Source organism: Styela clava, chromosome 3, assembly GCF_964204865.1.
Source record: "Styela clava chromosome 3, kaStyClav1.hap1.2, whole genome shotgun sequence".
Lineage (NCBI taxonomy): Eukaryota > Metazoa > Chordata > Ascidiacea > Stolidobranchia > Styelidae > Styela > Styela clava.
The window spans coordinates 22,499,340-22,571,428 of record NC_135252.1 but is presented as its reverse complement, the minus strand read 5'-3'; the positions used below and the strand labels follow the sequence as shown (position 1 = coordinate 22,571,428).

The window sequence follows — 72,089 nt, the reverse complement described above, 5'->3', positions numbered from 1 at the left end:
CCGTTTAAAAACACGAAAAATTATACGACTTCAGTAGACAACCAGAGCTCGGTGTTGTTCAAAGTAAGTGTCGTTATAAAATTTGCTGGGGTGTCGATTAAAGTCAGTATAGATTTATTACAGTTACTAAAGTCTGAACGAGTAACATATATATATATATCATACGTAACATAATACTGCTACTCTTCATACCTAAATAGTTTTACTGTTTCTCAAGTTTAAGATTTTCAACGTCTTGTCGCTACATTAATAAAGCTAACGCGACCAAAAAGCAGACTATTGCTAATTAAAAATAAGTAACAACTGACACCTTGTTAAATAAAATAAAGGTATTTGAAGGAGAGCGCGCAGCGACAAAAAACAACACACTCTTGGATAGCTTTGAAATCGATGGAATACTCCCTGCGCCGAGAGGAATTCCCCATTTTGATGTGTGCTTCGATATTGATGCAAATGGCATTCTGAATGTCAGTGGACGTGACAGAGCAACGGAAAAATGTCAGCAAATTATCATCTCCAGCGATAGAGGACGACTAAGCAAAGAAGAAATTTCAAGAATGGTAATGGGAGCGTCTACATTTTAAACATACATTTACCTTTTTCGCTTGGTAGACAAACGTGAAAGTTTAAAGCAGGGTCACAACACGCAAAGAAGTGTAATTACTCACCGACAAACAATTTGAAAGTTGATACAAGTCGCAAAAAAGTATATTCACAATTCATATGGTAATAATAAAATGGAAACGGGCAGATAGGTGAAATATATAGGTCATTCTCATGCATAAGTTTACAGCTCTTTCAAAACAAATTTTACCTACTTGAAATACATTTCTTTGCTTGGAGAAGTTGAATAAATTCCAAATAATTTAAACTGATCAAATCATCTCGATTTTGGAACCTTGATCCTTTATCTTTCGCTATCGTGTTTAGATTTTCCAAATTTTAAAATCTTATATCAAAATATTCAATATATCTGATTGTTGTTAATATTTAAAAGGTTGCTGAGGCAGAACGCTACAGAAGTGAAGATGCGTTATGGAAAGAACAAAGTGAAGCCAGAAACATGCTAGAAAACTACACGTACGCAATCAAGCATTACATAGAAAACCCCGAAAACTGTGGTGATATCACAGTGAAGGAACAGTCAAAAGTTGTTGATAAATGCAATGAAATACTTGGTTGGATTGATAATAACAAGGTATTTATATATATTACATATAAATGCGTTAACCTGGTAATATCTGGTAATTTCAAAAGTTGATATTTTCCCGTTACCTTTTTTAACGCTTACAGAACCGAACGAAGTTTTTTGTAAGTTTTTATATAAAATATTTTACTTAAAAGTTAAAAATAACTCAATTCAGATAATGCAGAGATTTTAGGATGTAAAATGCCTTTGCATTTACTCATCAAACATTTATTTTGTCTTTTTTTAGAACACTTTGAAAAAGTCCTTCGAATCAAAGAAAGAAGAGTTGAAATCTTTCTGTCTTCCCGTGCTTTCCAAAATATCTGGTGGGACAGATTTGTTGGAGAGTTTGGAGAAAAAGGACTGAATATTTCCTCAGTTATTTTTACGGCCCAAAGAGTTGGAGTAGATGTAAATGCCGGTTTAAATAATGTACATATCAAATTAATCCCCGAGAACTAGAGGTCACAATTTAGGGCCTTTGATTTTATAAGTCATGGCAAATCAGTTGATAAAAAGTCCAGAGTTCATTAAGAATTCATAAAGTAAAGTTATATTACATTGTCAGAATTGTTATTACTTATCGATTTTAATCGGTAAGTATGTTGATAGGTATTTGTCTGTCTGTGTGTTAGTCTGTCTGTTAGATGCACGCGATATCTCACATAAGCGAGATATGTGCATTCATCATATCTCGTACCAGAATCCTATTGATTTTGGGCGAATTATGTCGTATAATTAGCGAGTTATCAATTAATTAGTGATGGGGCACATGGTGTCACTTTGAAGTAAGAGCGCTGTTCAGGGGGATCCCCTAACATTCGATCGATAAGTCTTCGGTCTTTGACCGATATTCTCGTTTTACAAATTATACAATTCATTACAAAAAAATTTATGAGCACATTGAGGAACCGCAACGTCACTGCGTTTTTGAAATTTGAACATTTTTTAATTTTGTGTTTGTATTTGTAGCCTAGTAACATACTGAGAATTAACTCATCATGCGTTTACAAATATTGGGATATTCCATCGGCTCTTGGTAGAAATAAATATCTATACCCTGATCTCCTAATTCTTGATGAGTATTAAATACAATCTATTATAAATGTATTCGTAATCTTGAGTATTTTAAAACTTATTATAAATTTCTGTTAATAAGCTGTGTCCAATTTTATTGTGTTATAGTAATATTTACTTTTATGCCTAGAAGTCTAAATTAGGGCTTTTGATTTTACAAGTCATGACTAATCAGTCCATAAATAGTCTATAGTTTATCAGTGATAATGCATCATTTTATTTGGATTGCTACAATGTTTAAATTTTTTAAAATAAAATACTTTAAGGATTTAAAATATAATATATAATTGTCAGAAATGTTACTTACAATTACAAGCACATTGAAAAACCGCAACGTCACTACTTTTTTGGAATTTCAACATTTTTTAAATTCTGTGTTTGTATTTGAAGCCTATTGACATACTAAGAATTTACTCATCGTGCGTTTGAAAATATTATGAGCATCCTTTACCAACTAATAGAAATAAAAAAATTGTATATTGATTGCTGATCTGGTATTGGACATGAAAGTGGGATTTCAAATTTACTCATCGCTATATATTTTATAGGCACTAGAGTGGCAGTTGTTTTCGAGAGCAAATTGAATCAATAGGCGTCATCGTTTGACGACTGTTTACTTTAAACAACTATATATATATATATATATATATATATATATATATAACGAGTTGCCTTACCATCGCCTTACAAATCATCGCTGCAAATCACGTTGCACAAATAAATGAGCACGGGATGTGTGTTACAATGTGAGGTGACATTTATGCAAACAGTAGAGCGCTTTAAATATATTTGCCGCAGTTACTTTGTTTGTCAGGAAGAAGAATTAGACGCAGACAACCCTGAATATTGTTTGTCAGCAAACAAAGTTCTGTTGCGCAAGCTATACAGTAATGTGTTTCATATTACTGCTTGAAAAATATAGTTAATTTGATCTGAAACTAAAGTAATGTGGATAAAAGATTAGTCATATTTTTAATTGAACTTTGTGATTCAGCAATATTGCTATATAAGTATCGTCAGAACAAAGCCAAACATCCTCTGACAAGCATATTTTAGTTGGAATATCTTTATATGAGCAAAAAAATTGTATAAATTATATATTCGTGTTAGTGTGCGACAAGACTATGGAATCACTAACAGTAGTGTTAATATTGCTACATCATCCCTGTATTACACGCAAAGGAAATGAAAAAGGTAGTAGTCGTCACCTAGAGATCCAATTAAAGTCAAATCTTTGTGTATCGTCGAAAATTATCGATTCATTTATTTGCTGAATATTCAATTATTTTAATAATAATCTTGAATCAGTGGATTGAGTCATGACATAACATACCTAATTGACTATTTGTTGAACGTTTAGTTAGAGGCACATTTTAAAATTTGTCATCCCATCATACTTCATAATAAAGGATCTGATGTATCAAATGTATATATTTTGTCACGTTATCAACTCATTGCAGAATACAGTGCCACGAAAAATGGTCCGGTTAGGTGGCGCACAAGATTAAAGTTTACTCAATCTGATTATACAACGCTCGAGTGAGCACCACCTCAAACGATTGTATGGCTGAAACAAATATGCTCGAGATACAGCTTTTATTATATCGAGCTCAACAAGAGGTTTGTGGGTAGGTAGCATATTCATTCTGTGCTATCTTGGACAACGTTTTTGAATAAACGAAAAGGGATATATGTAAATTGGTGAGTTGGATTATATAAATCAGGCATTTAGAAGATATATAAGTTATGGACAAAGAATCCATCCTCAAAATGCGGAACTTTTATGGTCGTGATGTTTCTGGTAGAATTACGAAAGCTAGAGCAAAGAATTGCATGGTACATATCATTATGAAGAATTCTACCTCAAAAATAGTTATATTCCTGGTGTCTGTAAATGTGAAAGCACACTGAGAGTAGGCTAGCTCGTCTATTTCACGCTCTGTGTTTATATCGATGCCATTTTTCCGAAATTAACTTTTTTCTCACTGGATTATTGCCCCTGTGAATCAGAAGTTGGCATGGGCATGGGCAGTTCAATCACTAGACGGTTTAATTTCAAACCTGAATGGTGAATATTTAGCATGACATCATGTGTGAATTTCAAATCAATTAATCTAGATTATGTTAAAAATGCATTCATGCATTATGTTTAAAAGCTACAGATATGTTTCAAGCTACATATATAGTTTCTCCTCCATCTGAAATAAAGACCAATGTTTTTCGAAAAACATGTTAAACGTGTTAACTCTTTGAAGTCTTCCAAATTAAATACCGGATACTTTGGTATTACTGTCGCTAATTTCGATCGATTGAATTCTATTTCAAAAAAATATGAGATTTCATCATAGTATCATATATAGAACAACCCAGGCAATCGTCACTCAGTTTGGAAATTGGAAATTATAACTTTGTGGTATTATTATTAACATTAATTGTTGATCACAAGTGACAATAATGAATATTCGCTCACAATGTGGGTCCTCAACCCTAGAGATTGATGTCGTTAAGGTGCCATTTGATATAGCTGCCATAGGCTTGGAGCATTTTAAAACTTGAATAATTATCTCATATGTGTATGCATGTTGATTGCGCACTGAAATAATATCAGTTTCAATTAAAACTTCTTAATTATCATATTTTTTGTACAGTATTGGCCAGCTTTTTGCCCTTGTCATTTGATCCTCCGACGAATCATGCCAAAAAATTTCAAAATATAAAAAATCATGATTACTAAAGATGTAATGGTTAATACATTTTTGGTATATAGAATAAAAAACAAAATTCTCAAATACTGGGTAAATTTATAGACAGAAAGTACTGATCTCAATTCTCTGTGATTGTAATATGTATCGGTGTAAATAGAGAAAACCGAAAACAGAAGATAAAAGCAATTATCTTTATTGGTTGGTTAACCACTATCACGTAGTTTTACTATTTTCAGAATCGAGAAAATTAAGCATGAGTAGCGACTGCGCAATTGGGATTGATCTTGGAACAAACTTTGTTTGCGTTGGAGCATTCATAAATGGAACGGTAAGTGCGAGAAAGCGTATCACGGTAACACTGGTAACATTCTTTGGTACACCCGTAGTGTGTCTGGATGGCTTATGGTCTACTTGACTGGATGAGTCTGAAAAAAAAATAACATCACATGCTTAGTCTAGTGATGATCTAGAATGCCTGCAAGGAGAAGTTGCTGAAACACGTTGGTTAACTCATGATCAAATATTTCGTATACACACTTTGGAAATCGTATCTGAGAACATACTCCTTTTTAAAAACATTATATCAAACTATAGCTACAAATTTCAACAATTAGACATAATTAAAAATTATTATTAAAATGCCTATTGATACAATTGACATTTTAGTGGCGCCAACTAAGTCATAAAGCACCCTAAAAGCATATGCCAAACAACAACTACCCAATATTTTATCTTTCAGAATAATGTTTTTTAAGTGCACAAAGTTGAGAAATTAAAAAAAAACGTTGAACTTTTCATAAAGAAAATTTGGAGGTTGGATAGTTTGGCATATTTAATGCGACTACTCTTGCATGATTGTATCATACATGGTTTCATTACATTTGAACCCACGTACATTTGAACCCATGACAATTGCACTTGCATACTATTGCACCTATGGAATTTTCTTTGTTTTACGGATATTTGAACCCATACTCACCCTAACCCATGGGTTTTAGCACCCGCATATAGATTGAACCCGCGGATATACGTATGGGTTCAAATGTACGTGGGTTCAAATGTACGGTCACCATCATACATAGTTACATGGACACTCCCGTAGTATGTGTACCAGATTAGGGTTAAGCCATCATTTTATTATGATGCCCATAGGCTTCAATCATTTTATATAACTCGATGTAAAGTAATCAAATAAAGTTAGTTACCTCCATATTGGTACACACACTTCTGGAGCGACCATTATTTTTCTCACACAAACAAAAAAATAATAGATATTTTACTAAGTATCACACTTTTTTCTTGTTATTAGATTGAAAATAATGCGTATACATGAATCAGATGTATTATTATTTAGGTGAGGATTATCCCAAATGAACATGACAAACGATTAACACCAGCATATGTCGCGTTTACTGAAGAAGAACGTTTGTTTGGCGAATCTGCAAAACACCAAGGCCCTCTCAATTTGGACAACACTTTATATAGTGGGGACACTTAATATTGATAACTTTCAATGAAAAAGTTTTTATGAATAAATTAATTTATACACATCATCATTAAATCTTCTAAATGTCGATGCAATGAAACTATGTTTAACAATGCCGTAGAAAATTTTCAGTTGAATTTTAAGTTGATTCTTTCATTTTACTACAGATGTAAAGCGTTTAATTGGAAGAAAGAAGGATAATGGAACTCAAAATCGGAATAATGAAACATGGGGATTTTTAATCAAAACAGATGATAAGAATCGATTTTGTATCCAGGTAATTTCTGTTGTTATAGCTTATATTTTACCAGCATAGAGACCAAATATAGTTTATGAATATCTTCGATTTAATTGATCCTTTTTTGCATATTATAATTTTATTACCCAATTTTGAGGCATTTAAATGTACGTTTAATAGTAAAACCGCCCAAAATGTCCTAGATAGGTTTTATATTTGAACTGCATTTGCTTGAAAACAGACTACAAGACAAAAATATTTATAGTGTGTAGTATTTTAATAAATTCGATGCACTTTACTCCGTACGCATAGCCGTTGTTTCTTATATTAATTAGTATTTGTGTTCGCTGTAATAGTGTGCTAACAGTTACTAAATGATGACCAATTACTCATCACTGGATAAGTATTTATAGATTAAATTTCTTTAGGTATCTTATACCAAGAATCAAACAAAAATCGAAGAAACATTATATCCAGAACAAGTAAGCGCTATGATTCTGGGCAGACTGAAGAAAATGGCAGAAGATCACCTTGGAACTAAAGTAAATAAAGCTGTCATATCCGTGCCTGCAAGTTTTGATGATGATCAACGAGCGGCTACATATGATGCGGGAAAAATAGCCGGCTTTGAAGTGATCGAGTTGATAAACGAACCAACTGCAGCGGCAATCGCTTATTGCTTCGACAACGAGGTTAGTTATTATATTTCCGCTACATCCCCTTTTCTCAATCATCCTATCTGTACGTGTGTACCTGTAGAGACTAGCCGGCTGGACCGAATTAATTGATTATTTTTCAAATGAGTTATCCTGTCACCCGAGTAATCTATTTTTTACTTAAAGTCCGAATTGATGTTTCGTTTCCATGGCAGCAGCTCAATACACGTCGATCGTTGAGCCGTTTTTACTTTACATAATTTGCAGCAATTTTCTCAATTACAAGAAAATCTAAAATTTCGAGACGGTATTTTACGCGTGAATGATTTCTCTCTCGGACGGACTATTTTTCATCTCGATAATCCACATACTGTAAAAGCATTAGGAATCTTGTTGAAAATATTTTTACAGTCATGCAAAAATGCCCAAGAGACGCGCAGCGCTCAAAATGAAATGACAGTTTCGGTAGCAGTGTCACTGAGTACGCTTCGTATTAGTTTTACAATTTTTGTATGGTAACGGAAAACTGGAGCGATATTCGACAGAATTTAGCAACATTGGATCGTATTATTATCGTAGTATTATGGATCGTAGTTTCTCTCGGAAATAAAGGAGACTAATTTTCAAACGTTAGTACCCAAGTGCTGAAAGCCACAGAGACTAGGAAATGGACTCTCACAATAGCCCGTATTTGACGCGGGTATCAGGTATCAAAATGAATCTTGGGCGCCTACCTGTTTTTTGTTTGGGACCATGTAAAAACACCATGAAAAAAAAAATTGGGCTCTAAACAGGGAAATATTTTAAAATATTTAGGTCATATATTTATTGAAATCTGCTTTTACAATCTGAAGAATTTACATTTTTAATATACACAACAATGTATACTGTAGTATACTGTTTAAAACACACATTCTGAACAACAGCACATTGATGATGTTCAGCACATTGCTCGTAAAAACTAGCATAATCAATTTCATTTTATTTTACTCTTCTATTACTTCGAGTTCAATAAACTTAAAAATTGAAAGCGCTTCATTGCTACCCCAATTGTTTATTAATCAAATGCTTTAAAATTGTGTTCCATCTGTTGATCACAATTATATGAATTCGTAATATTTAGCAGTAATCAGACAATAATGGATTGCAGTGTTTGCCTTTAAAACATGAGAGCCAGTTACAAATAACCGCGGAACGCACATTTATTTATCATAAGCTTTCTAGAAGTTTCCGCAAGCTAGCCGTTAGTGCAGTGTAACGTCACAGACATAGATAATAAATTGGACTCAAGTGTACAATTTGCAACTCAATGGGATTCGAATTACCCGCACGTACCAGACTAAACTAATTTAATAACTCAATTCGCTATCCACACACCATTCAAAACTGGCACTTCACGCTATTTTGTACATGAAAAAGCAACAACATAGAGTTTATCGATATACTTAACACTCGGAGTCGGACATATCTTATTTTATTTAACATACAAGCAATTAACATGGTATTTATCGTGATACACATTACGTTATTTATGGAGGGCATTAATGCATCCCATCTTTGTACGTTTGTATTCGATGTCTACGAAATGGTAATATTTATTTAATTTGATAAACAGTATAAACGCAAATAAATGTTGCAAATTATTGAGAGCAAACAGATTATTGAGAAATGTAAGACTGCCTTTATTTTTATTTCGTATGAAAATCCACGTTATATTTTGATGATAATCGGAAGAAGAGATTTCGTTTGAGTTTTATCAACTAGGACATCCATTATTATATTTTTAAGTATTATTATTGATATTTTTAGATTTTATTGGAGATTCAGCAACATTTCCATTATCAACAATTCTTAATTGTACTTGCCACATTTCTGCAAATTCCGGGGAAAGATTCGCAGACAAATATTTGTATCTTATATTTTTATTCCATATTCCAAATACAGTATTGTCTCTTTTGCTATCAGGTAAAAAAGAAAAAACGAATCTTTATTGTTGACTTAGGAGGAGGTTTCCTTGACATAAGTATAGCAGTAGTAGGCAACAATGACATTCAAATTTTAACATCCGATGGAGATCCAAATATAGGAGGTATAAAAGTTCTTTCATTACGTATTTCATCAAAATATAACATTCCCATTTAACGAACTTACATGTATGTTACGTGATTCAAGAGTTACAGTATATCATTATTACAAATACAGTAATCATTATTATTGCTTCGGCATCCTTTATGGATATGAATCAATTAGGGTAAAAAGCCTCGAAAAGGATAGGTCTCGCGAAACCCCTGTGGATTGTTAAAATATACATATGATAAAAAAACAAGCTATATTTTTCGGAAAATTTGTTATTGTCTCATATAAATATATTTTTATTTATTTGAATACGTGAAACCGAAGTCTGTTCTTTAATTCAGGTGAAATGGTTGACAACAATATATTTACCCATTACATCAAGAAATTCAAGGAGCAAAACATTGACTGGTCAGAAAGCAAAAAAAAAGAGATAAGATTGAAAGAAGCTTGTGAAAAAATAAAAAGAAATTTGTCTGCAGCCACCCGAGCTCGGTTAGTTATAAAAAAAAATAATTTTAACTTGTAAAGGGATTCTTTTTTTAACACTTTTTATATCAATAGAATACCAGAAGACTTGGCTGCTGATTTGGGAGTAGAATCATCTTCTCTGATTCTTACCAGAAGTGATTTTAACCAACTGAACGAAAGTTTGTTTGAAAAGTTTAAAAGTCTAGTAGAAAAAGTTACCAAAAGTGATGCAAATGCTAAAAAACAGGTAAATAAATAAAACTGCAATTTATTAGAAAAATAATAGAAAAGTTCTTGTATATTGCAATATTGGTTGTTAGTTGCGATGAAAAGCGACAAGAACAAAGCCACAATAATCGCAATAACAAGATATTTACCAACAATAATTTTGCAAAACGATTCATGGGTATAAGTCCCACCAAAAATAAAAAAAGGGCAAGGTCAAAAATAGGGTCATAGCGAGTTCATATATATTTAGTTATTGGCCAGTTAGTTGCGATGAAAAGCAACAACAACAACCCCAACAACAAAACCCCAATCATTGCAACAACAAAATTATTACCCATTCATTTTGCAAAACGAGTCGTTGGTACACATTTTATCAAAGATCGTTTTTATATCATATTATTCAAATTTGACGCGTTGAACTGAATGCAAAAATAAATCATTGTTTTCGATTTCAGTTCAACAAATAGTTTCATTGTATCAAAACAACAATTTTTAAAGTCTCAAGTCAAGAATAATAAATTTTAGATTGACGACATCGTTCTTGTTGGGGGATCAACTCGTATTACAGAGATAAGAAAAATTCTTTTAGAATATTTCAACGTGAAAGAATTGAACAGAACTATCAATCCGGATGAAGCAGTTGCATTTGGCGCTGCCATACACGCAGCAAGACTCACTTACGCTCCAAAGGTTTTTTTGTACTTATTTATATATTTATATACAAAGTTAGGTGAACTATGCTCCAACAATATGAAAATAATATAGTTGTCAATTGGTCTATGCTTTTTAGAGCATATATTATTCCTTTTTGCAATATACCAAATTATTAATTTCGCAGCAAATTCCAATTTGTAATATATGTAATATTTGTAAAACCTTACACAATTTCAACTTGTCCTTACCCTAAACTTGAGCTCGGCAAAAATAAATTTATAAAATAATATCATTTTCATTTTAAGTCTTGTTTTAATTGCAGATTCGTAGATATACCATTCACGAAGTCAATATAAACGATTGTGGCAAAGTAAATAACAAAGAGGGAATCGAAAGAATGGTAAGAATTATTTATGATATAACGTCGTACGACATATTTTATGATCTTACTCCAATATACTTGAGTAGAGGTTTGGAAAATGCTGTCTGGTAAAATAAATTCTTACATTTGCCGGTTTAATTTACCAACGAAATATGCTGACATATCTTGACTCATTTCCTTCAACGTGACCGTAAATACTTTGGTATTTTGTTTTGAATTTACAGAATATTGCTTATTTTAAGATCGACAAAAACAAAGAGTTCGACGAATACGATGAAACAATTAAAAAGCTAAGCAACACCAGGAACAGCTTGGAAAATACGGCATATTCTGTAAAACTGGCGATAAAATTATCTGACTTATCGGATAAAGAAACAAAATTAAACGAGTGCGATGAAGCATTAAAATGGCTAGAAGGCAACAAAGTAAAAAGTTTTATTATGTCAAGTTTAAATGTTGTCTTTGATGTTACATAGATAACGGCCTATTACTTTTTAACACATAAAATTAAATACTGGGAGAATGAGTGGTGAAGTTTGGAATTGAGATCATCCCCAATAGCATTTTTATAAATCTTTTGTCGATCTATTGAATTACAACAAGGTACGTTTCAGAACAGGATAAATATTATAGCAATGCGTACTTATAACTAAATAGCTTCTGGAAGCATGCTGGGAGAATACAACTTGTAACTCAGTATTGTAACATATTACAGCACACTAATGTGAAGGATTGCGAAGAAAAAGAGAAATATTTGAAAAGTTTAACGTTGAAAATAAATATCCCGGTATGTATTTTACAACACTCCGCTACTTTAACTCTTTATAAAAAGGTTTTAGTTATATGAGTTGAATGAAAGAATGATACGAAAAATTAGATGTGCCGTTAAAATATTGATATATTGGATTACAGGATCTCCATAACTCACATAAATTTTCATTTCCAATTGTTTATTAATGATAAAAATATTTCTAACTTCGACATTTCGATGTTTTTGTTCAAAGGAAAATGTAAACAAAAAAGTTCCAAAGCGCGGAAATTTAAATGTTATTTCTGGTGAAAACTGCGCCAGTTTTGACCCCGGCGATGGCATGGTAATAAAATTTATAGTTTAAATTAAAGATGAAGGTGTATGCTGTATATTTATTTTTTGAAAAACAAACTATTTCTATAATAATCGTTAATATATTTTGTAAGAAGATTTTTCGAAGTATCCAGTATTATCTCATTTTTGTTATTTCAATACAAAATATAGTTTATTAAATAAATCTCAATAATTATTAGTCCATAACAACTAAGAGCGTATTATAGAAATTTGAATTTTCCTCACAATAATAATACTGTATATAAATTCACTATTGCCGTATGAAAACCCACTTTGTAAAAACTTTTTAATCCACCTCACATTAAGAAATAAAAAGCATTTGATACTCATGTAGTGTGAACCAAAATGGCGGACACTGAAACGTAGTATGTTTATCAGGTTGAGTTCAGGCCATATTTCAGTTACAAATACTACTGGAGAGAATTGGCTAGTCCCGGAATTCTTAATATAACTAAAATAAGGAAAATTTGAATAAAATTATGGCCTAACCCTAACCTGGTACACATACTCCGTTCTGGTGTACGCCATCTTGGTTCGCAGACTCCCGGAGCGCCAAGCATATTTATATCGCAGTTATTGAGTGAAAACTGGAGACAAACTTTAAGATCCAAATAGAATGCAATGAGTCCAATGATATACCAATATTCACTTTGAACAACACATTGCAAATCAAATAGAAAATATTCGAAAAAGACTATTATACGGTTCTGTTTACTCTATAAATTTCTAGAAAACGCGGCTGAATATTATATATCTAACCAACTACAAATGAAAAATATAATGTTATTTTGTACAAAAATAAGCCCATCAAATCTAGTATTTATATGAAGATGTAAGTTAAACCCCCGTAAACACTTACAATGGGACCAATTAACTTTGCAGAATAAAAGAAAAGGCAAAAAAACTATTGCACCAGGGACAGAAGATGTCGCGGACAAACAACATTCAGACGTGACAGAAGAAGATTCAAAACAAAAGGTTTAAATTTTGTTCGCCGTTTTATTGTCTATATAAATAAGTTTTCCGGTATGCAATAATCTTTAAATTATTTGTAGTGAGCTATATGATAATAAGTAATTCATATCAGCTTCTAATAGTTCTGATTCAACTTTTTCAAATCGCTGCTATTTATAATCCAGTCAGTTTCTGACAACGCAAACGTGTTTTATTGCTCGTGATTACTACCGACGTTCACGATTAGACATAAACGTATACGATATTACCAATTCTTATTAACCATTCAAATTAGAACAATATATAATTACTTTCATGTGTATGAGCCCGGCTAGTTATATGCTGTGATCGTCACTAAATTCAGTTCATAACTGCCATTCAGATAAAAGAAGCAACGAAAAAAATAAAGGTGATTGCAGATGATAAAAAAATAGCAGCCGAAAATAAAGATGAGAAACGAAGTTCAAAATCAAAGGTATTTTTTTAAATGAATGATATTGTTGGAATTTTTTTTAGATGAATTTGAATAATACATTCTTCTATTTTGATATATTCTGTAAAAAAAAAAAAATTCTTAACGTTATAAAAGAAACTCATAACGTTATACCATTGAGGAAATAGTCATTTCAACAAATGCTATTAATAATTCTTTATTGAATTTTCACTGAATCCCATACAAACCAGACTGGCATTCACATGAAAGAAAAAACAAAACAAATAAAAGTAGTTGCAGAAATACCAAAAGTAGTAGCTGAAAATACAGATGAAATACGATGTTCAAAATGAAATTTATTGTTTTTTGACAATTAACAAAATAAAAATTATTTCATATACCCCTTAACAATTTGAACTAATTTTGAATAAATTTGAAAATTACAAAATATATATAAAACAAGAAATGAAAACTCATATTCAAAATGTCGAAATGGGAGGTTTATTATTTTGTTTGTGTTTTTGTATTCTGAACGTATGATGTAAAGCAGTTCCTCGTATGTTTTATTGACGACTCCTTTCCATTGAGCGTTGAATGCATCAGAATAATAATATAATATATCTTATATTAAGCCCCGCAAATCGTGTGTTTATATCACTGAATGCATCAGGTTATTACCATATCTTCTATTGAGCCTCACAAATCAAGTGTTTATATAACTGACTGCATCAAGTTAATACTATATCTTATATTACGCCCCGCAAATCGAGTATTAATGTAGCGGACTGCATTAGGTTTTTACTATACCTTATATTAAGCCTAGCAACTCTAGTGTTTATATAACTGACTGCATCAGGTTATTACTATATAAATTTTATTAATCCTCGCAAATCAAGCGTTTTTAAAAAGATGTAAGTTCAATCGCCGTAAACACTCACAATAGACCCAATTAACTTTGCAGAATGAAGGGGAAGTCCCTAAACCTATTTCACCAAGGAACCATGATGGTACGAACCAACCAGATACAAACGTTGCCGGCGCAGAAAACGAGTCAAAACCAAAGGTTGAAATTTTGTTTGCTGTGTTTATGTTAATATAAAAAAATTCTGGTTTGCAATAACCTGTAAATATTTTGAAGTGTACTATGTAATAATCTTAGTTAATTCACCGTACATACTTTAAATAGCCCAAACTAAGTTTGCAAAAAAAAATGTAAGAAAAGAATTCGTTAAGTGGTTTTAGTAGAAACAGCAAAACAGTTTTTTTAACTGACCTGTACAAAAACCAAACAGTAAATTGTATTTACAGAAAAAGAAGAATAAGTACTGGGGTTGTTTTTCTTTTGGAAGAACAAGTAATAACAACTCGGGTACTACCAATTCTCCAACGACCTCGACAGCCGATATTCCAATCGAACAGGTTTTGTTTTGTTTTATGATATTACCAAAATTATCAGAAATGAAAAATATATTGATAAAAATATTCTCTTACCATATTTTGATTGAGTCCAAAATAATCTGGAATACTCAATTTTGAAGGTATTATTTTAGTTACAATAAAACTTCATGTTTTCCTGATTTCTCATATAAAAAATAACCTTTTCATCTGCTTTTAATAGTCAGAACAATTCGTAGAAAACGGAGGCAAAAAAGAAAATGAGAGTAAGAAAAATGAACAACCAAAAACGACCTCCAGTGACATAAACAACTCAACTCTAATGGTGGTAAAATGTTATCTTGTTGATTTTTTTATACCGTCCTCGAAATAAAAAACACTTGGACTTGGTTTGGTGCTGAACGATCACTGACTAAAGGAATAACGTTTATATAAGCGTTTCGAGCCCATATCTCATTTTAAAGAATGAACTCAAACATATTAAGTAAGCTAAAGAAATTTGTGCAAATAGTAACAGTGAGTTGTATATGAGAAAAATAACATAGCAAAAATTCGAAATGGCAATAATACAAAAATAAATCTAGTTTCAACTTCAATAAAATTTAACAACGGGCTAGCTATACGAAGATGCTATTCAAGAACACGCTTTGTTTCTAGGCTAGTTCTCTGGGGCGATTTTGCATGGTCTCTTACAAATTTTTTTCATTATCGTTAACCATTAGGCCCTCAAACGTCACTGATGGCTTTTTAACAGCGTATGGTAGATTGCTCTTCCTCGAGATGATGCTAAAGAACGCGTAAATATTACTTCACTAAATATGCGACCCTATGTCCGAAAATTTATAATAAAAAAACCTGAATTTGATTGGTATTGCATCTGGTAACGTATATGTAGCACTAATTGTAAGGAAATATATCAATTTGATCGTTTTCTTGTGTTATTTTTCAACAATACCACAATCATTATCATAGCTAAAATAGATACCGTGAAGTTCATAATTGCATATACATAATTTGCAAATTCAACACGTAACTTGACGTATATATGAAGTTACACCCTAATTATCACTGCTTATATTCTTCGAAAAGCAGCGAATGTAATATTTGTCTTTCAGAATCGGCGCAGCAAGTCGTAAATAACCCCATGGATAATGTTACATGTCATAGCGATATTGACAAATGCTTTTACATTTTTTCTTATTGACAATTTTACCACCCCATCACCATGCATAAAAGAGGAAACTCTTCACAATCCTGAAAACATAACTTTACCAAGAATGAATAGGTAGTGTCTAAAAATGAGGATGAGAAATAAATTTCAAAATTAAAAGTAATTTTTAACGATTAATATTATTGAAGTTTTTACATATGCCCCTTGACAATTAATCTAAATTTGAATGAATTTGAAAAATGCTTTGTTCTTTTTTGATATATTCTTTAATAATAGATACTGAAAAATTGATACTTTAGAGAACCTCCGCTCAAAAACGTTATTGTTATACCACGAGGAATTAGTCCTTTCAACAAATCTTATTATTAATACTTTATTACATTTTCACTAAATCCTATACAAACCAAACTGTCATTTATATGAAAGAAAAAACAAAACAAATGAAGGAGGTTGCAGAAGATAAAATAAAAAGTAGTAACTGAAAATAAGAATGAAAAACAATGTACAAAATCAAATGTATTATTATTGTTACAATTACTAAAATTAAAATGATTGCATATGCCTCTTAACAATTTAAACTAATTATGAATGAATTTGAAAATTGCAAAGTAGGTATAGAACAAGAATTGAAAACTCATAACCAAAATATCGAAATGGTAAAGTTATCATTTTGTTTGAGTTTTTTATTTTTTCAACGTTTATAGGTAAGTAAAACAAATTTGTACAAATAGTAATAGTAAGTTGTTTATGAAAAAAGTGATATAGCAAAAATTTATTAAGGCTCCAATCCAAGATTGAACTAAATTTAAATTCGGAGATCTATCAACTGTTCTCTACTTCAGTAAAATTTTATTAAAGAGCTATATTCAATATGACGCTTTCAAAGTCGTGCCTGACTAGGAATAATTGTGTTGAATAATTATTGAAATGTAAATAATTATATATTGATATTTATTTAGTTATTGAGAAAAGTATTCGTTTTTTACAAATTTCTTGTGTTGCGTATAAATGATAAAAAAAATTTAATATTTATTTCAAGTTTTAACAAATGCTGGGAACTTATTGTACATTTTTAGGCAGTTTATAACTGAAACAATTTTTTAGCAGTCCACCTCTCACATCCAATCTCTAGTGGACAAATCGAAACTACATTAAAAACCTTTAAAATTAATCAATTACTTTGCAGAAGACAACGGAAACCACACAATCGGAAGTAACGTCTTTTATTGCATCCAGGGAAAATGATGTTTCGAACAAGAATGATCCTGTTGCAGGACAAGCTGAAAAAAATTTAAATGAGGAGGTTAGTTTAAAAATTTCATTGATTTAAGCTTATTGATGTGAAATTTACGATACAATTGGTTGCTTATTGTCTTCAATATTATGCATATTAAATTAAATATATTAAATTATTAAATCTGAATATTTCGTTATGTTTTCAACACCACATTATTAACCTCATTGATTGTCGAGAAAGGATGTAAAGAAGTTGATCGTACGTTTTATTGAGGACTAATTTTCATTGAGCGATGATTACATCAGGTTCTTACTATATCATATATTGAGATCTTATATAAAGATGTAAGTTCAATCATCGTAAACACTGACGATTACCTCAACAAACTCTACAGATTAAAGGGAAGGCCTAAAAAATGATTTAGGCGCAGGAAAAGAGTCGAAACAAAAGATTAAAATTTAGTTCGCTTTTTATTGTTAATATAAAGGTGTTTTCTGGTATGAAATAACCTGTAAATAGTTTGAGGTGTACTATTTAATAATCCCGAGTAAATCATCGTACACACTTTTAATAGCCTGAACTAAGTTTGCGGGGAAAATGTATGAAAAGAAATCGTTAAGTGGGTTTGATAGAAACAGCCAAAAACTATTTCTTACTTGGCATGTACAAAAACCTAACAGTAAAATAGTTTTTTGTCCCTTTTGGATAAAAAACTAATACTGCTTTAAATCTCCACTGTAATCGACAGCCAAGGTTTTGTTTTGCTATACTATATTATCAGAATTATCAGGAACGAAAAATATATTGATAAGAATATTCATCTATCCTATTTTGACTCTGTCCTCCGTACATCTATTCACACTTTAAAAGTAATACAGACCCAATAAAATGTACTGAAATGGGTATTATATGTTTGGGCAATTTATAGAAATAACATTAATTTCAAATTTCAGAGTAGTTTGTTAAAACAAAATTAGAAATTTGACAAAAACCTTGTAAGTGTCGACTATTTATTTAAAACAAAAGAATATGAGATAAACAATTATTAGTTGGTTTGTTTATAATTCATTTCACGGTTAGGATAGATTTATAATTATCTGCTAATTTAAATGAGGTCGTTGTCGTATTAGCTATAATTCACAAAAAATTACAGCAATTTAATTTCGTTCATTCAACGATTTTGTTGCAGCTTATCATTATAATTTACGGTTGCAGCCTTTAGTTAAAAAAAACATAAATTCTCTACAAATTACAAAACGAAGTCGAAAAAGAAAAGTAAAACTACAAAATTGGTAGAATTTAATAGGTTTTGACAGGATTTTAATTTTATAATTGTTGGCAAAAATTCTTTTTTATGTTAATCATACTTCATATCATATTTCATTCTTTCCAGGTTTTAGAAAATGGCATTGATAAAGACGGAGAAACCATAACAGTTCAACATGTGACAGAAGAAATAAAACAAACGCAATTGTAGTTTTAGAATGTTAATTCAGCAGATCGTTTCGGGATTGCAGACTAAAATTGTATTCAGAGATAATCTGTAATCAATATTGAAGATTTGAATCCAAAATAGTTTTATTCAACGAGCATAACTATAAACTCTATCTATATATATATTATAATCATTATAATGTACATATATAAACTATGCTTTTAAAAATATAAACTTTGCTGAACTAACTTTAATATTTTAACTCTTAGATTATTGAATTTCATTAAATCGTTCAATCTTCACAATATATTTCATTATTATGAATAAAATTTTATTGCAACATTTCCTATTCAATCGTCCATAAATTCCTATAACTGATAAAAATATTAATATTTGCCTGACGTGTGACATAAGTTGTAATCTTAATCTATTTAAATGAATTTATCATTATATTTCACGGAAAAATTCATGTTCCTTCTACTAACTTATCTGAAAATCTTGTACTTGAAAATTTTAGTTTAACTAATATTAATGCATTGAAAACACACATATTATCTGTTTTCCCGACAAACTTAATATACTTAAAAGGTTGAATAAATCAAATCAAAGTATTGAAATTCGGAAAGGATTACCCCTATTTTATTTTATTACTTGAAGTTGTAATTTCTTTGACTCTGTCATGAAGGGAATTAAAGAATATCTGTTTCAGAAAACTGAGATTTCTGAACGTCTATGTAAGAAAATTGTCAAATATACTCTAAGATTGCAATAAAGTTTTTATTTTATTTGTTGGAATGCCGTAATTTAATTTGTAATCAGTTACTAAATTAAGTCTTTCTTGTTCAGCCTCTGATTTATTACGCATTTAATATTCATTACCCGATAATATTCAATTATTATCCCTCTTTTTATCCAGATATGTGTTTGTCGAAACAAGTGACTTGTCTGAATGATCCATCCACTTGTGTTGCACGGGTGCATATTTCGAGTAAACGATATTTCCGAGTATTTGTTGACGTCATAAAATGTTTCACTGTAGAAACATATAAATAAAATAGTATAAAAGTGTTAGGAATTCCAAATATTTCATTCATATGATACATAAATGTTTGAATTGGACTCGTTGTTTACTTCTAAAAATCGAATCGACGTACATCATCCATTGAAAAGAATTGTCCTTAGCAAATCTAATTTTTATTACATATATCTAATTTTAGAGTTAATAATCGTGGAAATACTTTTTTGTGTGTCCCAGAAGTATGTATACCAATATGGAGGTGACTAATTTTGTTTGCCTATTTTACATCAGGTTGTGTACTAAAGCAGTGGTTCCCAGCCGCCAGTCCGCGAAGCGAAGGAAATTTCATTTGTTGTTTTTCTACTGTCTCAATCGCTTTACCGAAGATGAAAAAACGAAGCTACGCGGGTTTATTACGCAATATCTCTTCCATCGTCCTATTGCTGTACGATACGTGCACTATCAATGTCCCGGCGAAGTGGTGGCGCCAAGTGATCACACTTTTCGCTTTTTAGGTTCCGATTCATCGCGAAAGCGCTCCGTCAAATTTTGCAAGCTTCAGGAACCTGAAAATCAGCATGCGTACTTTTTCGATGGCCGCTGAGATCTTTTCCGGGTGATGCAGAGCGGGATTTTGAGTCTGGTGCTAAGTTACCAACTACTTTATCATTGTGATATAAATTCATTCATTCGATCAGCTGCAGAGGTCTCAATATGATGAACCCGATGAAATCTCTATATTACAGTGCAGATCTATGAAAGAAGCATTGTCACAATTCATTCTTGAGCTCTCTTGATAACGAATACCCATCGCTAAGCCGATGTCCGAATGTCAACCAGTTTGTTTAGTTTGTATGAACTCAAATTGATATTTAGCCTACCGTAGTACTTATTGATAAGTTTTACACGAAAAAGGTGTTAGAGTATTTGGTTTCCCTAAAGACCACAAAGATAAAAACTTTGAAGAAAAAGCTGTAACTAGATGAAATAGTACTAGTGGCCCTTTCAACCTCATAATATATATGTAGCAATCTATATTTAAGAAGAGAAAAACTATATCGAGATCAAGTATACCGGCAAACGAAATAAACCTATTTTATTAACAAATTCAATACATTAGAACCTCTAGGGATGAATTTAAGAGATGGATAAATTCACAATTTATGCCAATTTGAACAGTACATTTCATTGTCACTTACACTTGATTTCTATTTCGCGGTTCAAGTCATTTCCTTACATTGCAGCCATGAGCCTTAAATGAACTTAGGCGACACCACAGTCGGAGTTACGGGATAACAGCATGGAATTGTGTAATCTTCTTTTTAATTGTCACTCATTACTTTGTGAGTTATCTAATGATTTTAAATCAAATTTAGCTTTCCTCTTGTTCTGTCACTGTCCCAATTTATATCTCTCTATCGCAAACAGACCCAACATTTTAAACCAATATTTCTGTGCATGCAATTGCGTTTCTTGTTATAGTTGTAAAATGCTTGTCTGAAAAAGTCTTATTTCGGTCAGACGAAACGTTACAGAAATATATTTGTGTTCGTGTGCAGCAAGACTCTTGAATTGAATAGAATAACCTATGTTTTACTCTCAAAATGAATTTAATTTAAAAAAAAAAACAGTGAAACTAGAAATAGTTTTTGATTGTTAAGTTTTGCAATTAGGACAACAAAAAATTCAGTGAGATTTGTTGAGAAATTTAGTCATTGAAGTTGCAGTGTGTAGTGTTTTTGTATAGAATAATATTTTGTGTTACTTGTTTTCAGTTTATAATGCACATGGCAGGAAATTTAAATAAAAATTCACCGTTTGTCAAAATAACGCTGCAAAAGTTTGGCTCTTCATGATTACGCACAAATACGCCACATTGGAATTCAATAAGGGTTATAGTATCGCTATCAATATATAAAAAAGAAAATCGCCTTTTTAGCATCCGCCAGAAAGCATCTAAAACAATGAATATTTTGTGAATGGACAAATCACATTTAACCAGTTATTTTCAAAATATACGCTCTTGAATCTTGTAACGACATGTTTGACGATAAAATTTTAAACGAGCTTGTATTTCTGTAGCTAAGGAAATTATATAGAAGTCAGTATCGAATGCAAAATGATCATTTTACTTAACTTTTAGCACTTTGTGAAAAATACAAAAATTTGAGATCTCAGACTATAGATTATATAGTTATAGAGAACAAAATAATTCAAATTAAGACTGTACGAGCCATGAGATATTATACGAAGTGTACAGATTTTTTTAAATTTTAATCTTGGGTAATGACAATGCTTTATTAATGCTTGTTTATACCGATGGAGCCTCTAGCTAGAAACGGTTTTGGTAATGAAACAGACATTTATGTGTAGTTTGTGAACCAAGATTGCGGACACTGGGACGTAGTATGTGTACCAGGTTAGGATTAGACCCTAATTATATGTACAAATACTACGGGAGACACTTGGCTATTCCCCGAACTCGCAACAGAACTAAAATAAAGAAAATTTGAATAAAATTATGGCCTAACCCTAAACTTGTACACATACTACGTTCCGGGGACGCCATTATGGTTGAAATACTACGGGAGTACCACAAGTTTTGCTGAAAATATGTCAAACAATTTAAATAAAAAAAACAGAATACCAAATACTTCAAAAATGCTATAAGCAGGACAATGAACAATTCTGATAATGACGGAGTATTATGAAATAATTGAAATGAAAAGAAAAATGGTCATCGGATTAGAATATACACGTTTTGCTAATAGTCTTGTCATATATCTTTATGACAACAAAAGAAAGAGGTAAAGTACGCCCATATCTATCAAATATGCCGGAATTTTTTGATAATGGAAAGCAACGGAATATTAAAATAAACGAATAATAAAATAAACTCCCGTAGGGTGTATACTAGGTTAGGGTTAGGTCGTAACTTTATTCCCCATTGTCCTTTTTTAGTTTAGTGAATATTTCAGTCTCTTTACCGGTGTCTCCAAAATGTCGCGTCCCACCTGTCCCACGTTCCCACTTGTCCCACGTGTACCACTTGTCCCACGTGTCCTACTTGTACCACTTGTACCACATGTACCACGTGTACCCCTTGTAACACTTGTACCACGTGTCCCACTTGTCCAACGTGTACCACGTGTCCCACTTGTCCCATTTGTTTCACTAGGAACAGTAAACTTACCTAATTTGTTGTCCACTCTTACAGAGCGTTCAAGTAAATATGCTTTTGTAGTGCTAACAATAAAGAATGATAGAGCTTTCTTTTTATTTGCGTTATCTTTATTATACAAGGCCAAGTGCAGCCATCAATAAAATTCAATTTTTAACAGTACTTCTTATATTTTTTACTAGTAGTAATAATAAAACTATAAGAAGTCTGAACAATATAATTGCCTAGAATGGTAAATCTTTTATTTCCACGGTCTAAAGATTCTGCTTGCAGTATTAGTAATCAGTAGTTTATTTTATCACCACATCGAAAATACACTTTTTATATACGAGATCAGGAAAAAAAGATGAAAAGTTGCATTCCGCGGTGAAAGGAGTCGCAATAAACCAGAAGTGGTTATCGAGCAGCGACACTCGTGAAATAGTCTAGCATTAAATTATACCAAAGTAAAAGTAGAAATGAAAAAATCATTGAATCATGATAAGAGTAAAAATACTAACACGAATAGCATATGAATGTATTTGCGAGACCGGATATTTCCATTCACACGAGAAGAAAACGACTCCGAGCGCCAACAGGCAGATAACCATGGCAACTACATGACGGATAATTCAAATAGCTAGTAAAGGCATTGGAAGCCGTTGGCTAGTTGTGACTGAATAAAAGTTACCGTACTGGGGCATGGCTCATGAATGCTGGAGACAGATTTGTCTATGAGTGAGAAATATAAATTAACCCAAACAATCATCTATAAATACCGACAGTGGATGAAATGGTCATCCAGAGAGGTAGGTAATAATAGCAAAATACTGTAATGGCACCGTACAGGTACAATACATTACAGGTACAATTCATGCAGAACGTAGATAGTCAATAATGTTACGGAAATTCGTCAGTTCATGTAAAATATAAGTCACTAAATTACGGAAATTTAAAGTCACAAAAATACAATGTACTACAATTCGTCAATTCATGAAGAACATGACGGCCACTTCATTGAAATTTCAGAGTCAAAACAGTTTAATAATGCAGCACAATAGTACAATTAGTAAAATTCATACAAAAGTCACCAAATTACAAAAAAAAAAATGAATGTCACAACAGCATAATACTACAATTTGTAAATTGATGCTTTAAAATTTAAATGAAAAGTCACTAAATCACAGAAATTGAAACACAGTAAACTAATAGCACTTATGAAAATTGGCCATTATGCCACAACATTATTATGGTAAAATGAAAACAAAGATAGAGAAAACAATTTGGTTGCAAGAACTGATCAACATATACCCTTTTCAGCATAATAAAAAAAAAAATTCATGAAATATTTATTCCAGGAAAATTGGACTCGGGGGCTGCTCCAGGTTTAAAACCCGACATCAAATCAGAATTTTCATACTTTTGGCTTTCGTCACTAGGCGGGATTTTTCAATTCCGCTGCTTTAAATCTCCATTATCTAAATACTACGGAATATTTGATAGCTCTGAGCGTACTTTACATCTTCAATTTGTTGGCATTGGAACTATATGACTAGTAAGACTATTCGCAAAACTAATATGTTCTAATTCGACGACTTTTTTTCTTTCAATCATGACATCTTACTGTTCCGTCAATATCAAAATTGTTCCCTGGCATGCTTTTGGCATTTTTTATAGTTTTATGTTATTCCGATTTTTTGAAGTTTCACAGTTGTTCAACAAGTTTTCAGCAAAATTTGTGATATTTCCGTAGTATGTGAACCAACATGGTGGACACCGAGACGTAGTATGTGTACCAGGTTATAGTTAGGCTATAATTTATTTCAAATTTTTTTCATTTTAGTTCTATTACGAGTTAGGGGACTAGCCAAGTGAATACACCCCCTTCCCATAGATTTCAGTCCCTTTACACAACTTGATGTAAAATAGGCGAAAGAAAATTAGTTACCTCTATATTGGTACACATACTTTTGGAGCATCCAACAAAAAGCATTTCCACAATAATTAACTCTATAATTACGTATACGTAATGGAAATGAGCTTTAATAATTTCAATTCCTTCCAAAGGCTGATGTACGTCGATTCGACTATTTACATTAAACAACGAGCCCAATTGAAAAATTCATGTATCACATGAATGAAATATTAAAAATGACTGGAAAATTCCAAACGTAACCATTCTTTAAACTTGTTTATACTATATTATAAATACTTTTCCAGAGTGAAATATTTTGTGATTGTTAAGAAATTCGCGCCAAAAACTCGACTAATCATTCACGGAAACCCCGCAATAATGCAATAACGCTTCCCTTTTTCGAAAATTGCACTCGTGTAACACAAGTGAAGAAAACATTGTTCGGACAAGTCACTTGTCTCGGCCAACATACATCTGGGTAAAAAGCGAGAAAATATATGAATTATATCGGCGAATGAATATTGAAGCGAATGAAAAAATAATGATCAAAAGAAGTCTCAAGAGAAACTCAATAAAGTATCTGATCATAAATTAAATTACGGCAGCACCACAAATTTTTAAAAATTTTATTGCAATCTTTGTGTATATTTGACAATTTTCTCACATAGACGTTCACGAATCTCATCTTTCTTGGATTACCTTCATGATAGAGTCAACAGAATTATAAATTAAAAAACTTAAATTGAAAAATGAGGAATCCTTTTAGAATTTCAATAATTTGATTAGATTTATGCAATATTTTATATATTTACGTAGATTGGGAAAACTGCCAAAATGTATTTATCAATGCATAATAATAGTTAAACGTAAATTTTCAAGTACAAGATTTTTACATAAGTTACTGGAATGACCATAAGGTTAATATGAACAACTTTTGTCACATGTCGGGCAGTTAATGATATTTCTTTCACTTATAGGAATTTAGGTATGACTGCATAAGATAAGAAATTTTGCAGCTAAATTTTATTCATATTAACAAAATATATTATTGAGATTTAACGATTTATTGAAGTTCACTAACCCAATAGTTAAATCATAAAGTTAGTTAAGTCAAGTATAAATTTAAGAAAAATAATAGGAAACTATTCAACATACTATATTTTTGTGCATCATAGTGATTAACATATATATATATATATAGAAAGAGAGAGAGAGAGAGAGAGAGAGTTAAAAGTTATTCTATCCTCGTTGAATAAAACTATTTGGTATTTAAGTCTGCATTATTGATTACGGATTAACTCTCAAGTGGGAGTATTGAGTGCTTTTATAATTTCGAAATAAAGTTAATATACTGACAGTTTTCAACAAATATAAAATTAAAATCCTGGAAAAATCTAATAAATTGTACCAATATTGTTGTTACACTTTTCTTTGTCGAGTGCTATTTTTAATTTGTAGAGGATATTTATCTAAAAGCTGCAAACGTAATTTATAATCATAAGTTTGCAACGAAATTGTTGAAGAAAGGAAATTAAATAGCAGTAATTTTTTGTGAATTTTAGCTAATACGACCACGACCTCATATTGAACAAGGGAAGCAATGCTCAAATATATGGACACGTTAACCTGGGCGAAACAGTAGGCCTAGTCCACCTAACCTTGAGAGTACAGGTACCCTCAAAAAATTTCCGAATTATGCGTAGCAATGATTTGCAGAATCAAAACGAAGAACCAGTCACTCCGCGGACTAAAATCCGTTTTCCAATGTATAAAAAATAATATAGCGAAATTTTGAACAAAATGTCGGATTTCATGGAATTCATACAAAATTTAGAAATGAAAAAAGTAATAGAGAAATATTACATCTTCAATCACTGAAAATTTCAAAGCAATTCGTCCAGTAATCAACGAGGAGAGCGGGTTTTTAATATGTGTCAGAGAACAACGACAACAAAAACATAATAACAAAACGATCTATAGGTCCACTACGTGTCTAATAACCTGTATAAAATATGTCATAACTGCGAACTGAATTAATAAACAAATCAGTTAATGATTTTCGGCTCTTCGGCTAAAAATAAATAGTGGACACTTGTTTAAAACTTTTTGCCAAATTGCTACATTTTCATTTACTAATTAAGCTGAAAGTACATAACAGTACTATATACTGTATCATATACAAGTACTTCACAATCACAAAATACTCATTACTAATTTTATTACATTTCATTATTTCTTCGTTACTTTTTAGGTTGTATTGTGTGAAAAACGGATGTACAAAGGACGTAATCAAAATTTGTTAGGAGAATAGTCGTATCATAATATTAGTCAAGTTTGATAATTAACTTATAGTAATATCATAATATCATCAGGCAAAAACTGGTTGACTGGCGTATTGATTGTCGATGACGCTGTGGTATTTGAAGCACCCGAGTTTGTTTTAGTTTTTCGACCAAATATAAACAAATTCAACATACCTCCCTTCTCTTTCGGGATATTGATTTTACTCTTAGTTTTTAGTACAGATCAGTTGAGATCTAATTTTTTGCGCTTTCTACCAAACCTACTTTTTCATTTTATGTAAAGTTAGTTGATGCTATTGTAGGTGTTTACGGTGATTGAGGTTACCGGGATAATTATATAGATATCGCTACACACTATATACGTGTACTTTTTATTCAAAAAAACATATTTTTAAGACTCAAAATGCGAACAAACTTTCCACCTTTTGTTTTGACACTTTTTCTGCACCTGCCACTTATGTACTTAGTTTGTTCGTTTATTTAGTGTTAAAAATGTGTTTTTTTGCATATCAGAAAACATATCAGAAAGCGAACAAATGTTCACCTTTAGTTTTGAATCTTTTTCTGCACCTGCCGCGTCTATAATTTTTCTGCATAGTTAGTTGGGGCTATTGTAAATGTTCTCGGTGATTGAACTTAGCGTGCTTATTCTAAAGTACGCTCTGAACTGTTGAAAGTTCGTGTGAGACATCTTCATATAAACAATCAATTTGCTGGGATTAACCCTTTAATGCATGGTGCGTCAATTTTGGCACGTCAAAGAAAACACCAACTATTTTGGTCACGTATTCTTTTTTTATATTGGTAAACTTAGTTATGCTATTGAGTAACGTATTTACTACACAACTGCGACGCCTTTTCTCTAATGCTTAATCAACATTGGAAATATTCCAGGTTTCATACGAGGGTTGCGGTTTTCGCGCAGGGTTGCTGATAGGCTTGGGTTGCCATACACCAGATTTTTCCCTGACATGTCAGAGATTTTAGTGGCCAAATTTGCGACAGGGAGAAATTTTAAAATGTTCTTAAGCAACAAGTCATTTCAGTAAAATAGATACTGTGGTCATACCCTTCTCTATCATTTTCTATTGGGCACTTCTCTATTTAATCGCAGTTTTATAAATTTACCCTTTTTTCATCATTCGCATCACTTTTGATAACTTTTTCTACTAGGCATTTGAGTTTTTCAAACAAACTTTCGCTCTGTTGGTTAAATCACTCCTGGTAAGAATCAAAGAATATGATTCAACTCCCAAATCAGCAGCTAAGTCTGCTGGTATTCTGATGAAATTTTTTTTAAATAAGAATGACTTTTCAAATCAAAGGTTTTTTTTCATAGCTAACCAAACTCGGGTGGCTGATGACAAATTTCTATTCACTTTCTCACAAGCTTCTTTCAATATTATTTGTCCTTTTTTCTTTGTGACAAATTTCATGATGTAATGAGTAAATATATTGTTGTCAACCATTTCACCTGAATTAAAGTACAGATTTCAGTTGCACGTATTTGAAAAAAAATTAGCTATATTTGACAATAAAAATTTAGTCAGAAAATACAGCTTATTTTTTTAAATAAACATATTTTTATTTTACCAATACTCAGGGATTTCCCGATACCTATCTTTCTCAGGTCGTTTCACTCGAGTAGATCGGTATTTGAGTATACAAGAATGCTAATGCAATAATATTGATTACTGATTACTTTTGAATTCCGTAATCTAAAAGGTACGTCCTGAGAAACCAGCTTCACAGTTTGATTGCCTTTCAAGAAAGTCCGCATTGCAACGTGCTTGACAATGACGTCACAGCGCTTGATCAACATGTAGTGACAATTCAACAACACAACGAATTTTCTATTGTAGATGCTTTATTACGTATTATAATGGAATGACAAATGTTTAAAATGTGCATTTATATGAACGTTCAACAAACAGATAATTAAGTATGTTTCATCATCACTCAATGAATCAATTGAAGCAGTAGATAACTGTATCAATAAACTTTTGTTCTGAATTAGGTCTACTTATATATCTACTTATATATTTTATTTTTCTTTGCGTGTAATACCGGGATGATGTAGCAAAATTAACACTATTATTGGTGATTTCATATCTTAGACTTGTCGCACACCAACACGAAAGCAGTTTTTAGCTTACACAAAGATAATTCAACTATGAACTATGCTTGTCAGAGGAAGTTTGACTTTGATCTGAGGATACTTTTATAGCAAGATTGCTAAATCAAAAAGTTCAATACAAAAAATGACTTTAATCTTTTATCCACATTACTATAGCTTTAGGTCAAATTAATTGATTTTTTTAAACAGTAATTTAAACTTTATTACTGTATAGCTTGCGCAACCAAGCTTTCTTTGCTGACAAACAATATCCAGAGTTGTCTGCGTCTAATTCTTCTTCCTGACAAACAAAGTAACTGCTGCAAATATATTTAAAGCCCTCTATTGTTTGCATAAATGTCACCTCACATTGTAACGCATATACCGTGTTTGTTTATTTCAGTAATGTGATTAGCAGGTATGATTTGTAAGGCAATGTTACAAATCGTTATATATATATATATATTAAGTTGCTTAAATTAAACAGTCAAACGATGAAGCCTATTGATTTAATTTCTCTCGAAAACAACTGGCACTTTGGTGGCTATAAAATATGCATCAATGAATAAATTTGAAATCCCACTTTCATGTTCAATACAAGATCAGCTATCAAGACACACATTTTTATTTCTAATAATTAGTAAAGGATTATCATATTATTTTCAAACGTATGATTAAGTTATGAGGATATAGATCTTTATTTCTTCCAAGTGCCGAAGAAATATGATAATATTTAGTAAATTCTGAGTAAATTCTTAGTATGTTAATAGGCTACAAATACAGACACAAAATTTTAAAAATGTTCAAATTCCACAAAAAGCGGAGACGTTGGGATTCGTCAATGTGCTTATAATTTGTATAATTTGTAAAAAATAACAATTCTCACAATATATTATAAATTATATTTTGAATCCTTAAAGAAATTTTTTTTATAAAAAATGTGGGCATTGTAAAAAACCAAGCAATGTAATGCATTATGCCTAATAAACTCGGGACTTTTTATCCACTGATTTGCCATGACTTATAAAATTAAAGACCCCAATTTATGATCTCTACAAATAAAAGTAAATATTATCATAGCACAATAAAATAGAACACAAATTATTGACAGAAATTTATAATAGGTTTAATACACTTAAGATTACCAATACATTCATAATATATCGTATATTTAATAGTTCTCGTGGATTAATTGAAGATGTACATTATTCAAACCGGTATTTACATCTATTTCCACTCTTTGGGCCGTAAAGATTTGAAATAACTGAATAAATATTCAGTCCTTTTTCTCCATACTCTCCAACAAATCTGTCCCACCAGATATTTTGGAAAGCACGGGAAGACAGAAAGATTTCAACTCTTCTTTCTTTGATTCGAAGAACTTTTTCAAAGTGTTCTAAAAAAAGACAAATAAATGTTTGATGAGTTTAAGCAAAGGCATTTTACATCCTAAAATCTTCTGCATTGTCTGCATTAAGTTACTTTAACTTTCAAGTAAAATACTTCATATGAAATAGAACATTATGAAAAACTTCGTTCGGTTCAGTAAGCGTTAAAAAAACGGAAAAATATCAATTTTTGAGATTACCAGATATTACCGAGTTAACGCATTATAATTATAATACATATGAATACCTTGTTGTTATCAATCCAGGCTAGTATTTCAAGACATTTATCAACAACTCTTGACTGTTCCTTCACTGCGATATCACCACAATTTTCAGGCTTTTCTATGTAATGCTTGATTGCGTACGTGTAGTTTTCTAGCATGTTTCTGGCTTCACTTTGTTCTTTCCATAACGCATCTTCACGTCTGTAGCGTTCTGCCTCAGCAATCTTTTAAATATTAAAAACAATCAGGCTATAGATTGAATAGTTCGAAATGAGATTTGAAATTTTGGAAAATCTGGACACCATCGCATTAATGAATTGCCGTTTCAAAATCGAGATGATTTGACCAGTAAAAATTATTCAAGATTTATTCAACTTCTCCAAACAACGAAATATTTTTCAAGAAGGTAATAATGGTCTTTTGAATTTAACGAACTTGTTTTGAAATAGCTGTAAATTCATGCATGAGAATGACCTATATATTTCATCTTTCTGTCCGTTTCCATTTTATTATTACCATATGAGTTGTGAATGTACATTTTCGCGAATTAGTTTAAAATGTAGACGCTTTGAATTACCATTCTCGAAATTTCTTCTTTGCTTAATCGTCCTCTATCGCTGGAGATGATAATTTGCTTGAATTTTCCTGTAGCTCTATCACGTCCACTGACATTCAAAATGCCATTAGCATCAATATCAAAGCAAATATCAAACTTGGGAACTCCTCTCGGTGCGGGAAGTATTCCATCGATTTCAAAACTATCCAAAAGGTTGTTGTCTTTTGTCGCTGCGCGCTCACCTTCAAATACCTTTATTTTATTTAACAAGGTGTCAGTTTTCGGACGATTAAAAAGCGAACAATGGATTTTCCTAAATATTGTTAATGAACAGTAGTCTGCTTTTTATTGCGTTGGCTTTATGGATGTAGTAACTCCAAACTTTAAATTTTAGACTTTAGAAATAATAAAACAACTTTACTGACAAAAGTAACAGTGATATGGCATGACATACATCCGAATCGATTTTGTCTTGAGTAAGTGGATAAAATTGTTACCAGAATTAATTGTCACCTCCATTTTATACTACAGTTTAATTGAAATCCCAGTGCATTTCCTACCGACACTTACTTTGATCAATACCGAGCTCTGATTGTCTACTGTAGTCGTATAATTTTCCGTGTTTCGAAACGGTATGTTTGTATTTCTTTCAACAATGACTGACATATCGCATCCACCCACTTCAACACCAAGTGATAGAGGTGCAACATCATGAAGTTGAAATTCCTTTATCTGCGTGAAGCAAATAAAAAGTCAAAGTGGATATTCTACATTAATGTCAAATGGAATATAACACGAGGAAAACACACAAAGAAATTATATTTCTGCTTCTTGGTCTGAATGTTTTAACCAGAAAGAGTCTTTCATTTTCATATGTAACAATAAATGGTCATATCACTTGAGAATTCCACAGTCATGTAAAAATTTGTTTTACCCCTCAGTGTAATTTCTCATAAATTTATTGAGCGAGAAACATAAAAACAATAGGAATGAATTATTATTAACTACCGTATCACCTAAAGCAAGGAATAAAAAGTTTATCCCGACTTAGCATTGTTTTTATTTCAACATTTAACAAAAATGAATTCTGTTGGCTTGGCGCATGAGGTAATATTACTATCCCATTTCGCCTTTAAAATATGAGAAATTAAGATGTATTTACCGGAGACGATTCGTTGTTCGACAGATTAGCAGCGTGTGCAGCGGCACCATATGCAACAGCTTCGTCAGGATTGATAGTTCTACAAAGATCTTTTCCTCTGAAGAAATTCTCCAATAATTCTCGGATCTTTGGAATGCGAGTTGAACCACCAACAAGAACAACATCCTCAATCTAAATAATTTTGTTGGAAATTATTTTAATGTGTTCGGCGAAATATGTTTTAATTTTAAAAATATTGCAATAATAAAAAGTCTGAATTCTGAATTCTGAGTATCAACTTTCTTTACCTTGGCTCAGGACATATATATATTTATTTATTTATCCATTAATTGAAAAAAGTATCATTATGTGTTTTGAAGTCTTTTGCTTAGATTCGATTATCAAAAGGTTGTCTAATTGTTTGGAACAAAACAATGATTGTTAAAAAGTTCACTTATTTCAAACACAATATCATGAAATTAATCATAGAAATTTCCCAGATAGTAAAGTAACGTTTTTAGAGGATCGAAAATCGGGTAACACTTCGTAATCGGTGACCCTATTCTCACTATACCAAATTCAAACCCTTGTTTTCAAAACTTGGTGTCTGTGATTATTGAATGTCGAATATTCATTCACGCAATTGCACACAATTAACACATCTTTCGAGCTATTGAGTTGTGAAAGACAGTTAAAACAATTTAAAAATTCCCTTTACCTCGTCCTTTGACATTTTTGCGTCTTCCAATGCTTGTGCGACAGTCTCAATTGTCTTTGTAAACAAGTCCTGATTTAGAGTGTCAAATCTAGCGCGAGAAATCGATCTGCGAAAATCAATTCCTCCATGAAGAGAATCTATCTGTACCCTGAAAATACAGACATGCATTTGGTAAACCACGGAAGTTGATTACCTTTAAATCAGATTGAATTTCATTTCTATGCACTGCTTGAAATATGTGTTATGTATTTAAATGGCGTATATGCATTTTAACGCGTATAGGTAAATGTTATCAACATCGGAAACTTACTTTGCCTGAGTTGAGACAGATAGCTTTCTTTTTGCAGCCTCACACTGAACTCTCAGTCTGTTCAAGGCTCTTCTGTCCACTGAAACATCTACGTCATGTTGACGTTTGAATTCCTCAACAAAGTGATCAACCATTCGGTTATCGAAGTCTTCACCTATGTATTCGTTTAAAAAATTATTTTCATGCTCTTATTAATAAATAGTAATATTTTTAGTTGGTATCGTTTTTCTAGATCTTAGCATAAACAAATTTAAAGACAACTTTCGTAGTTACGCTATTCTTATTTTAGTACCATTTGTGAAATTCGGGTAAAATCCACTGTAATTTGGTAAGTATTTTTGATTGATACGCATACAAAAATGCTGAACGTTGAATGAGATAAGGTCTCGCAAACGCCTATGTAACAGGATTGAACTAGAAATACTTAAAAGGCAATTATTATTGACTCATATTTGAGTAAAACAATACAAAGTTAAATCTGACTAACTTTATCAAAAAAGCAAAACAAGATTCCGCGTACTTTTACTTTGCGCATACTAATTTGTTTATTCATATTCTGATATAATTTTAATGTCGTTGCTCCTACCTCCCAAGTGCGTATCACCACCAGTTGCCTGAACTTCAAATATACTCTCTTGAATTTTAACAACCGTGACGTCAAATGTTCCCCCTCCAAGGTCGAATATTAGAACATTCCGCTCCCTTTCATTCTGTCAAAACGGTGCATATTTGTATAGATAAGTAATTAGGGGTGTAATTAGCTATTTATTTATTAAAGCATATTATATAATTAAATATCACATTGCCCTTAGTTCTCATTGCCTTTTCCAAACAATTCTTTGCTATAAACTATGCGTCTAATAAAACCAACCTAAGCGATTTTGTTGGGATATATTCTCTATTTATTTACCGCAATATTTTGTCACCCAGTCTAATATAACTAACAATACCGGTATATATTCAATTCTGAAGGCTATGCTCATCCTGGCATTGTGGAACTCGCTTTTATTTTGACGTTTAAAGAATCCTTGAAATTTCAAAACAAGAACAGGAAATTATTACTAACCATACGATCTAATCCATACGCCACCGCAGCAGCAGTGGGTTCGTTGATCATCCCAATAACATTGAGGCCGGCAATTTTTCCCGCATCTTTTGTTGCTCTGCGTTGAGCGTCATTGAAATAAGCAGGTACAGTAATGACAGCATCAGTGATTTTTACGCCACGGTAGTTTTCAGCAGTCTTTTTCATTTCTTCCAGAACCATTGCGCTGATTTGCTCTGGGTAATATACTTTTCGTTCGTAGCAATGAACAACCTAAAAAGATATCATAACAACTTCAAACAGTGATTTTTTTAAGAAAATAAGCAGAAGCTTAAATAAAATAGACTGATCCCTTTGTGGAGTTACGGGTGACCACGAAAATGCCATGTAGCATAGTAATTACGCTATGTAAATACCGATGAGCTGATACTCAAAGCAGTTCAACTATGAAATAGAGAATTCTGCAGAAACCTAACCTTGGAAAATTTGGTGTGGAGAAACAAGTATATTTCTTTTTGTTTCATGGGATAACTGACTGGATCAACTGATTACAAATACACAAAATAAACTATGGTATGTAGAAGTTTCGATTGTATGAAATAATAACATTTTCTTTGTCCAAATTTCGGACTAATAATTTACATGCTACGTGTTATTTGAATGTGGTATTGAAAATATATATTAGTAAGGCTCAACTATGTATTATGAGAGTCTGATTTCCACGTTAATTTTTAGGGATGTATAACGCGATTGGGGGTATTTGACCGTTATTCCTTAAAAAACGCATGTTTTTCACAAAATATATTAAAAGGAAGAAATATACAAACCGGTATTTTGGGTTTATTTCCATCATTCAGAATTACGAATCCCCATAGTTTCTTATCTTCTTGCATGTTCTTCCAATTAAACGTTTGATTTCTATGAAAATTTATGTTGTTGTTACATGGAGGTCAAAATTAAGGAATAATCAGTTTTATAGACATGGCCATAAAAGAATGCTTATTTTAGTAATTGTTAATAATGTGTTATAAATAGTAACCTACAAGCATGGGACATACAGGTTTTAAAAAATTAACTACCCAATAAGTTGAATATGTCTTCAAGTAGATAAAGTGATATTTCATGTTCTATCTGAAAAAATATCAAATTCAAATAAAATATACTCATTAAAAATTGTCTCAATCATATTCGTGAAGAATAAACACATGATATATCTTACGAATCAGAGTGTTTTCAAAGTTACTTGGAGCCTCCTGTTTCGCCGCATCCCCAATTAGACGTTCTTCAGATGTAAATGAAACACACGAAGGTGTTAAACGGTCACCCTGTTCGTTAGGAATAATTTCCACCTTTGAAAGAAAAAAAATATGAATGAAAATAACACTTTATTGATTATCACATTATCAACGGCTTTTGGATTGTTTCAATGTATCGTGGATTGATATTTACGATGTTATAAGCATTTCCTTTTGCTTTCATTAGGCAGTGGGAAAATGAGCACTAACTTTTTGAATTAAAATAAAATATTGAGAACGTGAAGTAAGTAAAGTAAATTCTGGCTAAATTGATATTTGGTACGTGAAGGTACTATAGCGGATAAATATTGCTATATTTTTGAGATTTGATTAAATATTTAATCATTCTTACTTGAGTATTAAATTTTTTATTTCTTTATTATGAGGCAAAAACAATATCAATTTGATTGAATAACATGTGAAAATCATACAAAACTTACATGGTATAGTGATTATTTTACTCTAATGACATAGTCTTTTAAAAACGTGGCAAGGGCGTGAATGAACAAAATATTTTAAATTAAATATTAAGTTTATTCCAATTAATTGCGTAATGAAAACAGAATCAAATACCTGTCCATTCCTGAAAACTGCAACGCATGAATTCGTTGTTCCTAGATCAATCCCTATAGCAGGCATTGTTATATGTAATTTTACTTTACAAATCTAGAATATGAATAGTCGTTAACATTGGTTTGTAATAGGTTTATATCTTTATATATCTATAATACCTATTAAAGCAGTTTCAAATTTACCCCAACTGGGGTGCCTATCCTACCTATTTACAAAATTAAAAGTGTTATTTTTTTCCTACCCGAAATTTCTGAATCAAATCGCACTTTATAAATATACATAAATAGCTTTTATTGTATCTGCTTCTCGGTCATGTCTAATCTGTGTCACTTTGGTATACGATTGATCACATTGAGCAAGTGAGATGAGCCTACCAAACAAGTACCAATGACTCTACAGCTAAGTTCAAAGCCGAAGGCTGTAATGCCTATAATCTTTATTCACATGGAAGATATAACTTTCTCCAAGCCAACATTTTTTACTTTAAATCTATTTGTTACGCATAAAAATTGGTAAGTGATGCGACTGATAAACCTATCACAACAAGGTTCTTTTTAATCTTTTTTCCCGTCCAAGGTACCTATTATCCACTCAGGGTAAGAGCTTAAACCCTGAAAGTTTAAACACCTAAAACAATCGTATAAATAAATCCTTTTACACCGAGACAACAACATTAAACTAATATCTGATGCTGTGTTATAGCATGATCAAACATCACTTTACTTCACATAGCAACTTTTATAAACATCCAGTTACTCTACACACATTTCCAAACTATAGTGATTATTCGTCGTCGGGTAATAAACGACATTTCATAAATTCCATATGTTATTCGATATTTTTAACATTTTTTCGATGTTGACTAATTGGAACTCACTTTATATTGATACCGCTATTAGGCATTACGCTTATACGTCTTTCTTATACATAGCCTGAGACACATATACTATATTCCACACATAACGACAGATACCTGGACGAAAGATTTTCAATTGTTGTTAAAATATTATGTAATCCTAGGAGGAGTAAAAAGAAAATGTTAAAATGTATTTGCTAAGATAATTCAAATGATCAATATTAAGTGAGACTTATCCTCACTGGATTTCCAAGCAACCTCACGTATTTTTGACCCCGTTAACCTCTCAAATGAAGGGTGTTCACTGAGTAATTTAAGCAAAGAGTCAATCAACCCTTGCATTTACGGCGAGACTATTATTAAATTAAATTCGATTCAAAGAATATGTAGATCGAGCTTATTTGTCTTCAGCTGAATTGCTTACGAACAAAATTTACCATAGAATTTATGTTTCAAAACCGTTATTGACAGTGGGTAATCACGGAGGGTCATAATTCAAAATATTATTTTTGTGTGTCATATAGAGTTTATACTAAATCAACAATTAAAAAACAATGTCAACAAACTTGTAAAAATTAAAATAAAAGTATAACTGTAATTGAAAAAGACAGTACCAAATCTAGTACTGCTTTATATGTTTGACTATGCTAACCTTAGGATTGGATGAAGTATTATTTTTAACAAATTATATACAAGACAATTTGTTTTTTGCAAAAGTTTTTTTTACTTTACAACTGATGTTTTTGATATTTTATTATATTTTGTTTTGCACGTGAATGTCTGACTCGCAATTTTCAATTTATTCAAGATAATCTCTCTAAGTTCACAAGACAATTTCATTTTTTGTCAAGGAATATTTTAGATAATTCAAGAGTCTTGCTGCACACTAACACAATTATATTTCTGTAACGTTTCGTCCGACCAAGGTCAGACTTCGTCAGACATACATAGTTTTTGTTTTAGGGTATTGTGGTAATGTTATGAACAATTCAATTTGAACCAATTATTTTACACTCATTTTCAATTACACTCAAACCAATTTTTTAAATGAAATAATGTACATTAGATTTGGTGTGTGCAACATTTAATAGTGGAGGGTCACATAAAAATGAAGGAGTGAAACTGCGGGCCCCTATTGTTTAACACGGGCTTTCTAGGAGTTGGAAGCACAAAAATTTTGGTTATTGATCTTATGACAAACATTGTTCGCTTCGCAAAAGTTAGATTTCAGGGAATTGCAATGTCATGTGCATAAATAATAAATTTGACTCAGGTAAAGCCTTTGCAACGCAAATAGATAAAAATTACCTGACATTTCCGAAGTTGAACTTACTTAAAAAACTCGTTTTTCTTTGTGAGCCGTATTTGACCCATATAACCCTTCAGGTCGAAACATCTTTTCAAAATTATGCTACGCCACTCCCCTTTGACACCTTTTCGAATTAATATCATTTTCTCTGGAAAAAATTTTACGTATAAAAACTTTCTATAACTTAACTAAAAGCGACCAAATACCCCAGAAACAAAGTAATATGCCAAGCTACACAATAGCTTATTTTGAACAAATATTCGATGCTTGCTTTTGCCTACGCGAACGTCATAAACTTCCGTATATGACTGAATCACCTCTTGTTTGAAAATCAACCCATAACATACTTGATCGGTTATGGCGAGATGATACTTCAATTTTAATTGCTTTCATTCACGCGCAATCTATGCTGGCCAATGATGTATACACCATTGTGCGCATTGTCTATACGCGTTTCGAACGTAAAATAATAATAAGGCTTAAAATAATGCAGACGTTCAATGACTTTTAGCATACACGGATGTGTTTGTGTAACGGATGACAACGTCTGTCTCAGTAACGGTTTTATAAAGATATTTTATATCACAAAGGAAACAAAGCACACTTTTAACTACATTGCATCGCTAATGAATGAAAATAGATAATCTGAATAGTATACAGTCTTCAAGCCGAATACAGTATGTAGGATTAGGTAGGTATAAATTAAAAGAACAATTTATTTACCGAGTAAATAGAGATAAAAGGTTAAACAGTACGAGTCCATTTTAGGTACACTGGTAAAACTTACAATGAATCTTTTCTGGCCAAGCATAACGTATGACTTTAGTATTAGATATGGGCTTAGAGTTTTAGAAATTGGGTTAGTCGAATACTTGTGTTAATTTTAAGTAATACATGCCAGTTTAGAATTAATTATCTAAATATATTATTGACAATTGTTAATGTAAAACTGACTTAAACAAAGACTTGATTGTAAATTGCTATGCACAACCTTCTCAAGACTATATCATTTATGAATTTTACAGTTTGCATTTATATTAAGTGTAGAATCGAGGTCAGTTTCAAGTTGCATTGTTTAGTCTACTTCGTGGGTTATTCGGGCTGCACAACATGGTAATAGAATTGGTATAAATATAGACCCTGCTGTAATAATAGCATTGGAATATTTCGTTAATAGAAGCCAGTCAGTTGAGGTTTTACTTGGCGGGAGATATAATTCAGTTTAAAAATATCAAAGGTTTTTAATCAGTTTTTACTTTCTAGTGAACAACATTTTAAAATATTGTAAATTTCACTGTTAATTTTTGATTGCAAGTTACTATTTTATTAGACATATTATTTCATCAAGATGGTAAATATCTTCACCATACTAGTAAACATTGAAAAACTTCATCTGATTGTTTAGTTTTGTAGTTTTTGCCTATGTAATAATGCGAAAGAACAATGTGGTATAAATGAATGACAATATTGTGCAGAGTCGTAACTTTCTCGTTATCTTTAACCAAATTTGCTTAAGGCATGATTGGCATTTTGTGATTCCGCATCTTATTGCTTTGAATAAAATTTGGCAAGGAGGGGCTACAAATAATGTGAGGTTTACTCTCCTGTCCGTACATGGACCATAGATAGAAAAGTGGTGTTAATCGTTGCATATGCCTGTTGCTCCTTCAAGGCTAATATAAGTGATTTCACATTTACAGTATGTATTACGGAATATTAAGTTTGTTTGTGTATTGTTTTGTAACGACAGATGTAACGACACCTTCGACGACAAAATTTGAAACGGGATTATATTTCTGTAGCTAAGAGATTTGTACAGAAGTCAGTACTATAAAATTTTTAACACTAAAGTATCCGTTTAAAATCATCCCTTTATTCGACTATTTGCACTTTGTGAATAATACCAGCATTTTCCGTGATCTTAGACTATAGAAGAATAAAAATATTCAAATTCAAGTTGTTTAAACCAATGGAGCCCATTCACCTCAAGCTAAAAACAGTTTTGGTCATGGAACACACATGCCAGTTTTAAAGTGTATAGTACTAGGTTATACAATATATATGGTGACTTTTGGCGGTTTAAAAGTTTGGTACTCCTGTAGTAAGTGACCCAGGATGGCGAACACCGGGAAGTATAGTGTGTTTACCAGGTTAGGGTTAGGCCATCATTTTCGGTATAAATACTACGGGAGTCACTTGACTATAGTCCCCGAACTCCTAATAGAACTAAATTAAGGAAAATTGGAATAAAATTATGGCTAATCCTAACCTTGTACACACACTACGCTCCGGTGACGCCATATTGGTTCACAAACGACAGGAGTACCACAAATTTTGCTAAATGAAAGTTAAACAATTGTGAAACTGCAAAAAAAACGGAATAATAAATATTTTAAAAATGACAAAAGCAAAGCAATGAACAATTTTGATAATGACGGAACAGTAATAAGATGTAAAATGAAGAGAAAATTGTCGTCGGATTAGAATATCTTAGTTATGCAAATAGTCTTACTAGTCATATAGTCCTAATGGCAACGAAAAATGAGGTAAAGCCCAGAGATATCAAATATGACGGAATGTTTACATAATTGAGATTTAAAGCAAGATTGGAATAGAAATATCAGGTACTCCCGTAGTATGTGTACCAGGTTAGAGTTGGGCCGTAATTTTATTCCAATATTCTTTATTTTAGTTTTATTACGAGTTTGGGTCTGTCCGTGTCAACCAAGTAATTATACCCCTGCCCATAGGTTTCAGTTCTTTTACACAACTTGATGTAAAGTAGGCCAACCAAATTAGTTACCTCCATATTGGTCCAGCCAAGTGCCGCGTAGCCAAACGTATAAAAATCAGATTTTATTGCGCATCATTTATCGAATTGAACCTTTCTGTAATAGGGAACAACAAATTATGTATGTTTGTTAAATGCGTTACTGGTTACGCTTTCGACATTCTCAGGATTGCGACTGTTTACAACAAAATATCATAAAGAGCATAAAACAAGCACGGTCTCAGATAATCAGCCTACTCGCAAACACTTTTAGTAACATGATCGGGTGTGGTCTCTCTGTTAATGAATGACAAGGGATTTTAAATGTATTCAATAGCAGTATAAAACGGACAGATTGAGTACGTTTAAGCTCGATACAGTACTGTACATGTTGAAGACTGGACGCACATAGATGGTGATAGTGCAGACGATACTTTGTTCAACACTCAATAACCTTTATATTTTGAAATAGGTTAAATATATGAGCAGTATTGCAAGCAATACCAAGGCTCAAAATACCAGTCATGTATAAAGTTACCCGCAGAACAGGCGTTCGTTCAATACTGCCAATTGTAACGCTTGGATAACTTCAATTCAAGCATGTCAGAACATTAGATGGGCTCAACAAAGAGGAAGTATTGAGGGACAATTTTCAAGATAAAATACGGCTTGAATACATTCAATTTGTCTAATTAATAGATTACTGCAGAATTGAACGGCTATTGCGAAGGCTCGATAATTGAAAAAAGATAAACTAAATAAAATAAGATTTGCAGTTTCAACTATTGCAGTGACTAGAACGACAACTTTAGTTACTCGTATATATAAGCGTGTACTATGTGTTAGCATTTGAACTTTGGGTCATGGTTGTAACTTGAAGGAGGGATTTTAGTTTAGAGGAAGCGTTTTGTATAACAGTCTAATGTTAAAAGAAAATACATTGTATTGATTAGTTTAAGTGAATTTGTTCTCATAAAACGCTTATTCTGATACCAAATATAAAAAAAACTGCAATGGGTGAATTTATCGAGAATATCATTATTAAGATTATGTTTGTATACATATATAACTATATATCAATACTTTCAATACGATTGTGGTGAAATAAACATTCAGTTATTTCTAAATATAAACCACAGACTTTTATTGATACGAAGTGATTTTAAGGGAGTGTCATGAGTAAATAATATAATAGGTAGATAACAAAAACCAAAAGTCATAACACCGTTTTATTACTAGAGAATAGAGAGCGGCGTGATTTCCCCAATTACTCAAAAGTTATATTATCCGAGAGATTGTAATATAATAAATATGGCATAACATCGCATCTTATGAATTACGAGGTTCATCAACAGATGCAGTTCTTACACAAATCAATATTAGGGGATGCTATCTAAATTTTGTTAATTCCGACTTTTACATAAACTTCATTGGTATCCAATTTTCAATTATAAAGGCGTTTCATATTTGTACCTGCTTCCTACCACATATTACAAAATATTTAACTAAGTGACTTATTTTGTCCCACTCTAACTTTTCATATATATCTTAAATATATATTTCTCATATATATGAAAAACTATCATAAAAATGAAATTTTGTCTGGAATTTTGTATTGTAGTAGTAAGATCTGAAACAATTAAAGATTTTTGTAGTATCTCAAACAGTTCAATTGTTAAATGTAAACATAAGTCCACTCTAAAACTTAAATACTCCATGAATGTAGGATTTTGTGTATATGGACATTACACTAACGAACAGTTTTTGTTTTCACCTATAACGACAGACATATTAGATTATTTGCATTGATTTTAAAAGAATGGCGGCGATAGGTATTGACTTTGGGACGTCATTCTGTTGCGTTGCAGTTTGCAAAGACGAAAGGGTATGATTATATAAATAAATATCTATTTTTTCTTAATTCAATCGGTTGTATAATATTCAAATTCCTCTACAACAGTGACTTTGAAACTAGCTTTACAATAATTCACTTAACCTACTAATCGTCATCATTGAGTAATGTCTAATAAATTTACTTACTATTTACTATAACCTTATGAATTCGAAATAATTATTACTATTTAATTCCCACTTTGAAAACCGCCCCGTCGACCGGGCTTCTTATAGTTGAATAAAAAAATCAAGCATCATTTCGTAAAAATATTAGTCAGGAACGCGACACTAGCCTTATTTTTAGGTTGAAATCATTTCAAATGAGCACGATAAACGAACTACACCATCATATGTCGCTTTTCCTGATGAAGAAAGACTTTTTGGAGAATCTGCAAAACATCAGGCTCCGCTTAATTTAGAGAACACCTTTTATGGTAATCAGTGTGAAAAGAAATTTCGTTGTTACTTTTATATACAATCTGCGCGGTGGTGTGGCCTCAGTGAATATAGTTAGGGTAAGGAACTAAATTATTTGAGAATGTCACTGTGGGACTAAACGCATACCAAAGTGACACCAATTGTGGTGATTGAGATCCTTTTAGGCAAATGTGATCACATATCAAAGTTGCAGAAAATCTCGAATTCTCAAAGATAAATGGCATACTTTGAACCACGAATATCACTATTGCGGGAGAAACCAATGCCTAATCATATAATTCAAACAAAAGTATTACAAACAGTCTAGGTAGGTAATGTTAACGTTTATTTTCGTAGTTTTTGCTTCTTCTAATCAGTCTGATGTTGGTCAAGCGCAGACTATTAAAAACACGGCGCTCCAGAAGTATGTGTACCAATATGCAGGTAACTAATTTTTTTCAGTATACTTTACATCAAGTTCTGTAAAGGGACGGAAGCCCACGACCAGGGTGTATATTCACTTGGTTAACACAGACAGTCCCCGAACTTCTAATAAAACTAAAATGAGGAAAATTGAAATAAAATTATGGCCTAACCCTAATCTGGTGGACATATTAGGGGAGTACAAAAAAAAAACAGTATAAAATGATATCTGATAAATGTTTATGCTTGACATTTTCTTGATCAGGCGACAGACATTTAAATTTCTTTACTAATAACCAAGATATACACCGGTAAAATACGCTAATTTTGTGCACATTTTAAAATGTGCGTGTAGTAGTTAGAGATGGGACGAGTCCGGCATTACATAGATTCGACGAATCCGAGTAATAGGTAAAAAACTCGAATCGAATCCTCCGAGTCCGTGACGTCACAATATAAAAGTAGAAAAACACGTTTTTGGCCATACTACAGTATCGCGCGCTCACAAACATACGCTGTAGCTCATATTTTTCCCTAATGATTCCGCAGATAGCTGTTGAATCAATTTGAAAATATATTTTTCTTCTTTTTTGGCGGCCACAATATAAACGTAAACGTGGGTCAATGTGCGCCTTGGCTGTGAACTGGATTTCCAGTTTCCTTGCGTCAATTTTGGGCGGCTAATTAAAAATTCGTACATGGCAATATGAAAAATAAAAAGTTTTTGACTACAATGCTTTCCCATAATTCCAGATATTTCTAGCCTTAAATTTACTATGTCGCGTGCGCAAATGGTAGAGAGATGCCACTCGTCGTCAATACAATGCTTGCAATTTAGTAATTCATGTAAACGTTCTAAAACTCTCCATGATTTTCATTGCTCTCTTTTAGAGAAAGGATTGCACGTACTAAACTGGATTTAAAAGAGGTATTGATGAGATTACTCCTTGGGCTGATCCTGCCCATATTTAATATTTATTTACGCAAATCGAAAACTCAAAAATATTGCGCTAACACATATTTTATTGTGTACCCCATGTATACCAAAAGAATAGATAGTTTGAGTGATATTGTTACATATTTAACCTTAATTTCAACTAGTTAGTGTATGTAGTGAGATTTATAGGGGTAAAAGTACAAACATAGGCGTAAATTAGTAAAAACAGAATTAATTATAGACTCGGTAAAAACGACGTGGACTCGAAATCGAATCCGAGTCCAAAAAATGCCTGGATTCGACTCGAATCCGAGTCTGGATCCGAATCCCGGCCCATCCCTAGTAGTAGTCAAACGTTAGGAGGAATTCCATTTATGCGCTTCAATGATAATACCAGTGGAACAGCTGTAGTAAGAAGAACATTTTTTATCTTTGACAGGTATGAAGCGGTTAATTGGATTAAATCAGGAAGAGATCATTGATAAATGTTTGCAGTTGGACATTAACTTTGATGCCGAAAATGGTGACATCCCGAACAAACCATATTTTCCTGTGAGTCTGCAAAAGTCTAATAAAATCTTAACATTTTTCGTCATTTTTTCATTCGTGAAAAACTAAAAACTTCAATATTTACACATAGAGAAACATTTATATTGCTTCTAATCTAAAAATTAGCATTGTTTTTGAGATTTTTCCACCATCTACTTGTTTGAATTAAGTAAATGATGAATAAAAAGTATACACTGTCTGAAATTCTTTGTGAAATATTAATTCATATACTTTAAAATTTATTCAGGTTAGTTACAGAAAACAAGATGAAAAATTAGTCGCTGAACAAATTAGTGCTATGACGTTGAATTATTTAAGAAACATCGCGGAAAAGCACATTGGAAATGAAGTAACAAAAGCAGTTATTGCAGTACCTGCAACTTTTAACATTTCGCAGCGCATGGCAATTTGTAATGCAGGAAAAATAGCTGGCTTCAATAATATCGAACTGATAAATGAAACAACTGCAGCAGCAATTGCATATGGAATTGATCGTACGGTACGATTTCTAATTTAATTTAATTTATTCTCTCAAAATTTCCTTTCTGATCTTCACGGATAATTGTGCAAAACTTGGTAATATTTGGTATTAGTCCAAAAACAATCCAAAAAATAAAAGGAGTATATGTTTATGATCAACAATAGATATACTAAAGAACCATTGATTAATTATCACAGTGGCAATGATGAAAAATAACACTAATCGTATCATTGCATACCTTAATTAATTACATACCTTTGGTAATAGGAAATCCACATCCTTAAAGATTAAAACTCTATTACTACTAAACTAAAATTGAAGAAATGTACGCAATAACAAACACGAGACATATTCAATTAGATGTAGTTGCATATAGCTTTGAAATCAGTTTTAAGAAATAATAAGCTTTATACAATCTTCTTATTTATTGTTTAGAAACAAGGGGATAGAAATGTTTTGATATTCAATCTCGGTGGTGGGGTCTGTGAAGTATCGGTGGTGAAAATCATTGAAAGAAAATTTGAAGTAATATCTACCGCAGGAGATTGTAGCTTTGGTGGTGAGATTCAATGAATATATATTTTTGATTTTAAACGCACTTCGTTTTTTGTGCTTATTTTCGAAAATGATTCCCAAGATTTTCAGTATTTCATACATTATTTTTATTATTTTCGCTAAATACTAAAAGTAATTTCTGAACAGTGCTTTTTAATAAAACAGTAAATACCTTCCACTGACGCATGGGTATTTATACAAAGTATTAATAATGAGTTTGGTTTAATAGTATTTATCCTATAAATAATTTCATCCAAACCTCATTCGTCACTAATTTGAACTTTCAGTATATAGAGCAATACTAATAGGTAAACAAGCAGTCTCAATTACAAAAAGAATAAAAGTGACAAAAATCAATTCACGGGTAGCACAAATTCCTGTAATTGAAATTTAAAATATTACATTGTACAGGCGACAATTTCGACAGCAACATGGTTGCGTATTTTTTGAAGAAATTTGGGGAAAATACCATAGAAAGGAAATCCATTTATCGCTTGCGAGCTTCATGTGAGAAAGCTAAACGAGCATTGTCTGCATCTTCTCGAGCACGGTAAAAAATGAGGAATAAATCGTTTTGACGTTTATGTTTTGAATATTGTTTCTTTTTAAAACATCTGATCTTTTACTTCAACCTAAATGTTTATGGAAGTCCTAAATACTCAAACGCAAGCAAAACTATAAAATACTTAAAAAAAAAAACTAGTAAAACATATGACAGATATTACAATACTAAATCTCTAAAACATTTTTATTATAGTGTGAAAGTCGATAGACTGAAAGATGATCAGCCATTTTGCGCCACGATAACCAGAGACCAGTTCGAAGAAATCAACGAGCATCTTTTTGAGAAAACAATGATAATTGTCAACAAAGCATTAAAAAATGGAAACTTGGAAAAAACACAGGTAGTTTGGACGGAATCTAATTCAAAATGATTTCCTTTCTGTATACAATGAATTGAAATACTCTAGCATTTCAAACATATTATAATTGTCAGATTATCATGCTGGCTTCAGTAAAATCTAACTTGAAGGAAATGTCATTTATAATTATCTGTTATTAAAAAGCAGAAAAATATTATATGTATTATATATGTCCATTATATCATAGATTGACGAAATTGTTCTCGTTGGCGGAAGCTCTCGAATTCTGAAGATAAGAAAAATGCTACAGGAATATTTTGACGGAAAAGAATTGATCAGAACAATTAATCCAGACGAAGCAGTGGCATATGGGGCGGCAGTACAGTCTTCAGAAAATGTAAGACGTTTTCAGACAACGGATAACGGATAGCATAACAATGATTAACGCTTGAGAACATATCTAAATGACCAGTATAAACGGTCCCCAATGGTTGCCAATATCCTAGCAACCGAATTATGATCGCTATTAAAATGATATTAATGATTAAAAAATATACACTCTTTGGATAATTTATCTTAGAATACAATGCCCTTAGAAGTGTTTACAAAATTGATATTTTAGATGGAAGAATATGAAGTTCTTGATCAATTTTGTCCTTCCATCGATAATTTGGATAGTGTTGATGTTGACAACAAAACAATTCTCGAAGAAGCCGATATAAACCGCATGGTATCTATTTTTATTATTAATGCTGCTTGTATTCACAAATCAAGTCCGAATTATTGGCATAGTTCCATCTTGTGATAAGTTGCCGAAGCATCATTTATTGCACTAACACGTCCCTTCATCAATACTGATTTAAACAAAAGTTTCCAATATTTGAAATAAAATTCCAATAAGGAACTTACTGTTTGATATACAAAATTTCACTAAAAATAATGTATTCTAAAATTCAACTCAATATTACAATTCTTGCAAAAATTTAACCTGGTATGAAATAAAGTTACAAAAGCATAAACCAAAATTAGTGCATTGCTTTTCTTTTTTATTTCACGTCGTTAAATATATACGCGCATTGTGCACTGTTTCATTTGAATGTGCGATTTGAATTGCTAATGTTAATTGTAAAAATGCAAACGATGAAGTTATCAATCGGTTTCTGTAAAAGATTGCGAAAAACGAGAAATTTAATGAAGACGATTGTGAAGAAGAGCAAGTCAATGAAGCAAGAAATGAATTGGAAAAATACGCATACGATATGAAACAGTCAGTTGCTTGCTCAGACTATGGTTCAATTGATAAAATAGATAGCATTATTCAAAAATGTGACAATGCATTGAAATTGCTGGAAAATACTGAGGTGAGATTTTGACAATTCATAACTTTGTTTAATCAACGTTTATACTATTGATATAACGCCAAGTAAACCTAATTTTAAGTCACTTATTATGAATAAAAGAGCAACTAATTTGTTTACGTTTTTCCAGATTGACAAAGAACAAATAACGGAGGAATTGGAAGAGTTGAAAATTCGTGTTGGAGAGATTCTCACATCAAAAGTATAATAAATTTATTTTTTGACTTCTAAGTAGAATCGTTTTTATCACATTACATAATAGGTATGATTTTAAAATGCAGCTACAGCGGCACTACAGTTACACTGATCATAGACACAATTTCGAATTTAAGACTTTTTTCACTACATTAGATTAAAATTGAATGCAGTTGATGAGTTTAAAATTGTTGTTAAATAATTTAAAATTCCATTCTATCTAATATATCAGCAACAATTTTAGGTTTTACAAAATCTTAAAAATAATAAACAAATAATCAAATTAAATATTGCGTTAATGTATGATTTGACATATGGACTTCAATATTTTGACCATTCGACAGTAAACACAATTATTTAAACTAAATAAAAATTATTTGAAACATTTTGGTCAAGGAGGAAATATTTCAGAAGTAAAGATATATATCCCTCATTATATTGTTTTAGGAAGGCGATGATAACGGAAATGAAAATCCTGAAAATATGGAAAAACTCAAAAATGTTGATAATAATTCACTTTCTGAAGCCAATGCAGTGAAAGATAAGGAAGGAAATAACTCAGGAGAAAAAGTATTTTGTTCTAGTTTTACTTTCGACTACATGTAGTTTATTTATTTTATTTTATGTTTTAAATTTGTAACGTACATTATAATGTTCTGTAAGAACTTTTGGTAGTACAATGTATTGTTGATTGGGTATCTGGAATACATGTTTGATAAGCTAATATATTGCAATTAATTTTATCTTTTTTTTTCAATTTATTTTGGTATATTGTTATTCAAATAATATTAATTGAAAAGACAATCATAAAAGCATCGAAAATTTATATATGCTCCATTATATCGTTTTAGGGAGTCGTTGAAACCAGAAACAATAATCCTGAAAATATTAAAGAACCTCAAACTGCTGATGATATATCACCTTCTGAGGCCGATGCACTGAAAAATGAAGAAATAAATATTTTAGGAGAAGAGGTGTCTTATTTTAATTCTACTAGCGACTTAATGTAATTTATTTTTCTTATCTTATTGTTATCCTGCTTTGTGATGTACATTAATACTCTTGTTTAAAACAATCTATATTTGAATCAAAACTGAACATTCAATTTTTTCAATTAATTATAAGTATATAATTATCTCGTAGAAAATAAAAACATTTACATAAGAGTTAAAATTTGGTAAGCTAATGTATTACAATTATTTTTATCTTTTTTTAATTTCATTTTTTTACCAATTCAAATGAAACTGACAATCAGGAAAGAAATTTTTATATGCATCATTATATCGTTTTAGGGAGTCGATGACAACGGAAACAAAATCCCTGAAACTATGATCCTAAATCCTAATAATCCTCAATCTGCTGGTAATACATCACTTTCTGAGAATGATGCAGTGGAAAATAAACAAGGAAATATTTCAGGAGAAAAGGTATTTTTTTTTGTTTTCCATTCGGTTGACATGAGAGTTAAAACTTGCCTAGTTTCCTTACCAAGCATTAAAAACTATTCAATAATATTTAATATTAATGGTAATATAAGTTTTATAAAGCAGAGATGTTTAATATTAAATCTAACGGAAACGGCTATCAGAAAATCATCACACATTTAGATAGCCCTCATCACATCGTTTTAGGTAGTCGACGAAGTCAGAAACGAAAATTCTGAGAGAATCGCAAAACTACAAACTGCTGGTAATACATCATTATCTCAGGCGTATGCAGTGAAAGATAAAGAAGGAAATAATTCAGAAGAAAAGGTGTTTTATTTTGGATTCACTTCCGATTTCATGGAGTAGTTTATTTACTTTATTTTATCGTTTTTTACTTTTGTGATGTATATTATCATAATGTTTTATAAAAACTCCCGTTTAAAACAATCTATAGTTTATTAAATATCGAAAAATACAAGATTCGCATACAAATATATTATTATGCATATTTACTTCACACATTTACTTTTGCCTCATTATACTATTCAGGGTGGCGATGAAACCTGGACCAAAAATCCTGACAATATGGAAAGACCTCAATCTGCTGGTAATACACCATTTTCTGAGGATATTGCAGTTGAAGATGAACAAGGAAATATGTCAGAAGAAAAGGTATATGTTGTAGTTCTACATCTGGTTTACATGCGAGTAAGAATTGCTCAAGGTCGAATAAAGCAGAGATGTGTAATAATAAATATTGCCATTTAGAATTGCCCAAGGTCGAATAAAGCAGAGATGTATACTAATAAATATAGCACAAATGGCAATCAGAATGCGTCACACATTTTTATATGCCTTATTATATTGTTTTAGGGAGTCGATGACGACGGAAACGAAAATCCAGAAAATTTGAAAAAATCTGGAACTACTGATAATGCATCATCACCTTTCGAGGCTAATATCGTGCATGATGAACACAGACATATTTCAGGAGAAGAGGTATTGTGTTGCAGTTCTACTATCGACTTCCTGCAATTTTCTTTTATTTCTATTAATATGTTTTACTTTTGTTAAGTATACTATAATGTTATGTAAAACTTTTGCTAATGCAATGTTTCCTTGATTAAGTATCTAAAATACATGTTTTGCAAGCTATTATATTAAAATATTTTTATCCGTTTTTCAATTCATTTTGTTTTATTCTTTGAATAATTATATTAAAAATAGCGATCAGAAAGCATAACATTTTTATATATGCCTCAAAACATCGTTGTAGAGAGTCGATGAAGCCGGAAAAGAAAATTCTGAAAAGTACGTGAAACTAAAAACTGTTGTTGAAACCACACCATCTGAGGCCAATGCAGTGAAAGTTAAAAAAGAAAATATTTTAAGAGAAACGGTGTTTTATTTTAGTTTCACTTTCGACTTTATCAAGTTTATTTACTTTTTTTATCGTTTTTTTTTAGGGTGGCAATAAAATCGGAACCGTAAATCCTGACAATATGGAAAGACCTCAATCTGCTGGTAATACACCATTTTCTGAGGATATTGCAGTTGAAGATGAACAAGGAAATATTTCTGGAAAAAAGGTATATGTTTCAGTTCTACATTTGGTTTACGTGAGAGTAAGAATTGCCTAGTTTCCATTACCAAGCATTAAAAACTAATCAAAAATATTTAATATTAATGGGAATATAAGTCTAATAAAGCCGAGATGTATAATAATAAATATAGCACAATTGGCAATCAGAATGCGTCACACATTTTTATATGCCTTATTATATTGTTTTAGGGAGTCGATGACGACGGAAACGAAAATCCAGAAAATTTGAAAAAACCTGAAACTATTGATAATACATCACCTTCTGAGGCTAATATCGTGCATGATGAACACAGACCTATTTCAGGAGAAGAGGTATTGTGTTGCAGTTCTACTATCGACTCCCTGCAATTTTTTTTTATTTTTAATAATATGTTTTACTTTTGTTAATTATATTATAATGTTATGTAAAACTTTTTATATTGCAATGTTTCGTTGATTAAGTATGTAAAATACATGTTTTGCAAGCTATTATAATACAAATATGTTCATCTGTTTTTCAATTTATTTTGGTTTATTCTTTGAATAATTATATGGAAAATGGCGATCATAAAAGCATAATATTTTTTTTTTATATATGCCTCAATACATCGTTTTAGGGAGTCGATGAAGCCGGAAACGAAAATTCTAAAAATATCGTGAAACTACAAACTGCTGGTGAAACCACACCATCTGAGGCCAATGCAATGAAAGTTAAAAAAGAAAATAATTTAAGAGAAACGGTGTTTTATTTTAGTTTCACCTTCGACTTTTTGAAGTTTATTTACTACTTATCGTTTTTTCTACTTTTGTAATTAAGTGTTCAGTGAAAACACTCATTTAAAACAATCTATTGTTGATTAAATATCGTAAAATACAAGATCCGCATACTAATATATTTAAGGGTATATACATCAAACATTTATATTTGTCTCATCATATTGTTTCAGAGAAGAAATGAACCCGAAAACAAAAATCTTGAAAATATGGAAAATTCTCAATCTGCTGATAATACATCACCTTCTGAGGACAAGGCATTGGAAGATGAACAAGTGAATATTACAGGAGAAAAGTTATTTTGTTTTAGTTCTACAATTGGTTTACATGAGAGTTAACATTTGCCTAGTTTGCATTACCATGTATTAAAAAACGGATCAACAATATTGAATAATGATGGTATTCTAGATCTATAACGAAATAAATAACGAAAATGGCAGTCAGAAAAGCGTCACACATTTATATATGTCTTATTATAATGTTATAGGAAGTCGATGAAGACGAAAACGAAAATTCAGAAATTATGAAAACATCTGGAACTGCTGATAATACATCACCTTCTGGGGTCAATATCGAGCATGATAAACACGGACATATTTCAGAAGAAAAGGTATATGTTGTAGTTCTACATCTGGTTTACATGCGAGTAAGAATTGCCCAAGGTCGAATAAAGCAGAGATGTGTAATAATAAATATTGCCATTTAGAATTGCCCAAGGTCGAATAAAGCAGAGATGTATACTAATAAATATAGCACAAATGGCAATCAGAATGCGTCACACATTTTTATATGCCTTATTATATTGTTTTAGGGAGTCGATGACGACGGAAACGAAAATCCAGAAAATTTGAAAAAATCTGGAACTACTGATAATGCATCATCACCTTTCGAGGCTAATATCGTGCATGATGAACACAGACATATTTCAGGAGAAGAGGTATTGTGTTGCAGTTCTACTATCGACTTCCTGCAATTTTCTTTTATTTCTATTAATATGTTTTACTTTTGTTAAGTATACTATAATGTTATGTAAAACTTTTGCTAATGCAATGTTTCCTTGATTAAGTATCTAAAATACATGTTTTGCAAGCTATTATATTAAAATATTTTTATCCGTTTTTCAATTCATTTTGTTTTATTCTTTGAATAATTATATTAAAAATAGCGATCAGAAAGCATAACATTTTTATATATGCCTCAAAACATCGTTGTAGAGAGTCGATGAAGCCGGAAAAGAAAATTCTGAAAAGTACGTGAAACTAAAAACTGTTGTTGAAACCACACCATCTGAGGCCAATGCAGTGAAAGTTAAAAAAGAAAATATTTTAAGAGAAACGGTGTTTTATTTTAGTTTCACTTTCGACTTTATCAAGTTTATTTACTTTTTTTATCGTTTTTTTTTAGGGTGGCAATAAAATCGGAACCGTAAATCCTGACAATATGGAAAGACCTCAATCTGCTGGTAATACACCATTTTCTGAGGATATTGCAGTTGAAGATGAACAAGGAAATATTTCTGGAAAAAAGGTATATGTTTCAGTTCTACATTTGGTTTACGTGAGAGTAAGAATTGCCTAGTTTCCATTACCAAGCATTAAAAACTAATCAAAAATATTTAATATTAATGGGAATATAAGTCTAATAAAGCCGAGATGTATAATAATAAATATAGCACAATTGGCAATCAGAATGCGTCACACATTTTTATATGCCTTATTATATTGTTTTAGGGAGTCGATGACGACGGAAACGAAAATCCAGAAAATTTGAAAAAACCTGAAACTATTGATAATACATCACCTTCTGAGGCTAATATCGTGCATGATGAACACAGACCTATTTCAGGAGAAGAGGTATTGTGTTGCAGTTCTACTATCGACTCCCTGCAATTTTTTTTTATTTTTAATAATATGTTTTACTTTTGTTAATTATATTATAATGTTATGTAAAACTTTTTATATTGCAATGTTTCGTTGATTAAGTATGTAAAATACATGTTTTGCAAGCTATTATAATACAAATATGTTCATCTGTTTTTCAATTTATTTTGGTTTATTCTTTGAATAATTATATGGAAAATGGCGATCATAAAAGCATAATATTTTTTTTTTATATATGCCTCAATACATCGTTTTAGGGAGTCGATGAAGCCGGAAACGAAAATTCTAAAAATATCGTGAAACTACAAACTGCTGGTGAAACCACACCATCTGAGGCCAATGCAATGAAAGTTAAAAAAGAAAATAATTTAAGAGAAACGGTGTTTTATTTTAGTTTCACCTTCGACTTTTTGAAGTTTATTTACTACTTATCGTTTTTTCTACTTTTGTTATTAAGTGTTCAGTGAAAACACTCATTTAAAACAATCTATTGTTGATTAAATATCGTAAAATACAAGATCCGCATACTAATATATTTAAGGGTATATACATCAAACATTTATATTTGTCTAATCATATTGTTTCAGAGAAGAAATGAACCCGAAAACAAAAATCTTGAAAATATGGAAAATTCTCAATCTGCTGATAATACATCACCTTCTGAGGACAAGGCATTGGAAGATGAACAAGTGAATATTACAGGAGAAAAGTTATTTTGTTTTAGTTCTACAATTGGTTTACATGAGAGTTAACATTTGCCTAGTTTGCATTACCATGTATTAAAAAACGGATCAACAATATTGAATAATGATGGTATTCTAGATCTATAACGAAATAAATAACGAAAATGGCAGTCAGAAAAGCGTCACACATTTATATATGTCTTATTATAATGTTATAGGAAGTCGATGAAGACGAAAACGAAAATTCAGAAATTATGAAAACATCTGGAACTGCTGATAATACATCACCTTCTGGGGTCAATATCGAGCATGATAAACACGGACATATTTCAGAAGAAAAGGTATATGTTGTAGTTCTACATCTGGTTTACATGCGAGTAAGAATTGCCCAAGGTCGAATAAAGCAGAGATGTGTAATAATAAATATTGCCATTTAGAATTGCCCAAGGTCGAATAAAGCAGAGATGTATACTAATAAATATAGCACAAATGGCAATCAGAATGCGTCACACATTTTTATATGCCTTATTATATTGTTTTAGGGAGTCGATGACGACGGAAACGAAAATCCAGAAAATTTGAAAAAATCTGGAACTACTGATAATGCATCATCACCTTTCGAGGCTAATATCGTGCATGATGAACACAGACATATTTCAGGAGAAGAGGTATTGTGTTGCAGTTCTACTATCGACTTCCTGCAATTTTCTTTTATTTCTATTAATATGTTTTACTTTTGTTAAGTATACTATAATGTTATGTAAAACTTTTGCTAATGCAATGTTTCCTTGATTAAGTATCTAAAATACATGTTTTGCAAGCTATTATATTAAAATATTTTTATCCGTTTTTCAATTCATTTTGTTTTATTCTTTGAATAATTATATTAAAAATAGCGATCAGAAAGCATAACATTTTTATATATGCCTCAAAACATCGTTGTAGAGAGTCGATGAAGCCGGAAAAGAAAATTCTGAAAAGTACGTGAAACTAAAAACTGTTGTTGAAACCACACCATCTGAGGCCAATGCAGTGAAAGTTAAAAAAGAAAATATTTTAAGAGAAATGGTGTTTTATTTTAGTTTCACTTTCGACTTTATCAAGTTTATTTACTTTTTTTATCGTTTTTTTTTAGGGTGGCAATAAAATCGGAACCGTAAATCCTGACAATATGGAAAGACCTCAATCTGCTGGTAATACACCATTTTCTGAGGATATTGCAGTTGAAGATGAACAAGGAAATATTTCTGGAAAAAAGGTATATGTTTCAGTTCTACATTTGGTTTACGTGAGAGTAAGAATTGCCTAGTTTCCATTACCAAGCATTAAAAACTAATCAAAAATATTTAATATTAATGGGAATATAAGTCTAATAAAGCCGAGATGTATAATAATAAATATAGCACAATTGGCAATCAGAATGCGTCACACATTTTTATATGCCTTATTATATTGTTTTAGGGAGTCGATGACGACGGAAACGAAAATCCAGAAAATTTGAAAAAACCTGAAACTATTGATAATACATCACCTTCTGAGGCTAATATCGTGCATGATGAACACAGACCTATTTCAGGAGAAGAGGTATTGTGTTGCAGTTCTACTATCGACTCCCTGCAATTTTTTTTTTATTTTTAATAATATGTTTTACTTTTGTTAATTATATTATAATGTTATGTAAAACTTTTTATATTGCAATGTTTCGTTGATTAAGTATGTAAAATACATGTTTTGCAAGCTATTATAATACAAATATGTTCATCTGTTTTTCAATTTATTTTGGTTTATTCTTTGAATAATTATATGGAAAATGGCGATCATAAAAGCATAATATTTTTTTTTTATATATGCCTCAATACATCGTTTTAGGGAGTCGATGAAGCCGGAAACGAAAATTCTAAAAATATCGTGAAACTACAAACTGCTGGTGAAACCACACCATCTGAGGCCAATGCAATGAAAGTTAAAAAAGAAAATAATTTAAGAGAAACGGTGTTTTATTTTAGTTTCACCTTCGACTTTTTGAAGTTTATTTACTACTTATCGTTTTTTCTACTTTTGTAATTAAGTGTTCAGTGAAAACACTCATTTAAAACAATCTATTGTTGATTAAATATCGTAAAATACAAGATCCGCATACTAATATATTTAAGGGTATATACATCAAACATTTATATTTGTCTCATCATATTGTTTCAGAGAAGAAATGAACCCGAAAACAAAAATCTTGAAAATATGGAAAATTCTCAATCTGCTGATAATACATCACCTTCTGAGGACAAGGCATTGGAAGATGAACAAGTGAATATTACAGGAGAAAAGTTATTTTGTTTTAGTTCTACAATTGGTTTACATGAGAGTTAACATTTGCCTAGTTTGCATTACCATGTATTAAAAAAACGGATCAACAATATTGAATAATGATGGTATTCTAGATCTATAACGAAATAAATAACGAAAATGGCAGTCAGAAAAGCGTCACACATTTATATATGTCTTATTATAATGTTATAGGAAGTCGATGAAGACGAAAACGAAAATTCAGAAATTATGAAAACATCTGGAACTGCTGATAATACATCACCTTCTGGGGTCAATATCGAGCATGATAAACACGGACATATTTCAGAAGAAAAGGTATTTTGTTTTAGTTCTGCTATCGAATTCCTGCAATTTATCTACTTTGTTTTATTGTTTTTAGTTCTGTGTTTTACAATATTATATTGTTCTATAAAAACTATTGGTAAAATCAAGCTATTGTTGATTAAATATCGGTAAATACATTTTTTTAATGTAAAAAGACTTGAAATATCAGAACTGAATAAATTGAAGTTGAAAAAAATTATCGAAGTATGCAAAAATGTTGGAAGGAAATATTGGAAGGAAATATTTATTTCTAATGCGAACAACGGCGAGTTTTCATATATGACACAAATTGAATATTTTTAAATTTATTTTAACAATAAGACTCGTATACATACCATATTTAGACGTTTATTGACAATAAAATATAATCAAAACGCATTCCATCACTTTAGGATGTCATTGACCCATGAAACAAAAATACTGAAATAATAAATAAGCAACAAACAAAATCAAAGCAACCTTTAGAATCGTACAATGGAAATTGAACCAGAGAATATTTCAGAAGGGATATTCAAGGCTTATACTGTCGGTTTTATGCAACTAATATTTTTATTTTCGAATGTTTAACATATGTTATCTCGTGAAAGCATAGAGTAGCCGATCAGGTAATAGTAATATTCGACATTTTTATGTATACATTCAAGCATTCATTTTTTAAGGGGTTACTAAAATTTTTGCTTTAAATGCTGAACATACGTTAAATGCTGAAATACGAGTATAATTGTCATAGCGACCCAGATTAAGATTGATTCGTAAAACCGAAAAATTCACTGAAGCGCGTAATTGTCAAGGGGTAATTTTTTTAAATCGTTTATTTTGCTTTTCAGCGCGACGTGTTTACTTAGCTTGTACAGTTGGCCAATTCACAATATTTCAATAGTATTCGTCAATATATGTACATTTTTGCAACCGGGGGAGCGATAAATATTTTTATTTGCGTAATTTTGTGCGAAAATAGACAAACGCAATATTATGAGAATATGGGCGACGATATATTGACGATTATGTATTGAGTTTAACTTTGAATTTTAAAAATGAGGTAATCTATGTTTACCACTTTACAAATTAATCAACCTATTAATTTTGACGTTGTACATCTATGAATAAGTAAATATTAAGGAAAATTTATCAAAATAAAACAGCGAATAGCAAATGAAGTGGTCATAAGAATAACAGAAATCCTGAAAATATTAATTACCTTCAATGTGATTGAGGATTTATAACTCCCAATAGTACAGGAATAAAACATTAGATTTATTTTAGTGAGACCCTATAAAATATTTATTGACAATAAAAATAATCAAAAAAATGATTTATCCTATTATTTTAGAATGTCGATGCAAGAGGCAACAAAAATACGGAAATAATTACCGAGCAACAAACTGCTGCAAGACGTTTTTACTGATGAAATTCCCTTATTTATTTCAGGTTGAACAGGCCGAATCAGAAAATGATGAAAATGAGAATTTTGACAAATCAAACAATAATTCATCAAGCAATATAGAGAGAATCGCTCATAAAAGCAATGGAAAATTTGAAGGACTTTATTATGATTCTACGGTATTGTTCGATATTTACTTTAGCTGTGTTTGGAAAAAGGCTATTGGAAATTCATCGTACTTGGGAATATGCAATTTGAAAATACTGGCCATGTTTATAAAAAAAGAACAATGTGTACGCTACTTTTCAAATTTTCTCGTGCATGGGAATATGCAATTTGAAAATCCTTCCCATGTGTATGAATATTAGGGTAACAATAATTCTTTGAAGCATGTAAAGATTGAAAACGAACTTAATCTAAATTTACTGAAAATGCATCTTTATTTATCCACGAAAATATGGAATATGCAAATTTTCATAGCAACATTATAAATCATTAGATTATGTATTTCGCTATAGCAATAAGATTAAAAATGTTACTAATTATAAATGATAAACTAAAAGTGTAATCGATGGCTCTATTGTAAAAGTATTTCAAACCAACGAAAAAGGCAACAAGGATTTTAAAAAATTTTATTCACTGAGATTTTTAATAAACTCAAAACTAAAACCCTTTTAACATTTTTTATCGTAAGATAATTAAAACTTGAAACGCAACAATTTTTTATTGTAAAAATGGATAATATATGAAAACGAACAAACCATTAAGTTATTGATAATATTAAATATTCACCTTGAAATTATTTTGGAATTATATGTTTAATAAGAAGAGATTGTGAGTATGATTAATGAGTATTATGTGTATAATTTTCTTGATGTATAAAGAAGAGTGTGCTTTTATATGTAAATTTTATTGTCAATTTATAATGAGCATAAATTATTTCGATATATTGAAATTTGGTTCTCTATGAGGTTCTTATTCATATGTTAATTTGACACGCATCGCAAATTCATTTTTGCCTAACGACTCCATTTTAGGATCTCATTGAAGAAGAGAAAAACAATTTTGAAAACATGAACAAAGAATCCAAGTTAAAAACTAAAAATGATTCAAATGAAGATAAGGAAAAGAATGTTTTAGAAAGAAGGGTAATGTGTTGAATATTTTCTTTGATTTAATACGGTATTTCGAGTCATAGTGTTAAATATTACAATGCAGTATGAAACAAAAGGAACAGCGCACAGCACAAGTTAATCCTTTCATAGATTTCATCCTACAAAACTTTTACACCAATTCATCTTGATAGTTGTTAAGTGAGGTAGAAGCAGAATAATCATATTCTACATATTTACATCAATGCATTTATAAATTAAATGCATTGTAACTTGTAAGTAAATAGTACAAACAATAGTACATCAAACGATAATGGAACAAGAACTGATAACAGCAAAGAAAAATCCAAAGAATTTGTTGATGATTCTGCGGTATTGTTTGACATTTACTCTAGCTGTATTTTAAAAAAAATGAGTATGTTACCTTTGGAATTTCCTCCTACCTAGGAATAGGCAATTTGAAAATTAATTTGCAATTTGAATATTAAGATAGCAATATGTATTTGAGGCATGTTAAGACTGAAAGTGCATTTCATTGGTCACTATCGCAGAAATCTGAATTTAATGAAAACGAAACCGATCAAATAAAATTTTTATTAATAAAGTAAACTTTTTATTTAAAATTGTAATCATATACATTATTTATTGTAGAAAAGTCAGGTCGGACGAAGTGTCCGTGACGGTGAGCATTCTGGGAATTCCAGCATGAAGGCATCAGACCATAATGGTAAAAAGCACGAGGAACGCACTGCAGAACTTAACGTTATTAAACTGATATCTAAGGTTTGGTTCAAATTTTTTATTTTTTTATTTGAGTGAACCAAAATAGGATGGATTAATTTGTATATTATATTTGTGTTTTAATATTTAATTCTTGATGTCATTATCTTATGAATGTTGATATAGCAGAAAAGCGATTCACAATTAATATTTAAAAATGTGACAGGTATAGTATGACTAATATATAATATTAATTTTTATACAAAGTAAAGCAGAAAATAATATTTCTTTACTGATGTATTTTAAATGGCAATTTTTCTTGTTTATGTCAGAATGAGCAGGCCAAGTTGCGAGTTCATGAAAATGAGACATTCGACAAATCAAACAACAATCTGTCAAATGATGATAAGTTAAACAATGGTGAAGGCAAAGAAAAAAACAAAGGAAATGATGATAATTCTATGGTATTTTTTTTAGATTTATTTCTCTGTACTTGAGCGGATAAATATGTAATGATAATCAAATTTTCTCGTGCTTGTGTTTCTCATGTTGAGAATAATAATGCAGAATTAATAATCGAAATTTCTAGGAACTGAATTTACTGAAACTAAATGGAATTATGCGACAAAAAGTCTGTAAACAAGTAAAAACATATGGAAAACTCAACAATTTAGCCAATGAGACTACTGTGCAAATATTTCCGACCATAGAAAAATAAATCAAAGTTTGATAATAAGAAATTCAATGAGATTTATAACAGACCCAAAACGAAAGCGTTATCTTTTTTCATTTTGACCGTAGGGTTATAAGCCGTTATACGTAACAATTTTTGTATTCTAAAATTTTCTTGGATTATATATGAAAGAGACCAATTTATTAAATTATTGGTAACATTTAGGCTTACCATACGTCCCGTTTTAGGCGGGACAGTCCCGCTTTATAACGTCTTGTCCCGCCGTCCCAACAAGTCATCCAAAAGTCCCGCTTTGGCGTTCAGTCATCCAACATGTATGTATGTATGTTTATTTGCCTCAAAAATGTAACAGTATTTATATGCATAATAATTAAACGGTATAACATAAAACTCAAACATTACCAATTAGCATGTTCTCGATACTGTTGCTACTGTCATACTTACTGAAGATAGATGCGTGGATTCGTTTGTTTCGTTATTTTCCGCTAACATAATTGCTACAATTTGTTACGTGTAAGCCCCGTACGCCAACAGGGTGCTTAACGTTAACCTAAATGACTGTACTATTTTTCGAACTAAAACCTATATTTGGAGAGACAGCGCAGCGCAATAACTCTCGATGGCAATATGGCCAATGAAGACAGCCGGGATGGCTTTGAATGTGGGCCCCTAATGTAAAATCGGTTACTTAAATAAAATTGAAGCTCCGTCTTTGGAGGGCTCTCCTGAAGTATGTGCACCAAGATGGCGCACAACCTGATAACCTCAACCTGGTACACATACTATGTTCAGGTTGTTCATCATCTTGGTGCACATACTTCGGGAGCTCCCTTTGAAGGCGTCCCGTTTTAAGGTCACACAAATATGGCAACCATAGTAATATTAAATGTTTGCTTTAAAATACATACTAAAATTATATGTTTGAAAAGAGAGCTTGAGCATAATTAAAAACAGTGTCATATATTTCCAGATGTATGAAGCACATGGCACTTTTATATAATATTCTTATTGTCAATTTATTTTGAACAGAAATTATGTTAATATGTTAAAATTCGTGTTCTCTGTAAATCCAAATTACCAAACTCTTTATTTCCTGAGGACCAATATATTTGAACACCTGTCATAGTTGATCATAACGTGGCAATAATATGTTATTTTACGTGAAGTATTTCGACACTAACTTAAATCATTTTAGCATCCAACTATGATCCATACTTGATCCGAGATTTCAAAACCACGTGAACGCATCATATTTTTATTTTGTATATTTCTTATTTTACTACAAAATGAATGTTATTTGTGTAAGTATCTTGAAGCTTAGAAATCGCAAAGAATTTGCCATTACTTCGATGAGAAGTAATTTGAACGAGCTAGTAGCCGTTTCGCGCATATAATAAACTAACAAAGATTCCAGACGGCTGTCGTAAACAAGCTCTCACATAACATTGATTTATTTCGCGTTTCGCTTGGCTTGCGAAGCTCAGTCTGGGATTTCTGAAAAGGATACGTAACGCTCGTTGGGAAGAGCACTCGTGATTTCGTTTTATGTATCACGTGTTCATCGCAGCGGTAAGAGTGGGATAATTTTTTCTCAAAATTTTTCAAATTTCTCTTTTATAATCGGCATAGCGTAGGGAGACTAAGCGTGACGTATCTTTGAATACTGTTAGTAAAAAACGACAAAAAAACTCATACCGGCGGGAGTTTGGGGAAGTTTCTTGCACGTTTAATTAACTAGTTATGACAAATTTTAAAATAGTTATTTTTTACGACAATTTTGATAAGCATCGCAAATTTACATATGCCTAAGGATATCATTTTAGAAAGTCAGTGGAGCAGAGAACAACAATCTTGTAAACATGAATAAACATGGAACTGATGAAAAAAACTTGTTGAAAACTGAAGATGAATCAAATAAAGACAAAAAAGAGAATGTTTTAGGGAGAAAGGTATGAGGTTAATTTTTTTTTTCCAATCTGATATGTCATGTCATAGTTTTAACATTACAATGCAATCTTAAAAACATTATTTTTAAAAGAGCCAAGCGCATAAGTAAATATTTTAGAACATTCATCCTACTAAAAGTTCACATCTATCTATCCCAGGAGTTATTAGGTGAGGTAGATGCTAAAAAATCATATTCCATATATTTTTATCGTAAGTCTATCGCGTAAATATAGGCAATAAAGTAGATGAGATGTTTTTTACTGATAGAATTTAAATGGCCTTGTTTTCAAATTTTCTTGTTTATGTCAGGATGAACAGGCGGAGTCAGAGGTTAATAAAAAAAATCAAATTATTGATAAAGCAAACAATACAAAGATCAATGAAATAACTGAGAAATCTGATAATGATACTCAGGTATGGTTTGACATTTACCTTTGATGTTCTGAATAAAAAAAATAAAATTTCTTCTTTTCTTTCTTTTTCTACACAGGAATATGCAATTTGAAAATGGTGGCCATGTTTATTGATATTAAGCTAGCATGATGTCTTTGAAGCATGTTAAGATTGAAAATGCATTTGCTGGGTAATTATCGCAGGAACCCGAATTTACTGAAAATGAAACTGATAAAATATTGCCGCAATAAAATTTGCTAAATAAAGTAAATCTTATTTTTAAATTGCAATTATATACATTATTTATTGTAGAACGATCAGGTCGGACCAAGTGTTCGTGACGGTCAGCATTCTGGGAAATCGAGTAAGGAGGCATCAGACCATAATGGAACACAGCATGAAAAAAGCAATGAAGAACTTAACGTTATTGAACAGCTATCCACGGTAAGGTTCCAACTTATTTTTATTTAATCAAGGAAACTGAAATGTGATGAAAAAATTACAAATTTTATATTTGGGGTTTAAAATTTAATTATTGATTTCATTATCTTATGAACGTATGTTTACATATGCCTACGATATCGTTTTAGAACGCCAGTGACACAGAAAACATTAATCTGGAAAACACGAAAAAACGTGAAATTGATGAAACTAAGTCGACTCCAGATGATCCGTCAGTGATACAGGAACATAAGACATCATTAGATAGAGAGGTACTTCGTTGGCTATTTTGTTTCAATCAACATACCTATATTGTAATGGTAATAATTGTATTGTAGTTTTAATATTTGTAGTGTAGATCAGGGCTACTCAACTATTTTTACCGAAGATCCGCATACGAAACTTCAGAAATATTTGGGTCCGGACTTTCTAGAAATTATATTTAAACACGCACTTCCTCGACAGACCAACGACTAACATACCGGACAGACTAATGATTATTAGCTACCGTATATAAGATTGTTTATTATGACGTTAGAGTTCTTTTCATATATATATTTAAACCTATAAAAGTGATTTTATAAAAGGAAACTTCAAAAGTGGGGCTAATGATCCAAAATAAAGAATTAGTCGCGGTCCGAATCGAATACCCGAAAGGTCCGGATTCGGTCCGCCAGTTGAGTAGCCCTGGTGTAGATTATTAAAACAGACTATGAGGCACAAACCATTCTTTCATCATATTAAACCTATTGACAAGCCACTGGATTTATAAAGATTGTGGAGTGAAATATTCATATCATCAAAAACTATAAAAATTACTATATAAATAAAAATACTACTCGTTATAAATGGAGACTGAAATAGTATGAAATCTCAATGGTATGGTTCAAATTTTGCGTAATTTTGAATAAACATGTGATTGATACGTATTGAAATTTCTCATAGTTGAATGAATACATTTTAAACTTTTAATAAATTAATAGTATAATTAACTTTTCGTTATTTTCATTTTATCAGTGAAAATGTGTTTAATAAATTTAAAATTTATTTTATATCATTTTAGGGAATCTGTGATGCTGAAAACAGTCAACTTGCTGATATGGCAAACCATCAAAACATTGGAACACGGTTGAATCCTGAAGATAATTCAGTAAAAGATGGAGAAGACAATGCTTCAGATAGAAAGGTATCGTGTAGAGAATTTCATTAATTCAATACATTGTATTTTATTTTTTTATTGTCTAAATTATTACAAAGTTACCCTTTAATAATTAAATTGATCCACATGCATACTATTTATTCATATTAAAAATACATTTTTATATACTATTTCCAAATAAGTATATTTTTTTATTCAACTCTTATCAAATTTATCAAAATCTATTTAGAAAAAAGAGCAAACTTCAACCGAAGACAAATCGAAGATGAAAAATTAAAATGACGAACCGCACTGAAAAAACTCTGTAACTGTAACTCTGTAATTATATTATTTTTTGCATTCCTGTATTACATATACCGAAAGTGTATTAAAATTTATTTTGCTCTATGATCATATATACTAGGCTTATAAAAATTGTATTAAATTTGCAATTTGATTCGTTAATGCTATATTAAAGGAGTTGATTATATTGTTGATTGTACAAATAAAACTGTCTAATTAAATGGTGTTTTATTGAGCTTTACGAAAACAGAACATACCGTCAATGCAAATTTAAACACGCCAAAAATTTAATTACAGATGAAGCAGTATTTCGAATCAAAGTTACGCAGAAAAAAATTATGATACTTTGGTTATAATAAATTTAAAAATGGAAAGTAGATCACTAATATCGTCTCGGGAGCATTTGCAATCCGAAATTAGTTGAATTTGCTCATTTATTGAAACGAGACATTTGCTCATGTACTTTAATTTGTTTATTCAAATTTTGTTTTATCGTCATTCATCGCCGTATGTTGTTGGAATTCATAAATATATGTACAGCAGGCGAACGTTGCCATGACTTTTAAGTTGTGTATAAAAATCTCTAAATATGTTAAAATAAGAAGACCAGTAAGTTGCACATGATTTTATCGTAATCGTTTCGGCCGTAACCAAGACGCCCAAATGTAATGAGGGGAGTTGTCCTGTGAACAGCATATGTCGCCTTTTGTTGTCAAAACAACCTCTAAGTTAGTGTTTTTTTCCAACTCTTTTTTTAACCCCTAACCAATGTATTCAAAAAACCTTACATTGCGACAACTGTATTAAATTTTCTTAGCACTGGTATTTTCTAGAATCAACTCTGCCATCTTCGTATCTTGTAGTGTATGGGGCATTTTTGTCTAGCTATTGGTAACCTCACTTCGTCGGAAACCTGAATACAGTGCTATGTTAAGGAAAATTTTCAGGCAATTTTTTATCCGCATGCTGTGGATGTTTCTGTTGCAAGTGGGCTTTAAGCTTTGGCAGCTTCATCATTTCTTAGTGTAGTGTACAATATAGCATAATATAACATAAATTACATACAAATACCTGACAAATACTATACCATACATGGGCTGCTAACCGGACGAGAGGCCGCGTTTCGCTATATGATTAAGCAGTCGGTTTCGCGATCGGTATAAATATGTGAATTTATCCTATTCTAGCGATTTGAGGGCATCGTTGACCACTGAAGTGAACATAATGCAAAGATAATATTTGGACCACATTGTTGCATTACCCATAATAACGGTATGGAAAGGAACAAATAAAAACCTTATGCATATAGTGCTTCGTATATCGCTAATTATGCCTTTGGAGCAGCGATCCCAGGCTGCGGTTCCGCATGAGACTCGAAGCTCGTTGTCTTGAGTTCGATTGAAAGAATGTCAAATTATTTTTCAAAACTAAAGGTTGTCGATCCGTGCTTTAGAGTGAGGAACTGTCTTTCTTCTCTGATCCGCAGTTAACTACTGAATTGATATATTACAAAAACATATTTAATAAAAGTACGAATATTGTATTCAATCTTCAGCACCGAATTACTGTTAATCCATTTTTTCGACTTGTAGCGTTTAACAAAAATACCTAATTTTTGCAAACCCTGGTTGAGAAATTTTGCACTAATGCATGTGGTTTTATGATTGACATCCACATTTTCACTATTCTATAAAATAAATGATATTTTCAGAGCTCTTAATCTTTGTTTTCATTATAGAAACTTGGAAAACGTAAAAATTTTATATACACCATCGCATTTCACGTGGTTTCTCATAGCTTTGCAGAAAACGTACTGGCTGCCATTGTTCTTCCTTCCCTCTAACGGATTTGTATGAAGCTTTAGTGCCAAGCAATAAAATAAGTGAAATATGAACATGACTAAACTTCACAAACAGAAAACAAACAATAGTGAGATATGGGAGGCGAATGAAAAAGATAATTAAATAGGACAAAATTAGGAAAAGAGAAATGGTTGGAAGCCATTAATGAAGTATATGCGATATAATTACCGCAAAGGTGTATACATATCTTTATATATTATGAGAAAAAATTATATTTAATTGAATGCGAATATTGTGGATATGAGCCATTATATGTGTTGTATAAATATGAAGATAGCATAGAAGCATAGAAAAATAAGGAAATAATGGTATGAGGCTATGAGCATAACATTTATAAACCAATAATAAAAAAATATATAAAAGAGCTACGAGTCGTTATAAATATTTTGAATGAAGTCTACGATAAATTAGATGTGATTTGGTATAGTCGCTTTGGTTTTGACATCTATCATATTAATTCTAGTTTCATATCTGGTAGAAGTACGTTTGCTCCCGTCGGTAATGGAGTAGCCCTGTGGGTTATGTGTTCTCGTATTTGACAAACTATGTTTTAAAATAGGGAACATACGCCAAATAACCATGATAGTTAGTTCTCTTCCCCAAAATAGCTATAAATGAAATAAAATTAGGTATATTCCGGCGATGATAGGCTTTATGAGGAATGAAAGAGCTTGCTTCAAAATGATTTGTAGTCCGTTATACTGTATCGCGTACGATGTGTTGGAATTTTGTACTCAGATTGGAGTCGAAATAAGTAAATAATTGCGCTTTTATCAGGTTTGTGTGCGACATTGAAAAAAGCACATTATTCTCATTTTCGCAATTCGCGCCGCGAGGTAGCGTTGACAATTGAGGTATGAAGTCAATTGCTTCGTAACTAGCATATGCATATGCGTTGTATATGCATTGTATATGGAATCCCATGCAGCGATTGTTCTTCAGTCTACATTGGAGAAACCAAAAGAAGCCTGGAAACTCGCAGCAAGGAACATCTACGAGATATTAAACAGAAGAAAATTGACAAGTCGGCCCTTTCGAAACACGCCCTTTCTAATAACCATAGCATCAACTGGAAAAACAGCAGGATACTAGAAAAAGAAACTCAATACAGGAGAAGACTATTTCTCGAATCTTATCACATAAATGAAGAGAAGAATTCGATGAATGACAAAGAAACCACACTTTTCCCGCCTGTATATAAATCATTGTTTGAATAGTTCCCTTTTTGTTTGAATCATCCTTTTAGATTAGAGTTGACGCCATGATAATTTTTCATTTTTTCCTTTTTTCTTTTTCTTTTTCTTGCTCTATATATATCCACTTGTGCCCTTTCCATATCATGCCCTGATGAAGTTTTTTTGTGTAGAAATTCGAAACGTCGGCAAATTACATCGTTCTGCTAACACCGGTTGTGCTTCATTTATTATCAACATGTGTTTACCTGGAGTTAATCACGCAGCATTGTTGCGAGTCAGAGAATGGCGCAACAAAGTGACTGGTATGTGCTTGTGCGAGAGTGTAGTTAACGTATGTCTAGAAATTTTTGCCAATTCTGAAGTAACTGTTCAGCCGGGATGACGACGTTCGATTAATTGAGCGCCAGTGTATGCTTTCCGGTCTGAGAACACCTGAGCGATCTGTTCGTTATTTTGTTCATCAGTATAATTGAGCAAAGGTTGAGTTGCAAACAGACTATCATAATGTACATGTGGTACGAGTTTCACATTTAGCTGGAGATTGTCGTTCATAATGACTGGTCTGTTTCCCAGTGGCGGCGCGTCAATAGGGCCAACGGTTGTTATTTCGGTATAATAAAAAATATTCGAAAAATACCTCAATATCGGTTGCACAGACTGTCTACACTAGCCATATTCTCGCGACATGGTTCATTTTTCGCTCGCAAAGCCTTCGCCGAACGCCGATTTTGCCCCGATTGCTCATTGTATATCGTATTCTCTCTTTTATCTTCCACTCGCCGCGTTTGTCTCGTTTGTTTTCTGTTTCTTTTACTAAATCATCGGGGCCGATCGGGGATAGCCCCGAAATTATGACGACACAATGCCGAGCTTTCTTACAACAACGTGTTGAAATATTCACGCATTCCTTCTCGTTCGTTGGTTGCTTGAAGAGTTGATAGTTTCCTCGCCTTCGTTTTTGTCGCTTGTTTCGCTATTTGAATCAGTTAGAGACCTTTAGTTCATTTGCTTTCGATTTTCCACATTCCTTTTGAGCTCCTCACTTCTTTCCGGCTTCGCATTTCTTAGCCTTAGACCTCATAATGAATAAGGTTGATGCACTACTTCGCACTCCGTTTTCGCAGCTGCCGCTGGAACAAAAATTAGAGGTACAACGTCTTGGGCCTTATCAACCAAAGAATTGTTCACTGGAACAATCCCATTACGGAGGAAAGCGTCGGCGTACATTCTGCGCAGAAACTTGGTATAAAAAACACGAATGGTTGTGTTACAGCGAGGACGAAAATGCACTTTTTTGTTTTTATTGCCTACTTTTTTGCTACCGCCCGTGACTCACGTTGGTGTAAATTTGGTTTTAGAGATCTTAAACATCTTTCCGAGCGTGCCAGGGATCATCAATCTTCTATGGAGCATCTGGACAATGCAGTAAAATACCGAACATTCGGAAATGTTAATATTGCAGCACAGTTAGATGAAGGATGCGCGGTTTCTATTCGTCGGCACAACCAAAACGTCGAGAAAAACCGCCATGTTCTCGGTCGATTGATAGATGTTTTGAAGTTCATTGGTTGTCACGAGCTGTCCCTCCGTGGGCACGATGAACGGGCTGGCTCTTCTAATAGAGGGGTATTTTTGGATATGGTGGAATACACCGCATCCCTAGATACAGTATTGAGAGATCATCTTGATGCCGCCACTGTTTCGAAAGGGACATCTAAGGATATCCAAAATGATTTGCTCGACTCAATGTATAAAATTTATTTACAACATTTGGCTCTGGAAATTGAGAATTGCCAGTTCCTTTTGATTCAGTCTGACGAGACAACTGACATCACGTGCGTTTCCCAACTGGCTGTGATTTTTCGGTTTGTGAAAGATGGTAAACCTACCGAGAGATTTCACAGCTTTGTACCAATCGTTGATCGCACGGCTTGCGGGATATCGGCTGTACTGAAAGAAGTGTTACAGCCTTACAACGCGAAGTCAAAATTGATAGCTCAAACTTATGACGGCGCGGCAGTCATGAGTGGGTCAAAACATGGTGTTCAAGTTTATATTAAAAAAGATTTTCCTCATGCGCATTTTTTACATTGTTATGCACACCAATTTAACCTCGTTATTAAAAATATGTGTCTTGATACCCCTCTCGTCCGTATATTTTTTGCAAATGTTTCGGGGTTTTCTTCATTTTTTTCCGTTTCGCCGAAGCGCTCTGACCTCCTTCGCCAGATATGTAGCCGCCGTCTCCCAGCTTGTGCACCAACACGTTGGAACTTCCAATCACGCGTGGTGCAGGGCGTGTCCGAAATTAGGTCTGAGCTCATTGAGTGTTTCAATGGCATTCAGAGCTCTCCGGTTTGGGAGAAACGCTCTGTGAGGAAGGCGGCAGGTCTAAAGCGTCTGCTAGAAGATGGTGAGTTTTAATTTTTTCTCGCTTTTTTCTCCATAATATTCTATCACGTGGATGTATTATACGGCGCATTGCAGTCAAGGCTAATGGATGGAGCGTCTGTGCAGTCGCGTATTTCAGACTTCTGCGATGCTGTATCTCGTATCCGGGAAACAATAAAATACGACGACACATGGAGTGCTCTTTACGCCGCGGGCAAACAACGCAGCGTTTGATTTTGTCTGCAAAGGAATGCTGTGACAT

General features: G+C 31.8%; 3 protein-coding genes and 1 pseudogene across 10 annotated transcripts in view; 3 read left to right on the top strand and 1 right to left on the bottom strand.

The window, feature by feature from the left end:
- Window positions 1-2,749, top strand: part of LOC120341969 (heat shock cognate 71 kDa protein-like) — a 7,384-nt gene extending 4,635 nt beyond the window's left edge. The window contains exons 9-12 of the mRNA XM_039410589.2: window positions 1-63; window positions 330-560; window positions 998-1,198; window positions 1,437-2,749. The exon at window positions 1-63 is cut by the window's left edge and continues 99 nt beyond it. Of these exons, the coding sequence (XP_039266523.2) occupies window positions 1-63; window positions 330-560; window positions 998-1,198; window positions 1,437-1,556 (615 nt within the window). The 3' untranslated portion in view covers window positions 1,557-2,749. The remainder of the gene's footprint in view (window positions 64-329; window positions 561-997; window positions 1,199-1,436) is intronic.
- A 1,081-nt stretch (window positions 2,750-3,830) lies between these two features.
- LOC120343064 (heat shock cognate 71 kDa protein-like) lies at window positions 3,831-19,907 on the top strand. 3 transcript variants are annotated; one of them, XM_078111316.1, is made up of 19 exons: window positions 3,831-3,967; window positions 5,208-5,299; window positions 6,326-6,455; window positions 6,625-6,734; window positions 7,124-7,387; window positions 9,317-9,440; window positions 9,769-9,919; window positions 9,989-10,142; window positions 10,649-10,813; window positions 11,100-11,177; window positions 11,402-11,584; window positions 11,875-11,946; window positions 13,147-13,242; window positions 13,601-13,693; window positions 14,613-14,714; window positions 14,960-15,070; window positions 15,270-15,374; window positions 17,404-17,520; window positions 18,848-19,906. In XM_078111316.1, exons 2-19 carry the CDS (start codon window positions 5,225-5,227, stop codon window positions 18,929-18,931), a joined length of 2,214 nt encoding a protein of 737 aa, XP_077967442.1. In that variant the 5' UTR covers window positions 3,831-3,967; window positions 5,208-5,224; the 3' UTR covers window positions 18,932-19,906. The 3 variants fall into 3 exon arrangements, with proteins under 3 accessions (XP_077967442.1, XP_077967444.1, XP_077967443.1); XM_078111317.1 differs by lacking the exon at window positions 3,831-3,967 and adding an exon at window positions 3,999-4,102 and having other exon boundaries at window positions 18,848-19,907; XM_078111318.1 differs by lacking the exon at window positions 15,270-15,374.
- A 9,291-nt stretch (window positions 19,908-29,198) lies between these two features.
- On the bottom strand, window positions 29,199-36,740 carry LOC144420963 (heat shock 70 kDa protein 1A-like; annotated as a pseudogene). The gene is made up of 12 exons (XR_013474805.1): window positions 36,652-36,740; window positions 36,003-36,132; window positions 35,611-35,701; window positions 34,805-35,056; window positions 34,325-34,448; window positions 33,739-33,892; window positions 33,429-33,576; window positions 32,732-32,902; window positions 32,140-32,301; window positions 31,591-31,821; window positions 31,037-31,237; window positions 29,199-30,797 (listed from the first exon to the last, which is right to left on the bottom strand). The product of XR_013474805.1 is annotated as a heat shock 70 kDa protein 1A-like (transcript).
- A 6,620-nt stretch (window positions 36,741-43,360) lies between these two features.
- LOC144421043 (uncharacterized) lies at window positions 43,361-66,599 on the top strand. Of its 5 annotated transcripts, XM_078111159.1 has the most exons (44): window positions 43,361-43,471; window positions 43,784-43,913; window positions 45,696-45,808; window positions 46,053-46,304; window positions 46,722-46,845; window positions 47,253-47,391; window positions 47,599-47,746; window positions 47,952-48,101; window positions 48,327-48,434; window positions 48,874-49,065; window positions 49,193-49,264; window positions 49,705-49,827; window positions 50,109-50,231; window positions 50,550-50,684; window positions 50,889-51,011; window positions 51,234-51,356; window positions 51,558-51,683; window positions 52,151-52,273; window positions 52,477-52,599; window positions 52,884-53,006; window positions 53,214-53,315; window positions 53,528-53,650; window positions 53,852-53,977; window positions 54,445-54,567; window positions 54,771-54,893; window positions 55,178-55,300; window positions 55,508-55,609; window positions 55,822-55,944; window positions 56,146-56,271; window positions 56,739-56,861; window positions 57,065-57,187; window positions 57,473-57,595; window positions 57,803-57,904; window positions 58,118-58,240; window positions 59,678-59,809; window positions 60,668-60,778; window positions 61,394-61,525; window positions 61,795-61,926; window positions 63,980-64,105; window positions 64,413-64,517; window positions 64,809-64,940; window positions 65,087-65,209; window positions 66,001-66,123; window positions 66,326-66,599. In XM_078111159.1, exons 1-44 carry the CDS (start codon window positions 43,406-43,408, stop codon window positions 66,371-66,373), a joined length of 5,445 nt encoding a protein of 1,814 aa, XP_077967285.1. In that variant the 5' UTR covers window positions 43,361-43,405; the 3' UTR covers window positions 66,374-66,599. The 5 variants fall into 5 exon arrangements, 4 of the variants coding, with proteins under 4 accessions (XP_077967285.1, XP_077967286.1, XP_077967287.1 ...); XM_078111160.1 differs by lacking the exon at window positions 52,884-53,006; XR_013474908.1 differs by lacking the exons at window positions 65,087-65,209; window positions 66,001-66,123; window positions 66,326-66,599 and adding an exon at window positions 64,594-64,686.
- Window positions 66,600-72,089: the final 5,490 nt, after the last annotated feature.

Bases quoted from the DNA above. Each gene is read 5' to 3' on its own strand.
- LOC120343064 (XM_078111317.1), top strand. From the start codon at position 5,225: ATGAGTAGCGACTGCGCAATTGGGATTGATCTTGGAACAAACTTTGTT. The intron at 7,388-9,316 runs GTTAGTTATTAT...TTTTGCTATCAG, and splicing joins CTTATTGCTTCGACAACGAG to GTAAAAAAGAAAAAACGAAT. The intron at 11,178-11,401 runs GTAAGAATTATT...GCTTATTTTAAG, and splicing joins AAGAGGGAATCGAAAGAATG to ATCGACAAAAACAAAGAGTT.
- LOC144421043 (XM_078111159.1), top strand. From the start codon at position 43,406: ATGGCGGCGATAGGTATTGACTTTGGGACGTCATTCTGTTGCGTTGCA. The intron at 50,232-50,549 runs GTGTCTTATTTT...ATATCGTTTTAG, and splicing joins TAAATATTTTAGGAGAAGAG to GGAGTCGATGACAACGGAAA. The intron at 56,862-57,064 runs GTATATGTTTCA...ATATTGTTTTAG, and splicing joins GAAATATTTCTGGAAAAAAG to GGAGTCGATGACGACGGAAA.